General features: G+C 39.8%; 7 protein-coding genes across 7 annotated transcripts; 5 read left to right on the forward strand and 2 right to left on the reverse strand.

Annotated features, from left to right (window-relative positions):
- The first annotated feature begins 4138 nt into the window (after positions 1–4138).
- On the forward strand, positions 4139–5848 carry LOC121795071 (caffeoylshikimate esterase-like). The gene is made up of 2 exons (XM_042193508.1): positions 4139–4703; positions 5313–5848. The coding sequence occupies exons 1-2, from the start codon at positions 4182–4184 to the stop codon at positions 5751–5753; spliced, it is 963 nt and encodes a 320-aa protein (XP_042049442.1). The 5' UTR covers positions 4139–4181; the 3' UTR covers positions 5754–5848.
- Positions 5849–5870: 22 nt separating this feature from the next.
- On the reverse strand, positions 5871–15892 carry LOC121795074 (V-type proton ATPase subunit c''2-like). Its single transcript, XM_042193511.1, has 4 exons — positions 15780–15892; positions 15618–15695; positions 6252–6422; positions 5871–6149 (listed from the first exon to the last, which is right to left on the reverse strand). The coding sequence occupies exons 1-4, from the start codon at positions 15890–15892 to the stop codon at positions 5921–5923; spliced, it is 591 nt and encodes a 196-aa protein (XP_042049445.1). The 3' UTR covers positions 5871–5920.
- On the reverse strand, positions 9875–11192 carry LOC121795072 (B3 domain-containing protein At4g34400-like). Its single transcript, XM_042193509.1, has 3 exons — positions 11066–11192; positions 10727–10991; positions 9875–10333 (listed from the first exon to the last, which is right to left on the reverse strand). The coding sequence occupies exons 1-3, from the start codon at positions 11168–11170 to the stop codon at positions 9900–9902; spliced, it is 804 nt and encodes a 267-aa protein (XP_042049443.1). The 5' UTR covers positions 11171–11192; the 3' UTR covers positions 9875–9899.
- On the forward strand, positions 11916–12893 carry LOC121795073. The gene is made up of 2 exons (XM_042193510.1): positions 11916–12243; positions 12325–12893. The coding sequence occupies exons 1-2, from the start codon at positions 11968–11970 to the stop codon at positions 12742–12744; spliced, it is 696 nt and encodes a 231-aa protein (XP_042049444.1). The 5' UTR covers positions 11916–11967; the 3' UTR covers positions 12745–12893.
- Positions 15893–28066: 12174 nt separating the features above from the next.
- On the forward strand, positions 28067–31060 carry LOC121795077 (plastidic ATP/ADP-transporter-like). Its single transcript, XM_042193513.1, has 5 exons — positions 28067–29011; positions 29312–29566; positions 29800–29943; positions 30037–30384; positions 30469–31060. Exons 1-5 carry the CDS (start codon positions 28238–28240, stop codon positions 30832–30834), a joined length of 1887 nt encoding a protein of 628 aa, XP_042049447.1. The 5' UTR covers positions 28067–28237; the 3' UTR covers positions 30835–31060.
- Positions 31061–47351: 16291 nt separating this feature from the next.
- LOC121796615 (coleoptile phototropism protein 1-like) lies at positions 47352–49678 on the forward strand. Its single transcript, XM_042195429.1, has 2 exons — positions 47352–48017; positions 48910–49678. Exons 1-2 carry the CDS (start codon positions 47352–47354, stop codon positions 49375–49377), a joined length of 1134 nt encoding a protein of 377 aa, XP_042051363.1. The 3' UTR covers positions 49378–49678.
- Positions 49679–52811: 3133 nt separating this feature from the next.
- On the forward strand, positions 52812–61529 carry LOC121795078 (pleiotropic drug resistance protein 1-like). Its single transcript, XM_042193514.1, has 23 exons — positions 52812–53179; positions 53270–53390; positions 54053–54141; positions 54221–54305; positions 54389–54548; positions 54621–54697; positions 54763–54816; positions 54996–55086; positions 55802–56103; positions 56482–56763; positions 56860–57176; positions 57700–57860; positions 57939–58042; positions 58133–58295; positions 58395–58448; positions 58526–58623; positions 58726–59058; positions 59133–59423; positions 59511–59594; positions 59670–60031; positions 60255–60426; positions 60510–60764; positions 61152–61529. The coding sequence occupies exons 1-23, from the start codon at positions 52875–52877 to the stop codon at positions 61410–61412; spliced, it is 4221 nt and encodes a 1406-aa protein (XP_042049448.1). The 5' UTR covers positions 52812–52874; the 3' UTR covers positions 61413–61529.
- Positions 61530–71363: the final 9834 nt, after the last annotated feature.

The raw sequence follows: 71363 nt of genomic DNA on the forward strand, positions 1-71363 counted from the left end.
CTGATCCTAAAATACAGGTATCTTCTCTCTAAAGCACCCACGATGTGCAGAAACAGCGGACGATGCATCCTAAAGCGTCGCCGGAATAAGGCTTCCCCAAAACGTGGTTGCGGAGCGAAGTAGTCCGCATACAACCGAATATGTGCAGCAATGTGGTCACGGGGTACTTGAGTTCGACGATGGATCGGCCGAGGTACCGCCGCCTGCTGCCGCCGCTGCAACCTCTGTTGTAGCAGCCTCTCTATCGCACCTTCAACAGCGACCTCCAACTCATTCTCGCTATCACTTTCACTAGACATTCTAGATATACTTGAAATTAGAGATGTAGAGAGAGAAACTTGTTAACACAAGTGGTGCGAATGAAATAAAATTCAACGAGCCGTATATATAGAGTTTTAAAAAAAAAATTTAAAAAACGGGACGTCCGACCGGACGTCCGACTGGACGCCACAATGGCGGACGTCCGCCCGCCCGTCGCCGGGACGTCCGAGGACACCCGACGTCCTCACGGGACGTCCGTATCCGACCCTAAACGCCACAATGGCGGACGTCCCAATCGCCCGTCGCGACGTCCGACCGGATGTCCGACCGAACGTCCGCCATTGGAGATGCTCTAAAGCAGCAAAGAAGAAGACGAAAGAAAAAACTTTGATTAGCAATTAACATACCAGCATAAGAGCATCCTCATCCGTGCTCTTGCCAATGAGCACGGATGTGGGCCCAGCCTCACTTTTACTCACTGCTCTTAGGCAAGAGCACAACACCCACATCAGTGCTCTTCCGCAAGGATAAGCTCAAGGGTCCCACCATTCTATTATTCAATTTAAATAAAAACATTTCTACGATATTAAAATGCATTAAAAATAAACGGAATAATATTACAAATTACAAAAAAATTAAAAATTACATAATTAAAATCCTAAAAATTAAAATTTTCATAATTAAAGTCTTAAAAATTAAAAATTACATAATTTCAATCCTAAAAATTAAAAATTACATAATTAAATTCATAAAATTTTAAAAACCCACTACTCGTGGCTGAATTTCGCCCAAATGTGTTTGATTAGGTCTTCTTGTAGCTCAACGTGGGTTCGGGTATCGCGCATTGTGTGCCTTGTTTCGATCCTCTCACCCACCGTCGTATGCACACCTCGGCGTGGGGGAGACCTCGCGGTTGAGCTTCCAGCTTCATCCTCGTCGTAAAAGCTAGCCGCCCTCGGCCCTTCGTCGGCTATAATCATGTTGTGCAAGATAATACTCCCTCCGTCCCGGACTACTTGCACTTATTTCCTTTCTGGGCGTCCCAAGTTATTTGCACTCTTTCCATTTTTAGTAAAAATTATCACCTACAGCCGCAATTGTTGACTTTGCTATACACTCATTCCTTAATCTCCGTGCCGAAAAGGAAATGTGCGAGTAGTCCGGGACGGAGGAAGTACACGTGTACATGATGTCGGCGATATTTTTCACGTACCACAGCCGAGACGAGGCCTTCACAATGTTGAATCGGGCTTAAAGGACCCCAAAAAGCTCTTTCGACGTCTTTACTAGCGGACTCTTGACGCTGCGCAAAAAGAACCCGTCTCGGGTCTTGCGGGTTGCAGAGCGTCTTCACGAAAGTCGACCACCTTGGGTAGATACTATCGGTGAGATAGTAACCCATGTGGTATGTATTTCCGTTGACGGTGTAGTCGATCGCCGGTGCTACACCATTCAACACATCATTGAAGAGTGGTGAAGAATAGAGCACGTTTAAGTATTGTTGGATCCGGCAACACCGAAATATGCATGTCAAATCTATAGGCGGTAGTCGGCGACCGCTTCAAGGATAAGTGTTGGGCTGCCGCCTTTGTGGTCGCTTAAGTGTTGCCCCCTCCAAGCAGTCGGGCAATTCTTCAACCTCCAATGCATGCAGTCAATGTTGCCAAGCATACCAGGAAAACCATGGACTGTTTTGTGAAGACGAAGCAACCGTTGGCAATCATCGGTGGTGGGTGCCCGAAGGAATTCATCCCCGAAAGTTGAACGAACACCCTCGCAAAAAATTTTAAGGCAAAGGATTTCAGTTGACTCACCGACATGCAAATACTCGTTGAAGAGGTCAGCCGTTTGCCCAGTAGCAAGTTGTCGGATGGCACACGTACACTTCTGCAACGCCGAGAGACTTTGCCGACCGGCTGCGTCTGTACTTGTTTGAAAGTATTCAACACGTGCGGACAATGTTGACAATACGCATAAACAAGCGTTTTGACATGCGAAAACGGCGCCGAAAGTAATCTTTCGGAAATCGCGACTGGTCGGAAAAATAGTCGGCAACGAGCCTTTCGTTGGCTCCCTCCCGGTCACGATGGATGTATCGGCGAGTTGATCTAGTTGGTTGAGGAGGAGGGGTGAGGGTATTCGCTGCGACATAGGCTTCATAGGCGGCACAATGTTGTTCATAGTATTCTTGTTCTTCGCGCTCCGCTTCCACAATGAGATGGGTGAAATCCATTTGAGGGTTTGAGTGAGAGAGGAAGATGTAGATATAAGTTGTATGAAAAAATATGAATGAGAGATGAATGAGAGATGATTTGATGTGAAAAATGGATGATGAATGTGTGTATTTATAGATGATTTTGGGGATAATAAAAATAAAAATAAATAAAAAATCCAGAAAACGGTAAAAACTGGCTAGATTTTTGGGATTCTGAAAATATATATATTTTTAATTTTTGGTATTATTTTCGATTTAAAAAAAATTAAATTTCCAACGGGAATGCCGTTGGCCAATCAGAACGCGCCACGTTAGCTGCTTGCTGGCACGGGCGTGCTCGATGCATTGAGCAGCGCCGCGCCAGCGGCAAGAGCGCAGCGGTGGACAACGATGTCGTGCAGCTGGCACGGACGGACGGACAACGTCCTGATTACCGCTGCGGATGCTCTAAGGTTACTACCTTTACCTGCCTTACAAATAATTAGTCACGACGTTAATCACGCACTAGATAAAAAAGGTCGACTATGACTAAAGCCGCAAGATGCCGACATCAAACCTAGCTTGAACTAATAAAACCATGTCCTTTATACTATATTCTAGTTTTGAAACACTAGGGATTTTATTTTTCGTAATTTCTAGTATTTAATTAAGTAATTCCCTAATCCTTAACATTTTATTTTGGTTTTTATAAATATCACAAATTACATGAATATACGAAATTAAAAAATAATATGAAAAAATAGATTGTGACTGAAAAATACAGATAGAAGCCTAGAATATATACATTGTGAATGAAAAATGTCGTCTACTACTACTACTACAATTTTTTCCACTTGGAGAAAGATACCAACTTCCATCTTTATATACATGAAAATTATTTAACAATTAATTTAGACAAATAACATACTCCACTACTATGCTATGCGGTCTGAATATATCAGAAGCAACCTTATCGAATATCAATAAATTAATCATTTAGCCCGCATGGGCGTAGCGCAGTTGGCAACGGAGGGGCAGATCTTGCTGCAATGAGCCTGGGTTCGAATCTCACTGTTGTCGTGTAGTTGCTTCCTTCTCTCAGGCACAAGTGTGAGGCCTTGGGAGATCGGCTTCTGACAGCCAGTGGTTAAGGCCTCTCCTTAACGGACTACTGCGTACCCTGATTGAATCCCCTCACATAATGTCGGGCCGGAGTATCCCCTCACATGATGTCGGGCTGGAGTTGGGGGTTGGCCAGGCAACGGAATCGCGGGCTTCTGACAGCCAGTGGGTTAAGGCCTCCCCCTTAACGGGCTACTGCGTACCCTGATTGAATCCCCTCACATGATGTCGGGCCGGAGTATCCCCTCACATGATGTCGGGCCGGGGCTTCTGATAGCCAGTGGGTTATGGCCTCCCCTTTAACAGGCTACTGCGTACCCTGATTGAATCCCCTCACATGATGTCGGGCCGGAGTATCCCCTCACATGATGTCGGACCGGTGTGTGGAGCCGCCAAAGCGACGGAATCGCCTTTTTTGCTGCAATAAATTAATCATTTAATTTGTTTGGTGAAATATTGCAAATGATTAAAAAGAAATAAAATGCGGCGGACCCCACCAAAATTAGTTGTGAGACAGCAACAACTCCCAACCACCCCCAAAAAATTCCCCCCCAATTTAAACAACCCCTCTCTCCCACCAACTCCCACCGCCCAAATCAAAGCAATGTCGCCGGAAAATCCCGCCAATTTCTGGGGCGATACACCCGAGGAGGAGTACTACGCCTCCCAGGGCGTCCGCAATTCCAAATCCTACTTCGATTCCCCACACGGCCGCCTCTTCACCCAATCCTTCCTCCCCCTCGACCCGACCCGCCCCGTCAAGGGCTCCGTCTTCATGACCCACGGCTACGGCTCCGACACCTCCTGGATGTTCCAGAAGTTCTGCATCAGCTACGCCGCCTGGGGCTACGCCGTCTTCGCCGCCGACATGCTCGGCCACGGCCGCTCCGACGGGATCCGATGCTACATGGGGGATCTGCCCAAGGTCGCCGCCGCGTCGCTCGCGTTCTTCAGGAGCGCCAGGGTTAGCGAGGAGTACAAGGATCTGCCGGCGTTCCTGGTCGGGGAGTCGATGGGAGGGCTCGCGACGCTGCTGATGTATTTCCAGTCGGAGAAGGATCTGTGGACTGGAATCATCTTCTCCGCGCCGCTGTTCGTCATTCCCGAGAGCATGATGCCGTCGAAGGTCAGATTTTCGATTCTGCTTGATTTTGTTGCTGTTTAGTGATTGAGTTGATTTTCGATCTGGATTGTTGGATTTGGATCCTTATAACTTTACCATTGGAGATCGGCACGAATTTTAACTGTTTCAAATGAAATCAGCACGGAATTTAAAAACTGAGACCTTAAATATTTCGTGATGAATGATTCTCGTTTTTATATACTCTATTCGATAATGATGAATAGTCTTAGTAGTAGTTAGTAATGAATTACTCATTTTAATGAAAAATTGGCAAAGAATGAGAGATATATGTATTGTAATTAGAAAATATGACTCATCTCATTATTATTAGATATACAAAAATTGCCATTAGATACAAAAATTACCATAAATGAACATGGACTAATTTAAGCTTCAAATTTATGATAAACTTCTTTTTGGATGAATTAGTTTCTTATTTATGATTAACTTCAAATTTCATTTGTGTATAGACTTAGCAAAAGAAAATAATTTTGTTGCATATCAAAATATTATAGCATAGTACTATTTGATTAGGCTCATCCGTAAAACATGTTTCTTGCATCGTAGCTACATTTTTTCGTCATCTCAACTTGATAAAATGTGTTTGTTCAGGTTCACTTGTTCGCGTATGGGATGCTATTCGGGTTAGCTGATACATGGGCTGCAATGCCGGATAACAAGATGGTCGGCAAGGCCATCAAAGACCCGGAGAAGCTGAAGGTGATCGCGAGCAACCCGATGAGGTACACTGGGAAACCTAGGGTGGGGACGATGAGGGAGTTGCTGAGGCAGACTGAGTATGCGCAGAACAACTTCGACAAGGTGACCATTCCCTTCTTCACTGCGCACGGGACATCGGATGGGCTAGCTGAGTGGTCCGGATCGCAGATGTTGTACGACAAGGCGAGCAGTGAGGACAAGACGCTGAAGCTGTACGAAGGGATGTACCACTCTCTGATACAGGGTGAGCCTGACGAGAATGCGAATCTCGTGCTGGCTGACATGAGGGCTTGGATTGATGAGAGAGTTGAGAGATATGGTAAGAAGAATTGATGGAAATGAGTGATGTTTGTATGCCCTAACATTGAAGAATTTGTTCCCGTTGTTTTAAAATTAATAAAGTGTGCTACATTAGATTGATTATAGTACACTGAAGTAACCAGAAAAGAATTTAAGGATCAGATATTTATTATTAATGGGAAATGAATTACATACACAGCCTAAGTGGAATATTTTTGGGATTTTGGTTTCTCTGTTGAAGAACATAAACTACATAGAATGATTGACTTCATAGGCCAAGTTGCTTCAGCAGACATAATGATGCCTTCGATGACACCAAATAGTCCGAGTGCACTCCCGAATATCTCTATAACGAGGATCTTAACGAAAAGAGTCGAGTTTTGTGCATCCGACAGAGCACAACTGCTGCCAGTTATTCCAACGCATAGCCTGTGTGAAACGGAACAGAGGGAGGTGAAAATCAGCCAGTGGAGGGAGAAATGTATCTTTAAAAATCTGACATAAAGGTGGTGAAAGAAAATTTAAACTGACCCACAGACAAGATTTGCAAAACCCACGATGATTCCAGATGCAAATATAGCATAGCCTGCTCTGAGGGACTCTGGGTCATAAATCTTGGATAGAGGCACACTGTCTAGCTTTGTGTGAAGAATGATAGCCACGATGACTCCATATATGGCAACGGCCTCACAGAAAATCACACTGGGAGAAGGGTGGAGTTAGACTGAGCTAGCAGTGACACCGTTAGTCATTACATTACGGATAGCATGAGTTTGCCAATCTCAACTACATTAGCGCTTAGTTCTCTCTCAAACAACTAGATAATCAAAATAAGAATATGCTCATTTATCATCATCTAGGACCACTTGAGCACTTCAATTTTATATAGTTCTTAATTCTCTTTATAGACAGATACAGTACAAGAAAGAAATTCCCATAGATTAAACTTACCTCAAATCTACAGGCAGTAGGCACATAGATTTAGTCATTCAACTCATTTCTTCTCAGTCAATTTGTGAGGAAACACAATATTATGTGCAAGTAAATTATCTGAAACATGAGTTATTTAAATCTATTCCATTTTAAATGACATAAACCAATAGGTAAGGTTGGCTTATAACAATCCAAGTAAACCAATAAGCATTCAGTTTTTACTCTGAGTCTCTTAGATAGTTCTGAACAATTTTTAGCAGCTTTAACTAGTAGTAGAGTACTAGTAGGGCACGTTTGTTTGGTGTGTTTGTGGGTGGATAGAGGCAACTATCAACCCTTATGTATGTGTTTGATTGGCATGTTTGTAATACACTGGACCCGGTTTTGAATCACACGACCCGCTTCGAGTTGTGTTTATTAGGGCCCAATGATGTGTTAACTCTGTCCACATTGATTCGTGAGTTAGAGTTTTGAGAAGGAAAGAGTGATAGGACTCACACTTGCACAAATACGTAATTGCCCCCACAATATTTTAAATCCACCATCCTTCTTCACCGATTCCCACCTAGATTCGATAGTCTGCGGCGACTTTGCTCCAAGCTCGTACCCGGACTTTGGTTGGGGTTAGTTTGTAGGTGACGAATTGGTGGAGTATTCGGGTTTAGTGACGAATTGGTGGAGTATTCGGGTTTAGTGACGAATTGGTGGAGTATTCGGGTTTAGTGACGAATTGGTGGAGTAGTCGGGTTTAGTGATTGATTCACGAATCGAATCGAGTTCGGAGATCAGTGTGGGCATAAAAGCTAGGGCGAATTAATTTGTTAGGGCGAACCAAAAAAACCCATAGGAGCCATGGCCGAGCAAAATCAAATTATGCGGGTAAGGTTTTACAAAATGCTGGATTACTTTCACATCTTCAATTCGATCGTTTGCTCTGTTTTATTTATGCACAAAATACACAATTGTTGGAGGTAATAATTGTTCGTTGCGTGTGTACGTAATATGCAGGCTAAGATGTATGTGGTTTTACAAAATGCTGGATTATAATGCTCATCTTCAATTCTTGTGTTTGCATTGTTTTATTTATGCACAAAATACACAATTGTTGGAGATATTACTTATCTGTTGCGTGTGTATGTAATATGCAGGCTAAGATGTATGTGGTTTGATGTAATTTCTAATTATATTACAGATTTGTAATTGAAAAATGTCTGCTTTGTATATCATCCGTATAGGTTGACCGGGAAGGTGAGGAATCGACCCCCGTTCTGATTTTGCTTGAGCAAGTACTTAAAAACCTAAGGATCAATCTCCTCTTGGTAAGCATGCTACTCACTATAATTAGACCTAACCCGAATAAAAGGAAACGTGGTGGTAGAGATGCACCAGAAAAACTGATTGAGTCCATTCCATACCATGTAAAACAGTTAGACAGGCTTGTCCGTGTAAATGATAAATCATGTATAGACAATCTTCGAATGGATAGAAACACATTTGGTAGATTATGTCGCCTTTTGCGTGACCGAGTTGGGTTAATAGATCAGAAATTTGTTACGGTTGAAGAACAAGTTGCTATGTTTTTATGCATTCTATCCCACCACAAAAAGACACGGATTGTTGGTCACAACTTCATGCGTTCTTCACAAACTGTGTCGAAATATATGCATATTGTGCTCCGTGGAATCCTTACCCTGAACGAGGTGTTTTTAGTGAAACCCGAGCCGGTTGATGATGCTTGCACAGACCCAAGATGGAGCTGGTTTAAGGTCTGTTAACTATGTGAACTGGCATGTGGTTTTAGACTTGTTCTTTAAATGTCCCCAATGTCTGACCCTTAATTTTGACACTAAACACTAGGGATGTCTTGGAGCTTTGGATGGTACGTATATCAACGTAAGGGTTCCTATTGCAGATACCCCAAGGTACCGAAACAGGAAGGGGCAGGTAACAACAAACACACTTGCGGTATGTGATCGACGACTCCGCTTTGTGTACGTACTGCCGGGATGGGAGGGCTCAGCAGGTGATTCCAGAATTTTACGTGATGCTATTAGCCGGCCGCTTGGACTTAAAGTTCCCAAAGGTGTAAATTTTTTATTTTTCATTGATAATGCAAAACATAAATATGATTACATATTGTCCTAATGCGATGATTATGATGCACCTTCGCTCCTTTTTTATAGATTGCTATTACCTATGCGACAATGCATATTGTAACAGTGAAGGATTCATCACTCCATATAAAGGCGTCCGATATCATTTGAAGGAGTGGGGACCTGGAACACAAGCTGCTCAAACTCCTGAAGAACTTTTCAATTTGAAGCACACAAAAGCAAGGAATGTGATTGAGCGTGCCTTTGCGGTTCTTAAGATGCGTTGGGGAATCTTGCGCAGCCCGAGTTTCTACCCTATCGATGTGCAAACCGGTTTGATAATTGCTTGCTTCCTGCTGCACAACTTCATTCGTACAAATGCAGAAGTGGATCCCATCGAGGACTTCTTACCTTCTCAAGCAGATGACGGGGGTACCAGTGACAATGAAGAGCCGGTTGTGCATACCATTAATGTTGTCTCGCCTACAGCTTTGTGGACGAAGAAGAGGGATGATTTGGCGGCTGCAATGTGGGGTCAAAGGATGAACGGGTGAAAGTGGTACCATTCGATTCTGAATTACTGAGGTTTGCATTTATGTAAGTGCGGTTTCCTACTGGACAAAAAAATGGTGGTTATGAACTGATTACATTTTCTAGTGTGATACTTTGATATGTATTGCTTAGTTGCAACATTTATATCTTGTATTACTAATATATTATTGGTTAGCGTATTTTCAATTTTAAGTATGAATCCGTATGATTATATTGTTGTTTCAATGATGGTATGATATTTTTCTTACCTTCATAATTCTAGCATTACCAAATTGGGAGAGTCTTCCCAGAAATGGTCTGAGGGTTTAAATTACCACACTACCTCGATGAGTAATGATACAAATATATTGCGTAACGTATAGTGCGCATTATAATATACTCCACCTTGTGTATCTCATAAGAACTGGAACCATTTAAAAACATAATAGCATTAATACGAACCACAGTACCATACATTACACCCACTGATCTAGCATATTAGCAACACCACCCGAAAATTTGCGAGGATCAATTGAGCGTACACACATCAAGTCTCCAAACGATATTATAAAATCAAGCTAACTAGTACTGCATATACTACCATCCCATCTTCCAACGTGTCCTAAGGATGATCAAACCACACGTAAAATTGGACAAGCAATGCATCAACGAGCTCAAAATGGCAACGCACCCCTTCCACCAGATTGTGCTCGTGTTTGAACCGTGCCCATCCATGCTTCACCCATATCTTCCTCGAGCTGTGTTTCAATGTACATCGCCACATCCCTCCTTCGGTCACCAGACACACTCCCGCTTTAATAGCTCCCATTGGGATATGGCGGTTCCAGAAGCATAACGGGATCTCAATGCTGCGATCGATGTTCGTCTGGGTTAGTTCAATGACGAATGTAGGGTTCCCATCGATGCTTAGTGCCCCGCTATCGTCCGCGTAGTCCTCATCCACGGTTGTGTCAGATTCAATATCCGATGGCACGTAATCGTCGGACGTATCGATGTCCGGGGAGTAACAATCTGCCTCATCGTCGTCTACAACAACTACACAGACAAAGGATCATATATTTCAGTCTCTTATGATCAAATGCGGTCAACGTTGAGTTCATAGGGGTTAAGCAATGACAGCTTATAGCAGAAGTGGAAAAAACAACAAGTATGCTCAGTCGATTGAACTGAGTTGAATCAAATCACACCAAATCAGAGTTTTGACAATGTTGATTTTATTCCCTTAAAGTAAGTGGAAGAACCATGACAGTGTTGATGCAAATTTGATTCATGCTCAAAGGTTTCCTCGAACACACAAATTTAAAAACTGAATTCTAACAAATTTCCATCTGTTCTAATACAATTTGCGTATTCGGTTACATTCACTTCATGAGTTGTGCAGATATGACCCCAAATACCAACAAACTTTAATGTGGCAAGTGAGTTTACCGTCAACGTCTCCCTGTGGTGGACAATGTGTGGCGCTATCAAACCGCTTCACGTTGAAAACCCCAACATCGACCAAAGTGAAGGTCAGATGATCTCCGTGTATGACATTAGTAGCCCGAACAAACTCGCGCCATCCGGAAGAGAAGAAGAACCCATTGGATAGCTTCAGAATTCGCACCGTGTATCGTACTCCATTCGGCCAGACGAGCCTACAGTCGAACGGAAGGTCATACCCGTGAATCGCCACGAACTCCGGAGGAAGTCGCTGCAACATATAAGATTCTATGTAGTGAGCATACCGGCGAGTTTGCCTTTTATGAACGGGTGAAAGCAACATACCATGTCATCTTTGCAACGCTCTTGGTGGAAAACCTTGATGAAGGAGGGTAGTCGTTGGTAGTCCGGATCAACATTCGGGATGGAGTTCGAACCTTCGCCTCCCATTAGAATGTGTATGTGCTGCAACTTTAAGTTAGGCTTTGTTCCTTACGATGAAGTGTGCTATAAGGATTATATACATATTTTCTATAGAGAAATGACAAGCTAATGCATTAAAGAGAAGTGTGGGAGAAAGTGGAGATAATTTATGATATCTGAGACGGTTGGTGAGGAAAATAAATTGAGGAGTTGAACATGCCTATACATTGCTTTCCTGCAAAGCCGATAGTGGGTGGGAGTTGATATAAATGGAGTGCATAACGTTTAAATCACAGACCATATTAATGAGGCTACATATTTTCTTCGTATGTATAGATGAGTGGATGGGGTAAATTGAGTAAAATAGGGCGCAATATGTTACATTTTAAATGAGAAACAATAACTAAGAAACTATACAGATTCCACGTTGCATTTGAATACATGCACATTGAAGTCAAAGTATGTCAACTTTCCATTTAATATGGCTATATCATAAAATATAGCTTTCACAGTCCGATCAAGATTGATGTTAAAGACAATGTAGGCCGGCGAGATATTAAATGTTTTTTGTACCAAAACCCTAATGGATTTGACAAATATCTACCATATGGTAAATGCTATTCCAAAACCTAATGGATTTGACAAATATCTACCATATGGTAAATGCTATTCCAATCCGCCTTCAAATGCATTAGTAGAGCTTCCACGGAAGAATGTCTATATAACAAGCCATAAATTTGCATTTGTGTACAAACAACTGAAAAATGTTCTCCCGTATTCCAGCTCAAGCATCATTTTTCTATAGTGGAAAATGGATCCAAGAGATGGATTATGTCTTGCTCACCACCCTCATCGAGATGAGGAATGGCATTGGAAGGGACGATGCAGCCTTCCCCAATTATATGATTAGATTATGTGTTAAATTGATTAACCGTCGTTTTGGTTGTGAACTTTCATGCAGCGACGTCAATACGCGGCTCATGGTTCTGAAGCAGCGATATGAAACGTTCAAGGTGTTGGTCGCCACTCACGGCGTTCGTTGGGAACAGGCCGACAAAATCGTGGTGGCCAATGAAGAAGTCTGGAGGGGGGTACTCATGGTGCGCATATTCATCTTTAATTCATGTATTGGTGATCGTTTCTTTAAAAGGATTATGAACAGCCGTTTTGTTTTTTTCAAGCTGAATGCGTTCGCCGGTGCGTACTACCATCGCGACGAACCACATTTTAACGAGCTAGCCACTATATTCGGTTACAATGACGTGAAGGTAGATGATGCAACCGAGGTGATAACCATATCCGACAACACTGAGATCGTAGTCATTACTGACACTGTCGAGCCAAACGCCCCCGTTCGTGGGCGTATGCAACAATTGGATGTGGATCTTGATGAGGTCAACTCACCCTCGCCTGGGGCAGCATGTCGTGTTCGCCGTAAGCTATTTCATTTTGATTCGGTGAAACTAGACCTAGACCACCTATCATCCTCAAATTCGCCTAGCCGCGTCATACCTGCGAAGAAGCTAACAGTGTCTTCACCCAAAGGTTCCTCGGGGGCTTCTTGCAGCCCGCTCCCAAGGTCTCGCAAGACGTTACCATAGGTCGTGTCGATGTAGTTTCAACCGTATAGTATGCATTTTGTCGTAAGTTTAGCAAGGTGAGGTACTTATGTCGTAATGTTTTGCTTAAATTCCTCATCCTTAGTAGTCGTATCCTTAAATTAGTAGGAACTTTAGGGTAGCAATGTTATGTTTTTATGGCATCATCTATAGAATTGTACGTCGAACGTACTTGTCGACGGATGGGTCGAATCTGTATACTGATATGTAATTTGGGAATGCAGGTATCGATGGTTTAAGTCTATATAAGAATTTGGGCGTATGCCATATGTTAATTACATTGCTAATCCCAGTATAATAGTCAATCATGCAAGAGCTAATCTCAAAATTTAAGCATCACACTGTAACCAAAAACTGTCCATATTTCATCATTCACACATTACCATGTGCCTGGATGGATAACATGATCTTAAACAGAGTTCATATATTGTTCGGAGTTCTTCATATACTACCGCAAATGCATAAAAGACGTACTACGTATAATGTAGTGGCCCTATACGACAAAATAATAGGATACGTCGACCCCAACATTTAATGTAGCATCCCATCAGTGTCCAGAAGATCTAGCACGAATGCCGGCCGAGCAATCTCATCCAGACCCCGAAAAAGATCCATAAGCTCGGGCTCCTTCACAAGCTTTTTGGCTGCATAAAACTGTTGCTTTATGGTGAGGCCGATCATACCTTTCACTTGATTGTACACCTCCGTTCTCTTCGTGCTAAGGTCGAACTCATAACCAATTCGACTCGAGATTTCCTTCAACCGGTCATTTGTGTCTTCATGGATGCGAGTCATCAAATTAAGGACACTATCAATCTTGTCTACCTTGTCCATAGAATTAACAGCTTTCCTTTTCTTGTTCTTGTTGGGCGGCACCTGCGGAGCAGCTGCAACAGGAACCGACGTACTCTCGTCGACCATCTCAGGTATCATACCCTCGGGGAAGACGTGGTCGGGGTAGAGTTCGTCTAAGGTCAGTGGGGAATACTTTTCTGAATCTTCACTTAAAGGCACCTTGGAGCCATAGATCCTGTGAACCGCATCCCCTGTGTCAACAGCCCGAGTTCCCTCCGCGCGGTCCTTCCCGAATATCTCTTTCCAGTCGTTCAACAAGGGCCAAGACTTGTTCCTCATATATTTCGCATTGCTGTCTTTCTGACATACACATGGAAGAAAACATTAGTTAGGAAGCTAACACAGAAAAATGCACAACTCCCAATTAAGACGCAACCTGCACGACTTGTGCCCATTGTTCATCATCGATGTCTATTTTGTAGTTGCCATCTGCATTGAAACCCACACCACTTCGGTCAAGTATTAAAATTAGCGAGTAGTAGTTCCTCTTCCAAGTAGATATCTTAGACTTGATGTGAGGGTGAACACATAAGTCGGTCGTTGGGAATTCGCGGCGAAGTGCCTCTTTTGCACGGGTTAAATAGCCAGCACGGAAGCCATTATCCGATTTCCATCCAGAAGCAGCCAGCTCCTTCATTGTTGTCATAAGGATCTCCTCCTCGCGTTGTGTCCATACACGTCTTGACTTGTCGACTGCAATTCCTCGGCCGATTAGAGGATCTGGATCAACTAGAAAAAACCATTTCGTCCAGTCAATTGTTATGGAAAACCTGATCATACCGGAATGAAGGAAATCCAAGTAGAGGGATTACCATCTGTCATTGGGCTGTCGTTGGTGTCATTGGCACTCAATTGTTGGGAACCCATGGGAGCTAGCTTCAACTAATTACTAATATTTTACACATTCGCCCAGAAAAAGGCATGGAACCAATAAATCAGTAATCCACCCAACCAAAGAATGACCACAAAACCGACACAAATTATGAATCTCAGAATGCATTATCGTGTAGATGGGGAAATTGGTTCAGGTTATAATAAAACATATAATCGGACTTTTGCAAAAGACGAAGGCAATGAAATGGTAAACACCTAACAGAAATTTAGAACCTTAACCCTATTTCATTTGTGCATATGTTCAATTATACAGTACACAAGATAATTTTCTATTGCTTGAGCAGGTGATAGGCGAACATACCACCGAAACTCGAAATCGATGAAATCGATGACCGGTCGGCTTCGCCACAATCTGGAAGAGCTTTCTCCTGCTGGGAATCGCAGAATAGCTCGAATAAATTGAAGTGGGTGTTGAATTCCCAATTTGAGTGAAAAACGAAAATATGAGGCGCCATTCTTAATTTTGGGTACGCGCCAAATAAATTGTCGGAGGGCTTTTCTGGAATTATTAGAAATTGATGAGGCTATTTTGGGGAATTTAAAAAGGAATCATACATATGGGTGTGCCATACCAAACAGCTAAATTACAAACACAAGTGTACTATATTGACAAACAAACATCACTCGGTGATAACTATACAATTCAGCCAACATCAATATGGTGTTGACTATATGCAAACACATGTTGGTCTATACTGCCAAACAATCGAGCCCGTAATATTTTATTTTCTTTGAAAACTAGAAATCAGGAAACTATGTGTTTTATGACTTTATCCCCTGCCACGCTATCTCTCTAAACTGTTGAAAATCATTTTTGAGGACATCAGCATCTAATAACTAAATTTAAACGACGTTCAACATCAAATCATATTCCTAAACAAAGAATGAACTAGCTTCGGAATAAAGAATACTTCTTCACATTCTAATTCTCACTAAGTTCGAAACGAAGCATTACCTAACTAGTATTAAATCACTACAACAAACTCTAAAACAGTATAATAAGCTACGATTAAGCAATAAACTCGATAAGTGAATGCTGAATATATCAGCATTGACAATAACTAGTAATTGCAAATCTAAAACTGCTCTGATTTGAAAAGTACTACCTGATTAGGTTTTTGGAGGTAATGCGGGGAGTTTTGATGGCAGCACCAATCAAACTACTTCCAGTTATATATATTCCCCTAAATCCGCCAATTAAGCAAAATCAGACAAAAAATTCACAAGCAAGAGACGCAGGGGGGTATATCACAATGTGCGAGAAATACCAGGCGGCTCCGAGAACCGAGACGCCGATGGATATGGCGATTCCGATTGCGGAGAATGTGTACGGAGAGATCTGAAGCAAAGCTCGCGCCCATGAACTCGATGAAGTTACCATCTCTCCCGCCGAGAACGGGAAAAATCAGTTAATCGACTGTGTTTAATAAAAATCAATCATGGGAAGACACATGTGTATGCTGAAAGGCTTACTTTATAAGAGCATCAGCAATGGCGCGGAATTCCCGGCGGAATTCCCAACGGAATTCCCAAAAACACCTCCTGACACGTCATACGGACTTCCCACTGCATTGCCACGTCATAAGGAATTCCCACTGCACAGTGGCGGACATCCCCAAGGACATCCCGAAAGACTTCTCACAATTAAAAAAATTCACAAATTCACAAATTAAACAATTTTCGGAAGTAAGAAATTTGCGGAATTAAATAGTCGACACGAATACGGAGAAAATGCAATCACTTTATTTAAAAAAAACATACTTCATTATAAAAAAATACATAATTACTAAAAAAAATTACATTATTAAAATAAAAACCGGCTTCTCACTCCTCGGATTCCCTGTCGCCACCCCCTCGCCGTTGCTTACTGTTGATGAGGGGTTTAAGCGACCGGTTGTAATGGGGGTCGGTCGATTGGCGCCATTCAACTATTGCACGTAACAAGGTTTCATGTGCCGCGATGTGGGCGAATGAGGGGTTCTCGGGATCGTTTTGGGCGGGTGCTGCCGATTGGGCCTCGGCGGATCCGCTGGTGCTTCCCCTCGCCATCCGCTATGCGGATTTTGCGCGGATTTTGCCCAACTGGGCGACGGCGGCGGGCCGACGATGTGGGTGTCGGGAACTCTGCCTTGGCAGGTAGGAGTTCCGCGGAACCGGCACTGCTACTGTACTCTCCGGAGTCGTTGATATTAGTCGGCTTCGGCCAACCAGATTCAACACCCGCAGTGAACTTGGCCGAAAACTGCACCACAAGAAACACCGCCCAATATTTGAATTTCCCGAATCCCAACTGAGTGTCAGGGAACTGCTCATGAGACAGGATCTTCACATCCTCGGCAGACATGCCGCTGGTTTCCGAGCGGTGGTTATTTGTGTAAATGCCGGCAAATCGGCTGAGCTGCCTCTTCTGCCGATCCCACTGTTTCCGACATTGCTCTCCGTTGTGAGGCTTCCCCCCTGGCGGTTTGAACTGGAGGTAGCTTTGGCTAATGCGCTACCACATCCGGTCGATGTGCTGGTTCGCCCCAACGTAAGGATCCTCCACTACATTGATCCACGCCTTCGCGAGCGCGACGCACTCGTCTATGATCCAGACGGTCCTCCTGTTCCCGCTGGATCCCTCCCCCACCTCAGCGGCCCCCTCCTCACCACCGTACATCGGGACGCCTCGTCCCCTGCCCCTCCTTCGCCCTGTCCTCCCCCTCCTCACTGTCGCCGGTGGTGCGTTGGTGGGAGAATCCCGGATCGGAGAAAGCCCCAACTCCTCGAGCGAGAACGTGTCATTGCCAGTGAACTGAGTCTCGAGAGGAGAACTCGTCGGGTTGTCCGTCGACAGTAAATCCATATAGGGTCGATAGACGTTGTCCACCGGCGATTGGGGGACCCCCTGCCTACTCCCCCCGCAGCGACATGCGATCCCTTCATCATCTCGGGCATCATCATCCCAGACATTTGGGGCATCATTCCCGACATTCTGGGCATCATCCCCGGAATTCCGACACTCGCCCTGGCATTTGAGGCATCATCTCATACCACTGCAGGTACATGTTGTAGTACCCGTGCATCATTCCCGATGGCATTTGAGATTGGGGCATCATCCCCGATATTCCGACACTCCCTGGCATTTCGGCACTCCTGCCGACGGGAAAATAAGGCGCCGGTGGCTCGCTAGTGGCAGGGGAATCGCTATCGTGGTGCTCCATTGTTCTTCGAAAGAAAGGTATTTTTAGAGAGAGATATACTAGTTAATACAAGTGGTGCGAATGAAATGAAGTTCAACGGGACGTATTTATAGAAATTAAAAAAAACATTTAATGCAATAAACAGGAATTCCGCGCGGACGTCCGTGGGAGTCAACGCAATGGTGGACGTCCGCGCGGCATCGCGACGGAATTCCGCGTAAACGCCGCATAACTGCGGTGTCCTCGGCGGAATTCTGTATTCATGCATACCATGCACAACGGCGGACGTCCGCCGCGGAATTTCGGTACACCGGTCGGAATTCCACCGTGACGGGCGCCATTGCTGATGCTCTAATGTGAGCTTATGGGCTCATGGGCTTATACTTCTCTTTTGTATTCTTAAATTGGTAGGTATTAGAGCATTAGCAATGGGGCGCCCTAAGGGACGCCCTAAAGCCCTATGCACCGCCACGTCAGTATTTTATCCTCCTACCCTTCCACCTACAGTGGGGCGCCCTAAAGGCCACCCTAAGCATTTTCTTTATTTGAATATTTAAATAACTACAAAAATTGGAAAAAAACCTTCATTTCATTTAAAATTAATACATTACAATACGAATTAAAAAAATACGCATTATCAACGACGGCGGTTACGGGCCCACTTCTTCAACCATGCCGTTCATGAGCTTAAAATTATTAATGTGTATTTTAAAATTATTAAAATACACATTACAATACAATTAAAAAGTACGCATTATCAACGACGGCGGTTATGGGCCCACTTCTTCAACCATGCCGTTCATGAGCTGAGCATGGTCTTGTTGGTTGCGCATTGAGGCATGTCTAGACAGAACCTCATTGAAACCCGTCGGTAATCATCGAGCGTGGGGCGCGGTCGCCGTGCTTGAGCTAGATCCACCTTCATCATCGGCCCAATCGGTGACGCTTCCACCTTCGTGTTCGACTATCATGTTGTGCAAGATTATGCACGCATACAAGACATCGGCGATGACTTCCTTGAACTAGAGACGCGCCGGCCCTTTCACTATTGCCCACCGTGATTGGAGCACACCAAATGTCCGCTCCACATCCTTCCGCGCCGCCTCCTGCTTTTGCGCAAATAAAACTCTCTTCTCACCCATTGGGCAGCTGATCGTCTTCAGAAAAACAAGACACCTTGGGTATATGTCATCGGCCAAGTAGCACCCCATGTGATATTGGCGCCTGTTGGTTGTGAACTCGATGGACGGACCGTTGCCATTGCATTGCTCGGTGAAGAGGGTGGATGAGTTGAGGACGTTGATGTCGTTGTTCGACCCCGCTACTCCGAAGTAAGCATGCCAGATCCAGAGCCGATAGTCAGCGATGGCTTCGAGGATCATCGTCGGGTGGCTGCCATTGTATCCACTAGTAAATTGGCCTCTCCACGCCCTCGGACAATTCTTCCACTCCCAGTGCATACAGTCGATCGTCCCTAGCATCCCAGGAAAGTCGTGTTCCGTCTCGTGCATTTTCTTCAAGCCCTGGCAATCCACAGCAGTCGGCTTTCGTAAATATGTGTCGCTGTAAGCCTCCACAACTCCCCTACAAAATCTCTTCAGGCACTCGCGGCCAGTTGTCTCCCCAATGTGAAGGTACTCGTCGAACATGTCCGTCGTGGTGCCATATGCCAACTGCCGGAGTGCAACCGTGCACTTCTGCAATGGCGTAAGTCTGGGTCTACCGAGACCATCTTCCCGATACTGGAAGTATTCATCACGTGACTCCAATGTCTGGACAATGCTGAGAAAAAGATAATGATGCATTCTAAACCGGCGGTGAAAAACAGTCGGGCCCTACCGTGGTTGCTCGGCAAAATAGTCTGCAAGTAGACGTTAGTGAGGTACGACGTGTTCGCGGCAGACAAATGTCCGACGTCGAATAGGCCTGTTGATCTGCTCCGCCGCCGCTGCCTCCTCCTCGCGCTGCATTTCGGCTAAGCAATCCGCCATTGCGTCATTGACAACATCGAATAAGGCTCGCGTCATGGTTCGACTAACACCCTCCAAGGTACTCCAGTCGTAGTCGTGGTTCATTTTTATTTGTGAGAGATTATCGAAATATTCGTATGGAATGTGAGAGATGAGAGAAATGTTCGTATGAAAAATAGAATGACAAATGAGGTTTAAATAGACAAAAATTCGAAAAAACGAAAACGCGTTGCATCGTCCGCGCCATCGTCCGCGTCGCCCACAATGGGCGGACGATGCCCTATCGTCCGCGGACGATCTATAGGACGCGGACGATGGCGCGCCCGAGGCATCGGGCGACCTATCGTCCGCCCATTGTGCATGCTCTTACGCTAAGATTAATTATCCAAAAGGTAAGCGGAATTTATAAAAATATGTTTTGAGCTTTTCATTTTTTTATACAAATGAAAAACTTAAGAGTTAAAATTAGTAAGCAGCACAATAATAATATTGAATCAATTTAAAATAATTACACTAACAAAAAATAATATACATACAAAACAAACCCTCTATCCAAAATCATTATAAAAGAAAAGTAGCAAACAGACAAGTAGTGGCCTCGCAGCCTCATGGCATTATCTGTCAACCTCATTTACCACCGAGGAGTAGCCTCCCAGCAGCTCCATGCCGAGCTCTTCATAGTCGCAAGTTGTTTACTAGTTCATTGAATTTTATCTAAAATAAATAAATCTAAGTTTGTTACTCAGTACTCCTTCCATTTTTTAAAAATAGCAACTATTTTCATTTTGGGCCGTTCCTTAAAAATAGAAACTTTAGAATCTTTCTATTTTAGGACATGGACCCCGTAATCACTAACTCTACTTTCACTACATTTTCTCTTAATCTCTTTTACTTTACTCATTTTTTCTTTTCCTCTCTTACTTTATCAATTCTTCTGACTTACTTTACCAATTATGCATTAAAACCCTCGTCGTTTCAAATGTTTCTATTTTTTGAATACGGTGGGAGTATTTTTTATTAGCGTTGGTCTCACTATTTGTGCCAACTTTGTTACTTAGAGCATCCACAACCGTGCTCTTGCCAACGGCACGGTTGTGGGCCCGGCCCCACTTTTTCCGCCTGCTCTCTGGCAAGAGCACAACACCCACAGCTGTGCTCTTCCGCAAGGACGATCACAATTAATTTAAAATTCAATTAAATAAAAACATTTCATAATACTAAAATTCATTAAAAAACCTAATAATATTACAAATGACAAATAAAATAAAAACGACATAATTAAAATACTAAAAATTAAAAATTACATAATTAAAATACTAAAAATTTAAAAAAACCACTACTCGTTGCCGAATTTCGCCCACATGTGTTTGATTAGGTCTTCTTGTAGCTGAATGTGGGTTCGGGTATCGCGCATTGTGTGCCTTGTCTCGATCCTCTGGCCAACCGTCGTATGCTCACCTCGGCGTGGGGGAGACCTCGCTGTTGAGCTTCCGGCTTCATCCTCGTCGTAGAAGCTAGCCGCCCTCGGCCCTTCGTCGGCTATAATCATGTTGTGTAAGATAATACACGTGAACATGATGTCGGCGATATTATTCACGTACCACAGCCGAGCCGGGGCCTTCACAATGTTGAATCGGGCTTGAAGGACCCCGAAGGCTCTTTCGACGTCTTTCCGCGCGGACTCTTGACGCTGCGCAAAAAGAACCCGTCTCGGGTCGTGATACTTTGCCGGCCGGCTGCATTTGGACCTGTTTGGAAGAATTCAACACGTGCGGACAATGTGTTGACAATTCGCATAAACAAGTGCTTTGACATGCGAAAACGGCGCCTGAAGTAATCTGCCGGAAACCGCGGCTGGTCGGCAAAGTAGTCGGCAACGAGTCTTTCGTGGGCTCCCTCCCGGTCCCGATGGATATAGCGGCGAGTTGATCTAGTTCGTTGAGGAGGAGGAGCGGGGGTATTCACCGCGACATATGCTTCGTAAGCGGCACGATGTTGTTCGTAGTATTCTTGTTCTTCGCGCTCCGCTTCCGCCATGGGATGGGTGAAATCCATTTGAGGTTTTGAGTGAGGGATGAATGTGTTGATAGTTTGTATGAGAATTATGAATGAGAGATTAATGAGAGATGATTTGATGTGATAAATTGATGATGAATGTGTGTATTTATAGATGATTTTGGGGGAAAAAAATAAAAAAAAATTCCAAAAAATTCAGAAAACGGGCAAAAAAACGGCAATATTTTTGGGATTTGGAAAATAAATTTTTTATTTTTTATCATTATTTATAATTAAATAACGAATTTTAAATAAAAAAATATTCAAAGGGAACCACTATGCCGTTGCCCAATCGCGTGCCGCCACGTCACCTGCTCGCTGGCGCGCCGTGCCAGCGGCGGCGAGACACGTCCGTGCCAGCGACGCGGACGGACGCGGGTTACGGCGCCACCGTTGCGGATGCTCTTTAAGTCTCATGAATACCGAACATTAACGGCTTGCAATTTTTGTTGCTTAAAGTCTTAAAAAATGTTATAAAATAAAATATGAAGAGCCAGCTGAATTGACTTGGAACATTAAGATATCTTGGACACTTTTTTTGTTGGTGTTGCAAGTAGGTGAGTTGGTGCATGCAACTCTGACTGGTCAACTCAACAAAATTAAGAACATTCATCACTTGTTAAATATTTGTGGTAAACTATTCTAAAGTGTATGAATTAGAAATTAGGAATGGACCATTCTTATTTCATGCTTGTCAAATATTAATGCATTCTGGTCTAAAGCTTTGACAGTGCAATTGTTCGTTGCTTTTCTCGTCTCGTTATTGTCCGTCTTAGTTTATCTTGTATTGATCTTGGATTTATTGTTTTTATTGATGTTGTTTGTCTTCTGAAACACTATTATGCTATTCTATTTCTCACCAGTTTTCTAACACATACAAAACTTTAATATTAGACTAAATTCAGCTTTACCCTGCAGCTATATATATATATAGGGAGATGATCAAATAAGTATGTGTTTAAATCTAGAAATGCAGCCCAAATCTTAGCCCTAGGATTAGATGATCTAATGGTCAATAATTGATGATGAATGTGTGTATATATATATATATATATAGGGTTGTGATCAATTGAGATTTTTTAGCCTAATTGATAATTGAGATGCATTATTAGCCACTCATTTTTATTAAATGAGTGGTCCAGAATTTACCACATGGAAAATATTTTTACATTAATTAATTGTGAAAGGGCAGAATGGTAATTTCATCATACATTTTATTTAATAAATATTTTTTTATTTTTTTAAAAAAAATTAAATTTTTTTTTGATTTTTTATTTTTTTATTATTTTTATTTTTTTTGTCAACTACATATACAATTCATGTCAACTACATACACAATTCATGTCAACTGCACATATATAATGTCAACTACATATATGATTCATATCACCTATACACATATAATGTCAACCATAAGCTGTTGACATTTGATGTGCAGGCTATTGACATTTGATGTGCAGGGCTATTGACATTTGATGTGCAGGCTACACATCGTAGTTGACATCGGGTGAAAATTAAAAAAATTTAAAAAAAATTTTAAAAAATTTTTAAAAAAATAAAAAATAAATTTTTTTTAGTTGTTGACATTTTAATACGAGTTGTTGACATTTGATATTCTGGCTATTGAAATGAAATGACGATAATACCCTTAGTTGATATAATCTACTTGTAGTTGACATTTCAAAATGAGTGGCTGAAAATGCATCTCAATTCTCAATTAAGCTAAAAAATCTCAACCTAACAAGACCCTATATATATATATATATATATATATATATATATATATAGGGGAGCGTTATTCTCCTTTTCACATCTTAGATCCTTTTTCCTTTTTAATATTACGCGTTAGGTCTAAGGCATCAACGGATCAGATTGATTCTATAAAACTGGTTCCGTGTTGCATTATAGAAGGTGGTTGTATGCATTACAGGGTTATTATTGACATTTGACGGAAAAGTAACTGCCACATTTTGGTATCTGCGAATAATGCACCACATGGTCACGAGTAATGCATATAATTGACTATATAATGCACAATATGTGAACTGCAATGCATACGAATAAGATGTACCATGTTATGATGTTTGGACACACGTTTCTTGTTTCCCCTAAGGGTTTAATAAGCTTAGGGGCTAGGGTATAGTACGTAGACACGTATGTAATCTTCACATGGTAACGAGTAATGGATATAATTGACTATATAATGCACAATTTGTGAACTGCAATGTATACGAACAAGACGTGCTGCGTTATGATGTTTGACACACGTTTCTTGTTTCCCCTAAGGGTTTAATAAGCTTAGGGGCTAGGGTATAGTACGTACGCATTAATAACAAATTATAAAACGATACGAATAATTCACCAAATTGTCACGAGTAATGGATGTTATTCACTATATAATGCACAATATGTGAACTGCAATGCATACGAATAAGATGTACCATGTTATGATGTTTGACACACGTTTCTTGTTTCCCCTAAGGGTTTAATAAGCTTAGGGGCTAGGGTATAGTACGTAGACATTACTAACAAATTGTTGTTATTGGAATATACGTATGTGCATTATTTGGTTTAGGTAGTGCATTATGTAGCTGTTAATTATCATTATCTCAGTATATTATGCATTATTAGAGGTATTGTGTATATGGGTTAATCAACTGATTGAAGATTACATACGTGCATTTAGTAATGTCTACGTACTATACCCTAGCCCCTAAGCTTATTAAACCCTTAGGTCATGTTTGGTTGGCGGGAAAGTAAAGTTGGCAAGGAAAATGATTCCTGGGAAAATGAATCCCGGGAATATGATTTCTAATAACTTTACTTTCCAGTGTTTGGAAAATATCAAGATTTGAAAGTATATATTTGATTTAAACACTAAACTAAAAATATACTTATCATTTTTTATTTATAAAAAATAATAATACATATTATTTAATAAATTATTAATTACAAATGATAATAATTATATTATTTTATTTATTATTACGATGGATAGTTTAAATATGGATTATACATCATAATATATAATAATATAATAATAAATAAGATTATTATTATTATTATTATTATTATTTACTTAATTTTTAATTGAATAAATTTTATAATTTGAAATTTCACTACAATTTTATTGTTAATTACTAATTTATAAATTAATAATTATTATATTATTATATTATTATAATTATATTTAATTATTTAATAAATTATTATTATTATTATGATAATAAAAATAAAAATAAATATTAATAATATAGTTATAATTATGATAATTTGAATTATAGTTATTTATTATCCTGAAATTAAGTATGGTTTATACTTTTAAATTATTTTTAAAACATTGTAATAAATAATAATAAAGATGATGATAATAATAATAATAATAATAATAATAATAATAATAATAATAATAATAATAATAATAATAATAATAATAATAATAATAATAATAATAATAATAATAATAATAAATTGTACTATATTGCATTAAATATGTAAGAATCCTAAAACTGAGAAAAAGAATACCTAAGAAAAGTTAGGATTCAGAATCCTAGAAAGTTGTACTAACTTTCCTTGTTTCAGGATTTTGATTACTTTCCCAGTTTGATTAAAAACGGAAACAAACACAGGAATTTAAAATTTAAGGAATCAGATTACTTTCCCAGACAGAATACTGGCAACCAAACATGGCCTTAGGGGAAACAAGAAACGTGTGTCAAACATCATAACATGGTACATCTTATTCGTATGCATTGCAGTTCACATATTGTGCATTATATAGTTAATAACATCCATTACTCGTGACAATTTGGTGAATTATTCGTATCGTTTTATAATTTGTTATTAATGCGTACGTACTATACCCTAGCCCCTAAGCTTATTAAACCCTTAGGGGAAACAAGAAACGTGTGTCAAACATCATAACACAGCACATCTTGTTCGTATGCATTGCAGTTCACAAATTGTGCATTATATAGTCAAATATATCCATTACTCGTTACCATGTGAAGATTACATACATGTCTACGTACTATACCCTAGCCCCTAAGCTTATTAAACCCTTAGGGGAAACAAGAAACGTGTGTCAAACATCATAACACAACACATCTTGTTCGTATGCATTGCAGTTCACATATTGTGCATTATATAGGCAATTATATGCATTACTCGTGACCATGTGGTGCATTATTCGTAGCGGTTTCCAGCCATTATTAGATTACTATTGTACCCTCATAATGCACAAAATAGGACAAATAATGCAACACAGGATTAATTACCCAATGTTGATCTTGACCGTCCATTTCTCTAATCTAATGGCTGATATTAAGAAGGAAAAAGGAGGAAATATAGGAAAAGGAAATGAATACATCCCTATATATATATATATATATATATATATATATATATATATATATATATATATATATATATTTTCTAAAGAGAGACTACCGATAACGTATCAAACCTAAGATAAATTTAGGGTAGAAAAGCTTCGGTTTTTAACTTAAATCAGCTTTAAATGATGAACTGACTGAAACTAAATGAGTAGATACTGTTAGTCTTAGAGTATATATATTCATTGTATTATAAAGGGAGAAAAGTTGAAACGACAGCACTATAAATTAAATTAAATTAAATCAAGATGCCTATGTGACAAAGCTAGTTCACGTGAGATCAATTTTCCATGCATTTTTTCATGTATAACTTTCACTTTCATTTTTATATCATGCTATGCAAATGAAGGAAGATATAATATCCAGAAATAAAATTATTCCTACTTTGTTTAAGCATAGTTATATTAACCAATCTCTATACTATACTATTTATTTATTTATAGGTGACAACTTTGAATGACATAGTAGTAATGATATTATTAAAAAATAAAAACTCTATAGTCGTCGTACTCCAACAAAAGATTCTTGGACCCATTTAATTAAAATGTCCACATCATTCCAACTAAGACCAGAATGTTACAAACTTTGTGAATCATAAAATGATGCAATTAGTTTAAACAATCAATTATACCCACCAAAGAAGAATTAGAGACATATATAGTTTACTCTATCATAACAGTGAACTCAAATAAAATACTTAGTGGAGTAACAATGAAGGGTTTGGTTGGCCAATTGAAAAGTTTGATTACAATTTCCTTCTTGAAAATAATATTCTAATTGTATATAATGATGCATGGCTAATGCCTGGTTAAATATATTAATGACTTTAATATAAAAGAACTTCATGAAAAATGAGAAAACAAGGTGTAATTTTTGTATTAATCTCACATTTTAAAAACTGAAAAAAAAACAAAATATTGATTTTCAAACATCAGAGAAACTTTCCCCAAAAATTGAAGTTTGAGAAATTCTTGAGCTTTCATTGATTTACTTCCAGAGCCTTCCAAATTCAATTATGGGAATCCAAAGAATCTTGATATCTGAAATAAAAAAGTATTTTCCACCTCATCATCTTAAATGAAATTTTCTTTTTTGAGGCAGACTAGTTTTGTTGAAATTTGTATAAAAGTGAGCAAGTATCAATGTATCATAGTAGTGGAGTATATTCTGTTGCAAAGGGTTTAATATTTTAGAAAATCTACTTATGTAAATTTTTATAAAAGTGTGCAAGTATCATAGTAGTATATTCTTTCTCAATGAGTGAAGATATTATGAAAATATCTACTTATGGAAAGTTGCAAGTATGCAACTCCAAAATATCCTAGGCTTCAACACACTTCCTATTCACGTGATCTCATTTGCACTCTTGGTTTGTGGCTCTAAAAATCTAAAATTTGAAATATGAAAGTAACATGGAATTTTTTGGTAAAAATGACTACAACTATAAAAATACAAAAAATTGTTTGAACTTTAATGAAATTTAGAAAAAAAAAGCTCATGCTTTAAAAATACTAGTACAAAAGAATATTCTGAACATGTTTGAAAATTGTGAACTATTCCAAAGTCCAAACATATTATTACTACTATCTTCGGCACACTCCTTCGATTCCACACTGCTCTAAATTATATTCGTTCTTCGTTGCTTACGTACGAGATTTTTCATGTAATTTTAAAATGTTCTTTAAAGTTCATACCATTTCGTGCCACTACATGTTTTGAAAATTCACATCATTTTTATAAATAACCCCAAAATCCAGATGATAAATTACAATTATCCCTTTTAAAACCTTTTTTATGTCATTAGTACATAAATAAGTCTGTAATCACATTTTATTATATTTATAAAAGTCCTATAGTAGTAGTAGTAGTAGTATATTTTTTGTCCTCTTGTACAACCTAGAATTTCAAGGGTTTCAATTCTATGAGATATAAAATGAAATTTGTACACCTTCTTCAAAAACCCCTTCCTCGAACAAGAGAAAGACTATCTTCTACTCCATCCCCCAACCTTATCTCCCTCCGTCTCTCCTTTCTCTCTCATAAAAATCAAATCTTGCTAGGTTTCTCGAGGAAACCCGTCTGAAACCAGAGCAGCGAGGGAGAGAGAGGGGTCGGTGGAGAAAAGATGCAAGGCTTTCTTCAGTCAAAAGGGATTCTTTCCCTGCCTTCAAACCCAAAAATCAGAGCTTTCATTCCCCAGCCATCGCAAGGTTTGAGGTACAGATTCAGCCCATTAAACCCCTCTTTAAAACCTAATGTACCCTCGTTATCCGTCAATGGATTCTCGAGGTTTCAAGGATTTGTGGCAAAGCCTCAATTTTTCGGTCAAAAGAGTAGAAATTATCCCATCTGTAAAGCTGAGGCCGCCGCAGCTTCTGCTGATGGGCAGCCTGTTTTTGGGGAGAAAGATGCATCACCTAAGTTTATGGGAATTGAGGTTGAGACACTCAAGAAAATTGTCCCACTTGGGTTGATGTTTTTCTGTATTCTGTTTAATTACACAATTCTTAGGGATACAAAGGATGTTTTGGTGGTGACAGCACCAGGGTCTAGTGCTGAGATTATACCTTTCTTGAAAACATGGGTGAATTTGCCTATGGCTATTGGGTTCATGCTCTTGTACACAAAGATGTCTAATGTGTTGTCCAAGCAGGCCCTCTTTTATACCACTATCCTCCCCTTTATCGGCTTTTTTGGGGCTTTTGGGTTTGTTCTGTATCCTCTCAGCAAGTATTTCCACCCCACAGCTCTTGCGGATAACCTTCTTAATGTTCTTGGTCCGAGGTTTCTTGGCCCTCTTGCTATTTTGAGGATTTGGAGTTTCTGTCTTTTCTATGTCATGGCTGAGCTCTGGGGGAGTGTGGTTGTCTCAGTTCTGTTTTGGGGATTTGCTAATCAGGTATTTGTTTTTCATCATCTCGATGCTCTGTTTTTGATGACTTTGTGGTTTCATTTCATCATGCTTGCTTCTGAGGGATTGATTTGATTTGTCTCTTTTCATAGTCCTGTGTTTATGAATCCGAGTTCATGTCTCTTTACTGGTTGTTAGCAAATATGTGTTGATGAAGCTGTTTTCCGTATTGATTTGGGGATGGTGTGATGTTCTCATTGATATAGGATCAGAACTGATAGTTTTGTATGTTTTTCCACCTATGTTCGATATATTTGTAACACGCTGTTCAATGCACTTTCTTGGCAGATTACTACAGTGGACGAAGCAAAGAAATTCTATCCACTTTTTGGACTTGGTGCGAACATTGCCCTTGTCTTCTCTGGCCGGACAGTGAAGTACTTCTCCCAAATGAGGCAGACCCTGGCTCCCGGTGTCGATGGATGGGCCATCTCCTTGAAGGGAATGATGAGTATCGTGGTGGCGATGGGATTTGCAATTTGTTTCCTTTACTGGTGGGTGAATAACAATGTTCAGCTTCCCGCCCGTAGTCTGAAGAAGAAGGTATTAGAAGTTGCTTTTTTTCCTTTTCATTTCTTTTTGTAGTTCCTAATGGTGGCTTTGAAAGCTAAGTAGCTAACATATATTTCTACATGTTTTTGAGAATTCCCTAATTGTCACACTACTGACAGTTTACGTCCTACTATTAACTGTGTCTTTTCCCTACGTTTGTCTACTTTTAGAGGTCTATTTTCCTGCTTCCAGTTGCTTATTAGCCGTTTCTTTGTCCATATCAGGAGAAGCCGAAAATGGGAACAATGGAGAGCTTGAAGTTTTTGGTATCTTCGAAATATATTAGAGATCTCGCCACTTTGGTGGTAGCATATGGTATAAGCATCAACCTTGTCGAGGTTACATGGAAATCAAAGCTTAAAGCCCAGGTAAACCAGGACTTCTCTCCGAACGCACCATTTCTTAGCATTTAAACTAACTTTACGATATATTCATACTTTTGTTCTCTATAAATTGTACAGTTCCCAACACCAAATGAATACTCGTCATTTATGGGTGACTTCTCAACTGCTACTGGAATAGCCACCTTCTCTATGATGCTTTTGAGTCAATGGATCTTTGGCAAATACGGTTGGGGAGTGGCAGCAACTGTTACGCCTACCGTCTTGCTTCTAACTGGAGTTGGATTCTTTTCGTTGATTCTATTTGGTGCCCCTCTCGCTCCGACCCTTGCTCAATTCGGGTTGACTCCACTTTTAGCAGCTGTGTATGTTGGGGCGTTGCAGAACATTTTCAGTAAGAGTGCCAAGTACAGCTTGTTCGATCCGTGCAAGGAAATGGCTTACATTCCTTTGGATGAGGACACTAAGGTATGGTTTCACAAATTTCACTGTACGTGTTGTGATCGTGATTCGTGAAAATGTTATTACTCACTAAAAAAACTTGGGTTTCAGGTTAAAGGGAAGGCAGCTATCGACGTTGTATGCAATCCGTTGGGAAAATCCGGAGGTGCTCTGATCCAGCAGTTCATGATCTTGAGCTTCGGATCACTAGCAAATTCGACTCCCTATCTCGGTGGGATACTTCTTGTAATTGTTCTCGCGTGGTTAGGGGCTGCCAGGTCATTAGACGGCCAATTCACCGCATTGAGGAAAGAGGAGGATCTCGAGAAGGAGATGGAAAGAGCTGCAGTGAAGATCCCGGTCATGTCTTCGACTGATAGTGGTAACGGCTCGCTTAATGGTGAGTCGACCTTGAATGCAGCAGGAGGCAACCCGTCAGGTGCTTCTTCCGAATCCTCGTCTCCTCGAAGCGCGTGAGTGTAGCGTACGTTTAGTTCGATAACGGGGGGAATAAGCAACGATGTTTTCGTAAGATTGGCCAGGTTTGAGTCACCATCGACTTGTGGCTGATTTTCCATTCAGTAATTCTTATATTTATTTCATTTGTAAGATTTTGTTTTCCTGCTCATAAAATAATTAGAGAGCTACTTAGTCATGCTACTTAATTAAGCCCAATGGTTTAATATATAGAATGTTCACTAAATCTAGTTTTCTTGTTTTCTTTTGCTTTGTTAGTTAAGTTGAGAGAGTCTATGATTTATACATTTCATCTTAGTCTAAACTTGTAGAGTTGGGTTCTGCCGGAAGTGAGAACTGAGAAGGTAGCAAACCTCGTTGACGGAGACGCCTTCATCTGAGGGTGATCGTTGCTATGTTCGTTTCTTTCCTTGCCCGTTTCTTTACTTCTCTTGTAATTAGGGCTGGCAAATCGTGCGGATTGGGTTGCTATCGAGTTGGGTTGCTATCGAGTCAACTCAATATAGACCCAACCCAATATGGTCAAACCCAACCCAACCTGAAATCATCGTGTTCTTATCGGGTTCCAACCCAATAGATTTGTGTCGGATTCGTGCGAATTTCGTGTCATTCAAAAAAATATCGGTCCCCTTCTAATAATAGTAAATTACTATACATTATGCAATATAGCTGAACGTTATACGATAACGACCGACATATGATATTATATAATTAAAATTTGATATTGCACGATAAAATAAGATATTACAAAATTAAAATAATTAATTTAAATAATTTTAAAATCCAAATAATAAAATTAAAGTATAAATTAAAGTATATTAAAATTAAATCTAAATAATAAAGTTAAAATAATTAAATAATTATTTTTTAATAAATTTTAAGTATGCAGTAATATTTTTTTTATCATGACAAATAATTAATAATAGTATTAGTCATATTTTTATTAATAAAATTAAAGTATAATATTTTTTTAATTAATAAAAATAATTAAAATTAAAGTTTAATATATTATTTTAATTAATGAAAATAATCAAAATAATTTTCTTTTCTTAACGGATAACCCAACCCGACCCAAATCCGACCCAACCCAACCCAACTCAAAATTTTCGGGTTCTTATTGGGTCGACCCTGTAAGTAGGCATGCACAACGGTTCGGAACCGCCGGTTCCGATTCATGAACCGGCGGTTCACGGTTCAAGATATGCATGAACCGGAATCGGCCCGCCAAGGGTCCCGGCGGCTCTGGTTCCGGTTCAAAAAATCGGCGGTTTATGCGGCGGTTCAAAACCGCCGGTTTTCGGCCTGAACCACCGATTCCGGGCCGGTTCGGCGGTTCATCCAATTTTTATTATTGTTTTTTTTGCATTTTTTTTATTTGTTTATGTATGAAATGTGCGTAACTAAAATTCAAAAAAATACGATGAAAGTTGCAATTTTATTGATATTGCACGTTACAACAATTACAAATCGAAAAACCTTGTGGCCTTGAAGTCTTAAACAAAAATTTAAATACAAACGAGACTATTAGTCAACAACGAAGCTAATTACAAATGACAAAAACGACGCAGAAGTTCTTATAAAATAACTTATAAGTATATATACTTTTAATCGGCGAATGAGATCTTTCTACATAACTAAATTAAGGACACCTTTAGCAATTCAACTTTAAATGTTGAGTTTAGTCTAACAATCAACAATTATAGTAGAATTGTCAAAAGTTTCTCGGATTTAGCCGTATAGAGAAATCTACTTCACCGACTAGAGTATATACAAATACAATTATGTAATTGTATTTGCATATTTTTAAAGTAGGAACAAATGGAAAAAAAACAAATAAAGGAAAAAGGACCTGAGCTCAACTTAAATTTAAAATTTAAGTTGATGTGCCTACGTATCCCCAATGCTCATTTGCAAAAGGGAATCAAAGCCCACGTAGTTCTCTTACCTTAATTACCTATTTGGCTTGGCCGGCGGCGATTGATGGTTGGCCTACGATTCATCCCCGGTGAATTCATCTTGTGACCCCCCTGACGATCATCCCAATCATTTTCTTATTCTCTGACGTCGGCTTTGGCCCAATCATCAAGTAACATCACGGCTTCCATATTTTTTGCCGAGAGCTTACTTCTTGATTCATCCAACACACGCGAGCCAACACTAAAAGCGGACTCGACGGCGACAGTGGAAGCCGAAACAGAAAAAATCTCATTGGCCATTGACGCAAGGATGGGAAAATTTTTCTCGTGGGTTCCCCACCAATCGAGGACTTCGATTTGGGCGGGAGGAGTAGGACCTCCATCACCAAAGGAAAAGAGTGATTCGAAATATAAATCTAATTCACTTACCATACCTGAGGACCTTCCGCTGGTGCTGTAGCTGTATAGGTCGGCTAGTTGGGATTGCGCGTCGGGGTCATCATAATCAGCTTGAAATGCAAAGCCATAGTTATGTTGTTGAGGAGGGGGGGTCTTCTGACTTGGTGGGTATTGTTTACTTGGTTTCATATTCGGTGTAGAGAGCGCGCATGTTAAACTCGAAGGTATGTTGGATAGTGGACTGGTCCGGGAGGGTTATTTGAAAGGTTTCTGAGAGGTCTACTCCAAATTCGTCACTGGTATCGGATTGGATTGCTTGAAGGGGGCCAAGATCAATTGAACTCAAATTGTTATAATAAAAATCTAAAATCTTAGAGGTACCGGCTAATTTCCATTTTGGATCTAATACCTTTGCAATAAAAAACACAGTTGGAATCTCACTGAAATACTTAAGCCATTTTTCAATCATATAATATAAAATACACACTAATTCAGGTGAAGAGGAAACATTTTTCATTGCAGTTTTAAAACTAAGTGATATATACATGCAATGCTCTAAAACAAATACAACGGTGCAATAATAAACACCTGATAATTCAACAGTAGCATTTTTGAAATATTTGAACAATTTAAATAAAGCGACGCTATGTTCCCAACAACTATGTGAAAGATATAAATCATGTACGAGATATGTTCTAAAAAAATCACATAAAGAATCTTTATGCGTCAAAGTGGAATTCAAACAATCATATGTTGAATTCCATCTATGAGACACATCCATAGTAAAATTCGTATATCTAACATTCTTTTGATGACAATATTTCTTTCATGCTTTGCCAATAGCTGACTTTTGATGGATTAATCTAACTGCAGTTCTAATATGACCAACATACTTTTGCCATAATTCAAGCGCATCTTGTACACATAAATTTAAAATATGACATATGTATCTTTGATGAAAATACTTACCTCCAATTACCGGAGAACAAGCCGCAATCAACTCGCTAATACTTGCGGTGTTAACAGTTGCATTATCAAAACCAATAGAAAATATCTTATTGCATAATTGAAACTCATTCAAAACTTGTATAATCAAAGAAGCAATTTTGGGTGAAGTGTGTGGAGTTTCAAATTCTCTAAAACCTATTAAACGCTTGTTTAAAGTCCAACTATTGTCCACAAAGTGAACCGTAATGCCCATGTATGAATGACGGTTAAAACAATCAGTCCACACATCTGAGTAAATGTTCGCTTTGTGGCCCAAGTTAACTAAATAACGTGCTAATTCAACTTTTTTCTCTATTCTACAAATTCTTTTGATAGCTATGTTTAAACCACTTTGCATAGTAACTGGTGCGAATTAAATTGTACATTTTTATTCCCCTAACTTTACATGATTTATATAGTTTGATGCTTGCAAAAGTATGTTTTATGGTGTAGGAAGAGGAATAAATGGTGAAACGAAACAAGGAATGAAGCTCGGATGGTGAAAAAGTTTGACAGACTGCCCAGAAGGCTCTCAAAATGAGGCACCCGGCCGGGTGTATTTTATGCCTAATAATTCCACCCGGCCGGGTGATATATATAATGCATGCGGAGTCCAGAACGTATCACCCGACCGGGTGATTTTTCTGTCTAAAAAATTCACCCGGCCGGGTAGTTTATTTGAACTGCAAAATAGGCAGTTTCTTGGGCAGTTTCCTTTCCGACAGTTGGAGGCGGTTTTGCTTTGGGGGGACGGATCTGGAGAGGAATTGGATTCATCAAAATTGGGGGACGTTTTGGGATGAAAATTGGAGAAAGAAGCAAGAGGAGAGAAGAGGAAGGAACGATCCAAACTCCATCTCGGGGGAGATCATCCATCATCTAGAGTTGGAGAACACCATGGAGTTCACGGTTCACGGTTCACGGTTCTTTTGGTGTAATTCTTTTTAGTATGTTTGGCTAGATTTCTTCCGTTGCTCCGAATATGTTGTAGGGTGAATTGTGGATACTTTGATGATTTTTACGGTTTAATTTATGTGTGATTCTTGTTTATGAATTGTTTAATTATTCTACTAATCTTGAGACGTCTAGATAGGTATAATTTTATAGCCATTATTCTATTGCCTCTTTAGCATAGATTTTGGCCGTTACTCATATGCAAGGAACTCGAGATTTGATACTTGTTCAGAGAGATAGTCTCGAGTGGATCGATAGTTTTTATCTGTAAATTTGGTTTGGTGTCTGCTGCGCTTCCGTGTGGGCATTAAGTTAATTAATGATTTAATTATCGTGTTTGACGATTGTAGAAACTAATCTAAAGCTTGCTACACGACCTAGTAGTGGTGATAGGTTAGTGAGTAGAACTTTGGAGACGTGTTCTGCTTATCCTAGGTATACAATTCCCTTGAAGTGTTCAACGGATAGGGAGCGTAAAATAAACTTAATCCTCTTAAGCATAGTCTTGATCGTAGTAATCCATCGAAGTATCCCAATTCATATGCCCGAGACATATAGTAGCAATGCTTTCTTCTTATCCTATTTTCTAAATTTTGTATTTTTTTTATCTTTGTTTGTTTTATCATATCTTTATCATATTTTATTTTATCAATCTCAAATTAAATAACCTACGCCTCCCTGTGGTTCGACACTCGAAGTACTACATTCGACGATGTATTCTTGCAGTATCGTTGTAATATTAGAGTTATTTTTATTAAACTTGTGTGATCTTGCACTTGATATTTGAACTCGAAAATTACACATCAAGTTTTTGCACCGTTGCCGGAGAGGCAACTGGTTATTTAATTTAGGAGTCTTTTTGTTTTTATTTTTGTATAGTTTTCTTACATTTTTTTGTTTCAGAGTTGTTGCTAGAAGACTAAGTCGAGCCAACGACTTTAAACAAAGGCGCTAGTTGGGAGCCAACCCAATGAGTTTTTAGTTTATTATTTTCTCTTAATAAATCGAGGGTTTTGTTTACTCAATTCTTTCCTTCGATGTATTTTATTGAATTGAGTATTTTTTTATGTTGTTTTAATTTTTTTTCCGTGTAGGAGCAACATATAGATAGGACTTACATTGGAGCTTATGAGAGAGTACACCTACAATTGAAGATACACTCGCCCTCCCACCCATATGCTACAGATTTCAGGCCAAGTTTGGGGGAGTATTCTACCCCTTTACTTTTTATGTTCTTCTTTGCGTGCATTGAGGACAATGAAACATTCAAGTTTGGGGGGGGGGTTGTTTGAGTTTGAATGATTTTTATGCATGATGCATGTTTCTTGGGTGTATTGTATGCTAAAGGTGTTTTGAATCAATGTAATTGATGGGTGCATGCTAGATCTTCGGCTTTCTGGTTGGGAAATCTTGCTTGATTTTACTTGATCTTTGAAGCTTAGGATGGATGAAATTTGTGCATGGATTTATTTGAAAGAGTATTTTGTGATTACAATCGATTTCTTGAGTTGAGGAGAGTATGAAAATCACATGTCTTGTGGAAATTATCTTGGATTGATTTGCTTTATCGAGTTGTGTGCTTGCATTTATTTGTGTCAATGATATGGGAGGATAAGGCACTAGGATGAACTCCATGGCCAAATGATCACATGCCTAGTCCAACAAATGATCCCCTAGAAGCCACTTTGAGCTTAATTCCCTATTGTTTGTGTAAACACTTAGCCAATCACCCAGCTACTTAAATAAGCCTCATTTTAGCCTCATCAATAAACCTTGCTACTATTTGGGTGCTAAATACAAGTTTGAGCTTTGTGGTTTGAGTTTTGAGTGTTGGGTGGTGTCTTGCAAAAGTGTATACATTTTGAGACTTGATTTGATGTATAGGTGTTGAGAATGAAGTTCTTAGGGAAAAAAAGACGACCTCCAAATTTGCAAAAGTCGAGGTCCTTTCGAAAAAAAAATAGAAAAACAGAAAAAGAAAATGAAAAAAAAAAGTTTGATGAAATAAAGATAGAGCTTCTATTTTTAAGATGTAATCATGTCTAGAATGATCTCAAGTTGGGGGAATGAAAGTTTGGTTGTAATTTGAAGGTCTTATTGTTTGATTCTTTGGAAGGAAGTTGTAGGAGGAAAGAATTTGGCATTCAAATGTGTAGCCTTTGAGCTCACTATCCATATTTATCCTACCTCATCCCTAGCCTCATTACAACCTTGAATTAAGACCTTGGACCTTATTGTTGATACATTGTTGATGTTTTGTAAATAGCTTGGTAGAGTTAAAGAAGTTTGATTTGAAATCCGCGAGTCTATGTGATTAGTAATGCTTGACGAGTCAATGACGACAGTTTGAGTTGTATGATCTTATGCTTGGACTTACTTTGACATGCACCTTGACTTTAAGTTCTAGGTTGATGAGTGATTGTTCTTGAGAGTGGGAAATCTTGATTGGAAATGTTGGGGGTTTAGATTTTGTCATTCACGTCCCTACGTGATTCGCTCTTATGAAAACTTTTGAAAAACTTTTGTGAGTTGAGCTTTAAAGTTTTGTGTTTTATGTGATCTTGCTCGAGGACGAGCAAGCAAATAAGTTTGGGGGTATTTGATGCGAATCAAATTATACATTTTTATTCCCCTAACTTTACATGATTTATATAGTTTGATGCTTGCAAAAGTATGTTTTATGGTGTAGGAAGAGGAATGAATGGTGAAACGAAACAAGGAATGAAGCTCGGATGGTGAAAAAGTTTGACAGACTGCCCAGAAGGCTCTCAAAATGAGGCACCCGGCCGGGTGTATTTTATGCCTAATAATTCCACCCGGCCGGGTGATATATATAATGCATGCGGAGTCCAGAACGTATCACCCGACCGGGTGATTTTTCTGTCTCAAAAATTCACCCGGCCGGGTAGTTCATTTGAACTGCAAAATAGGCAGTTTCTTGGGCAGTTTCCTTTCCGACAGTTGGAGGCGGTTTTGCTTTGGGGGGACGGATCTGGAGAGGAATTGGATTCATTAAAATTGGGGGACGTTTTGGGACGAAAATTGGAGAAAGAAGCAAGAGGAGAGAAGAGGAAGGAACGATCCAAACTCCATCTCGGGGGAGATCATCCATCATCTAGAGTTGGAGAACACCATGGTGTTCACGGTTCACGGTTCTTTTGGTGTAATTCTTTTTAGTATGTTTGGCTAGATTTCCTCCGTTGCTCCGAATATGTTGTAAGGTGAATTGTGGATACTTTGATGATTTTTACGGTTTAATTTATGTGTGATTCTGTTAATGAATTGTTTAATTATTCTACTAATCTTGAGACGTCTAGATAGGTATAATTTTATAGCCATTATTCTATTGCCTCTTTAGCATAGATTTTGGCCGTTACTCATATGCAAGGAACTCGAGATTTGATACTTGTTCAGAGAGATAGTCTCGAGTGGATCGATATATTTTATCTGTAAATTTGGTTTGGTGTCTTCTGCGCTTCCGTGTGGGCATTAAGTTAATTTATGATTTAATTATCGTGTTTGACAATTGTAGAAACTAATCTAAAGCTTGCTACGCGACCTAGTAGTGGTGATAGGTTAGTGAGTAGATCTTTGGAAACGTGTTCAGCTTATCCTAGGTATACAATTCCCTTGAAGTGTTCAACGGATAGGGAGCGTAAAACAAACTTAATACTCTTAAACATAGTCTTGATCGTAGTAATCCATCGAAGTATCCCAATTCATATGCCCGAGACATATAGGAGCAATGCTTTCTTCTTATCCTATTTTCTAAATTTTGTATTTTTTTTTTATCTTTGTTTGTTTTATCATATCATTATCATATTTTATTTTATCAATCTCAAATTAAATAACCTACGACTCCCTGTGGTTCGACACTCGAAGTACTACATTCCACGCTGTATTCTTGCAGTATCGTTGTAATATTAGAGTTATTTTTATTAAACTTGTGTGATCTTGCACTTGATATTTGAACTCGAAAATTACACATCAGTAACCTCAAATTTTTTGTCATCATAAACGTTAAATGAAAAATGCTTCATTGTCGCCCATCTAGTCATAACATCAGAAATTTTTTTTGATCATAGTTAAAAGAGGCGTACCTGACGAACCCAAGCCACCGGGTTGGAAGTTTAGTTGGGTTTGGGTAGAGGTAGTGACGCATTCTACCGGATGCCTTGTCACCAAATGGCGACGAAGGGTGCCATATCCCCCACCACTCGAGAATTTGTAGACTTTATCACAATAGTTGCAACACGCATGAAACGTCGATGTCTCTTCTTGAGAGTGAAGGGGTTGGTAGCGGAAGCGTGCGTTTCTAACGGATCACATAAAACTAATCTATTTAGCAGATTACTTAGATAAACTTTATTCGCGTAATTATCACATGTATCATGCTCATAACTTGAATCTTAAACATGCTTTAGCACAAATAATCCCTAAAACATGCTTGCTACGGAGTTAGCCAATTTACCTCGTTGATTCAGTTAAGAATCGAAGATGGCTTCCGTCTTCTCCACGTGAAGATCTTGAGAACTCGACCTCGGATCTTCTGACTAGTTTCCCGGACTGTAAAATGATATTTGTGTGGGCAAATCTCACCAGAATACTAGTACTTGAATAAAGAAGACAGAATCATGTTCACGGAAGGAGAGCAAATTTCGTTTCTCTCTCTAGGATGAGGGGGATGAAAATTGTGTATGTGCACAAGTCTATTTTCTGTCTCCTTTATTCTCCTATTTATATTAAGTCGCATATTGGGTCCAGTCAGGGATCTAAGGAAGAATTTGGAGATGACCTCACCCAATTAGCTTTTTACTAATTAAATTGAACCCACAATTTAATACAAGCTTATATTGGAATATTACAAGCAGCCACTACAGAAGTAATATTGCACTGCCTTTCCAAATCCGAAATTACAAGTATTCCGAGTTTTCTTTTTATGTGTGTAATTTATTTCTCGTGCTTAAGATAGAAACATCCATTAATTAATTAATGTCCGCAATGGACTTAATTAATTAACATATTTTAATCTCCAAGAGTGGACTTAGCAAGAAACTCTTATTTATTATTTATTGAGTAATCAAACTCCAACTAGCTAGGTTCCGAATAATAAAACCTTGTTTCGAGTTCCTCTTGTGGATGTTATCAAACGGGACTCACCTCGCGCATGATTCAACATAATAGCAATCCTAGAATCGCTAGATATTGATCGCCACTACCCAATATACCAGGATCGTTGGGTGACGAAAAACCCGCACCTATTGGTAAGTCAAAGTAGTAGATACTCAATATCATATACTCAATGCTAACGTACATTGATTAAGAAATTAATTGTCAAGACCTCGTCTTTCAGTAGATAGCATAAAGACTCGTCTTGCTGTTTAGATCCAATTCAGTGATATACCACACCAACGTCATCTTATTTCAATAAGGCTTAGAAATAATCAGACTGACATTGCAACCTTTCACGATAGGTAGTCTAGGCCTATCTAGGTTGTGAAATTCTTATTTTTCTTTGTTCAGAACTGACCGTGTTACCTTAAATTGGACGACGCCCACAACTGGTCTACTAAAACAAAGACTTAGACTTTGTTACGTTTGCTTATACATTTAAATATGCAATAAACATCCATTAAATGTAAAACATAACAATATTATGACAAAAATAATCTGTTGCATTCATTGGAAAATAATAATTAGAGTTTTACAGTATTCAATCACTCGAAATGTGATTTCTAGTATACAAACCCTAACAGAGAGTGCGGATCATGAGGACTTGGAATCACCACCGGGACCTTCTTGTAGTGTTTGACAAAAATATCAGATTTCAAAGCTTTTACCGTGTTAGTGGGTGGAGGGGGGGATGCATCTCCTCATTTCCGCCGGTGCTAGACGGAATACGAGAATGAGATCTATCATCGTTGTTGTCCGAGTCCGACGATATAGACACATCATACTCGTCATTTTGTTGGGAACCACCGCCCCCGCCCCCGCCCCCACCTTGATGCATTTCACCGAGTAGCATGACCATTCTATGATCTTCTTCTATCTGTAAATATAATATAAGTTGAAGTTTAATTAGGAACACAAAAAAAATTAAAAAAATTCAATCTTATGAAATTATGAAATATGAATTGTAAAAATAATTTTTCATTACTTACTTGCATGCGTTCTGCTGCACTCGGGAAACCTCTTCCATAATTTCTCGACGACTAGGTCTCCTTGATTTTGAGGGACGACTAGTACTTTGATCTTGGGCAATTCCCTTGCCCCAATCACCACGTCCCGGTCCACCACGAGAAGAAGACATAGTGATAAATGAAAGTAGTATGAACGTAATATGTATGGAGTATGAAAAGAGTGGTAAATTACGAGTACAACAACAAATATAGTAGTAAGTAGAAACTAGAAAACAACTTGAGCAATTAGAGAGAATGAGGAGAGAATAGAGAAATGGAGATTGAGAGAAGCAAAATCATTGTTAACACAAAAATGGGGTGAGTAGAAATGAGGGGGGAAGTGGGGTATTTATAGGAGTAAAATTGGAAGAAATAATTTTTTTTTTGAAATTTCAAATTCGGCAGAAACCGGCGGTTTACCGCCTGAACCGACGGTTCAGTCCACAGTTTTCTGACCGAAAACCGGCGGTTTCTGACCGGTTTTCAGGCCTACACATTGCACCCTACGACCTGCCACCTGAAAAGTCACCGGAATCGGCGGTTTCCGTCAGAAACTGCCGATTTTCTGCAACCATAGCCTGCACCCCTACGGACCCTAGCCGGAATACCGCCGTTGGAACCGTTGGACCGTCGGTTCAAACCGGCGAACCTCCGGTTCACGGTTCAACAATACCTCGACCCTTAACCGGCCCGTCTGAACCGACAACCCGCTGGACGGTTCAAACCGCCGGTTTCGGTTCCGGTTCATGAACCGGCGTGCCTGAACCAGCGGTTAACCGCAGGGCCGGTTCGGTTTGTGCACACCTACCTGTAAGGACCAAAATCCTAAACCTGCGTGTTCGTGTCGGGTTAACTTCGTGCGGATTCGTGTCGGATTATCATGTCGGATAAAAAATTGCCAGCCCTACTTGTAATGGCATAGTTGTGTGTTCTAGGTTTCGTATTGGTGCCAAGTATATTGCTATGGTCCCCATTCTCCGACGAGAAATGTAGCCCATGAACCTATGCACAACACGAACGAATGGAACCGGAGCCCAAACATCAGTCGAAAAATTGACGTTGTAGACAAAGCCTTTAGCTCGAACACTCTACGAACAACGAACCTCACACTCTTGAATATTTAGTTGGATGGGTTGATTGACGCAACAAACACTGGACAACAAACGTTTGATAAATTGCGGGGATAAACTTTACCAAAAAAAAAATTGCGGTGATAAACTCTTGGAGGTATTATGCTTTGAGGACAACTAGTAAAGAAATATTTAGGTTAGTCCGCTAGTAGAAGTCTTAGGGGGTGTTCGGTTGCCAAGATTAAATCTCATGATTAAATATGTATCATGTTTGGTTCATAAGATTGAACCCTACAACTAAATCTTAGATGGATAGTCTCATGATAATTAGTCATAGCCTCCCCCCTCCAACTAAAATAATCCCACAACTTAATCCTAGATGGATAGTCTCATGATATTAGTCATGGCAACCGAACGCCACCTTATTTGACTATTTTTATATTAGGTAATGATAAAATGCAAACTCATATATTGTACAAACTCCAAACTTTTCAATATAGTATCAACACAACGTCAACACAATGTTAACATAGTGTAAAATTTTAAGATTTTGATGTTAACACAATTCCAACACATCATCAATCGTTGACATTGTGTTGACATTTTTTGTTGCTATTATTTTATCATCTGTTGATATGTTCTAACGGTCCAGATCATACTTTGGAGTTTGTACAATATTTAAAGTTTGCATTTTGATCACATTCATGTTTTATTTACCCTTTTTATTTATATTTCATTTTAAAAATAAGTCTTAGTATATAAATGTGAGATTTGCATTTGAATAATTTTTTCGAACTCATGATTATTCACATTTCTTAAAAGGCGTCGAGAAAAAATAAGTCTTTCATTTGAAAACAAAGGATATAATTAAAATGAACACAAAACTTGATAGATAAACTCCTAACTTCAACTACTTCCTCAATCGCAAAACTTGATACAAAGTAGTACTCCCTATAATTGTAGTATTTTGTAATAGTACAAATTTTTTATAATGATAATAATACATGTATGTATTATTCAAATCATAATTATCACGTCGGTAAAATGACTACATTATCAAATTATTACTCCCTCAATCCTGCTTAAGATTATGCGTTTTCCTTTTTAGTTTGTCCCAACTAAGATGACACATTTTCTTTTTTGGAACCATTTCTCTCTCTAATTAATACACTCAACCATTTTTTTTCACTCTTATTAAAATATCCATATTTCTTTCTCTCTAAATTTTAATAATTACACCCACCATTTCTCTCTCTAATTAACACTTTAACCAATAACTCTTAAAATCCCGTGCTGACCAAGAAATGTGTCATCTTAGCTGGGACGAAGGGAGTATAAAAAAATAGAAAAATTGTGTTAGATTCGAATTAATCGTGTTATAATTTGTATCATGAATTCCATATCTACTTGTATATTTGATATTTGAAATATGAATATTGTAAATCCGTTAAGAAAATACAAAGGCAATAAAAACTAACGACATTTTTATTAAATGCCACTTCTAATTGGGACAACACTTTGGTCCCCGAGATGACATCGCCAGTTCCACACCACATGCTTTTCTTATGCAATACAATCTACTAGTGTAATAAATGCTGAAGTAATTATAAAATAAATAATCATTTTCCTATAGCTTTCGTCAAATTATGATTTTGTATACTAGCTTTAAACTCTGTAAATTATAGAACTTCTTGTTTTGTTTTGATGAATTCATGTTTTTGTTCTGATTAATCTAGGCACTCTAGATTACACTTATTTTAAATCATCTTTGTGAAATGTACAGGTTGAGGGTCCGCCTAACCCTCTGTCAGGAAGGCGTTTCCCAAAAAAAAAAAGTGTAAAAGCACTTTGCAGAGTGTTTAAGAGCATCCACTACGCGTTCTGCATTCCAAAAAAAGTGTAAAAGTGGCTCGCGTTCCGTCCCGGAGGGACGGTTCTGCCGCGGGACGCGTTGCAACCCTCGTCCCGTCCCGTAGCCCGTCCTGTAGCCTGCATCCGTGAGACAAGGGACGCGCCGGCCCGTCACACGCCCGGGCGACGTGGCGCGCCCCCGATGCATGCGTGACGCCCACTCGCTGGCCCGCGAGTGGGCGTCGTCACGGATGACGCAATAATTCATTTTTTTAAAAAAAAATCGATTTTTTTAAAAAAAATCGAATTTTAATAAAAAAAATTTTTCAAACGGTAATGTTACCGTTAATTTTTTATTTTCTTTTTTATTTATTTTATTTATTTATTTACTCTATAAATAATCCTATTTCATACTCATTTCACACACAAATACACATCTATTCCTCTCAAATCCTCTCTATCACTCCAATTTTCATCTTAAATCAACTCAAACAAATGGATCCTTTTGAGCAAATGCGTCAATTAATGGAACAATCACTAGAAGAAGATCGACGACGAGAGGAGGAGGAAGCCGCGCCACCCCCACGACGCTCCCGGAAGTACATCAATCGGAACCGGGAGGAAGCCGCCGCACGGTTAGTACGCGACTACTTCTGCGATAACCTGATTTGGGGAGATACCTACTTCCGTCGCCGTTTCCGCATGAGTAAACCGCTATTTCTCCACATAGCGAATACTTTGGCGGCCCGGGAAGAGTTCTTCCGAGAAGGGTTCGACGCGGTCGGCCGTCCCAGCCACACGACACTGCAGAAATGTACTGCAGCCATCCGTCAGCTTGCGACTGGACAAACGGCCGACATATTCGACGAATACCTCCACATCGGAGACACCACTGGGCGCATGTGCTTGCTCAACTTCTGCAGAGGCGTTCGAGCAGCCTTCAGTGACGAATTTCTCCGGAGGCAAAGCACGGACGATTGTCAGTTCCTCCTCAACCTGCACGAACAAGTGCACGGATTCCCCGGGATGCTTGGCAGTGTCGATTGCATGCACTGGCAATGGAAGAATTGCCTGGTGGCTTGGAGGGGGTCCTACACGAGCGGCCACAAAGGCACCCACCCAACCGTTGTACTCGAGGCCGTTGCCGACTACCGGCTTTGGATCTGGCACGCGTACTTCGGGGTTCCTGGCTCGAACAACGACGTAAACGTGCTCCACCAGTCCGATCTCTTTACCAAAGTTTTGGATGGTAAAGCGCCGGCCATCAACTTCGTCGCCAACAACCGGCTGTATAAAATGGGGTACTATCTCGCCGACGGCATCTACCCGAAGTGGCCGACCTTCGTGAAGACGTGCGACAGGCCTGCGAACCCAAAGCAGACTCTTTTTGCGTAGAAGCAGGAGGCTGCGCGCAAGAATGTGGAGAGGGCGTTAGGGGTTCTCCAAGCGCGATTCAACATCATCAAAGCCCTGGCTCGTTCCTGGTTCATGGAGAGCATGGTCGGCATCATGTATACGTGCATAATCTTGCACAATATGATTGTCCGAGACGAAGGACCCGATGCGGGAAATTGGTTCGACCCCGAATCTCCCGGAAGCTCAACCGCGAGTAGTCCGCCGCGAAGTGGAGCGCATCCGTCTATACAAGAACGGTTGGCTATTCGGGTAAGGACACGCGACTCTAGCGCCCACACCCAACTCCAAGAAGATCTAATTGAGCACACTTGGGAAAACTTTGGCGGAGAAGATTAAATTATGTCATTTTTTATTTTTTTAGAATTTTAATTATGTCTTTTTTTCTTTTCTTTTTTAAGTTTAAGTTGTAATGTTGTTTTAATTTTAATGAATTGTGTTTGTTTAAATTTAATTGGGTTGTAAAAAAAATAAAAAATGAAATTGAATGAATAGTAATTAAGGGACGGAATAAGGGACGGTTAAGGAACGGAGCGTTGCAGGTTTCGTCCCTTAGTTAAGGGATGGAGGAAAAAAGGACAGTGGGGCCCTCAAATAGTAGTTAAGGGACGGTTTAAGGGACGGTATAGAGACAACGTAGTGAATGGTCTAAGCGATACCTGACCAAATCTCGTCATTGACTATACAGTTTATGTAGTGTTTTACACTTTACGAAGCGTAAAAGAACTTTACATAATGATTAAGTGTCGCTGTGCCATGTGGTCTAATTTTTTTTTATCAATATTCGAATCAGATTATTATTAAATTAATAAGAGTAAAAACGACTTTGGTTATTGAGTGTAAGAATATCATATGCTGTAGTTAATCGTACATGTATGTGTTTTTTCTCAATTATGTAGTAATCTTTTTTTAATTTACTACTATGTAATTTTCATTTTTAATGAAATTTTAGTATTTTTCATTATTTAAAAAGTACCCAAATAAAAATAAGAAATAATCAAATAATAATAAAAATAAATGAGAATAGTATTAGTAAATTGTTATTTCTTAATGCTCGAAGCTTGTGAGTGAAAAATTCTAGTAATGCTTAAAAATTGTTATGAGACCCAATAACAGTGTAAGTGAAGTACTATTTCTTAGTCCTGAATGTTGCGAATGACCTTAAATTAGGAAATTATCAAAATTGCAAAATGTATAGTATATTTAAAATTTACCATTTGCAATTGTTTACATGTCGTGAAAAAAATAGAGAGGACAATGGATTTTAATGCAAACTATCCATGAAAAGACATATACCATGGCTTATTCTATTTTGCCTTAGATGGAAAGAGAAAAGACAATGCAAACACCTCATATCATATTACCACCCCTCCTTACAATCTTATCCTTCTCACTCTTACCACCAACGCAAAAAAACAATGATAACTCTCTTCACAATTAAACATCTATTGTAACAATTCACATGTCTTCATAATTGGAATTCATTTATTCATAAATATTCGGTTATTTAAGATTAACTTTGCTGCGAAATTCCTAAGCTTAAATTGATAATTATCCTAAATTAATTTTGTCACATGAGAAAGTCATAACCCAACCCAAGAATAATCTTACATGTCAAATATCAATATCTATAAACTAATAGAAAAATATCCATAAATCTCAGTATTATCTAATCCATCAAACCGAATAATTACTTGGTAACATAGCTATATAAAGCATTTCCATAACACATGTTATCCCCCAACAAAATGCAGTCGAGCCCGAGCCCATCTTCCGGCAAGCAAGCGGCGTTCTCGGACGAATGCTGGTCCGAGGACGCCTCCGACACCGAAAACTTCGTCAAAACCCTCTACCGAATCCGAGGGAAGGGCGTCCGGCCCGACCACATCGCCTCAATCATCACACACTACGCCTCCAAATGCCTCCCCGCCCTAGCCGGCGACGACGACACTCAACCCGCCGCCGGCAGCGGCGCGGCGGCGTCGCGGCGGAAGAAGAGGCGCTTCATCGAGACTCTGGTCGGAATCCTGCCTCAGGAGAAGGACTCCGTCCCCTGCGGCTTCCTGCTGAGGGCAATGCGCGTCGCGGGCGAGGCCGGGACCGAGGCCGGCTGCCGCGAGGAGATCGAGAGGCGCGCCGCGCGGCAGCTCGACCAGGCTCCACTCAAGGAGCTGGCGGCGCTGGACTTCGAGGCGGTGGTGCGGCTGGTGAGGAGGTTCTTGAGCGAGGAGGAAGTTTCTAGAAGCGGGGCGGCGCTTAGCAAAGTGGCTAGGCTCGTCCATAGCTACCTTGCCGAGGCGGCGGTTGATCGGAATCTGACGCTGCCGCAGTTTGTTGCTCTAGCTAGCGCCGTCCCGTGCCATGCACGCGCCACCGATGATGGGATTTATCGCGCCATCGATATATACATCAAAGTAAGCTACCTAATTATGTGGAATATTTGGCCAAATTTGCCGGAACTTTGGTTGAATTCGGGTCTGTCCCTCAATTTTAAAAATTAGCCGGAAAAACAAGAAATTGTATCTAACGTGACTACATATATTTGAGTTTATATCTCACTCTAAATCTTCATGTGTTTGGCAACACACTAAACACACATTTAACCAAGTCGTCAATTTGAGATATCACACACCACATCAACAATATATTACATGCAGACCACCTGGAAATTTCGTTATGGGACAATTCAAAACAATGTGAAATTTAATGATTTTTCCGTTCAATTTTAAAGTTATGGGCCGAATTAGAATTTAACCAAGTTTTATGATTTGTTCTTACATTTACCCTTTATATTTTGTGATTATGTCACAAAATCTTGATTGTACTACATTTTTTTTCTTTTTTTTAGAAACTTCACTTTCTTTTATTGACTTTTTTTAGTGTCATGGCACAAGATTCTCGTATAAAGATTTAACTAGAAAATGAAATACAGTGGTACTACTTATATGTTACATACCTTTCAAGGATAGATAGGAAGTGTGTACTATATTTAGGAATAAACCTTTAAACTAGATAGACAAAATGGTACTATATAAAGTATTTATGCACTAATTAAGATGGATTGAAAACTTAAGATATCCTAAAACCTTGACTATTTACATAATGTATGATTGATAATATATCCAATTGATAATGCTAGAATTACAGAATTGCAATGAAGATAAAAATTATGGTGCAGTAAATCAAAGAGACGTCTATTCGGATTTGGGACTGATATTATACATGCATAATTAAGTATTTATACATATTTTTTTCAGTACTAAAATTTGTTCAATTGCAAGGATCATAAAAATGAAATTTGTGCAGGCACACCCAGGATTGTCAAAGCAAGAGAGAAAGAATCTATGCATGTTAATGGAGAGCAGAAAGCTATCGACAGAGGCATGCCTCCACGCGGCTCAAAACGAGAGGCTCCCGGTCCGGGCGGTCATCCGGGTGCTCCTGTCCGAGCAGGACAAGCTGAGCAGACACATCGACTGGAGCGGGTCCCTGGCCGGGCCTCGCATCCCGGGAGTGGGGTTAGCCGCTCCAGTCCGGTGCCTCTCGAAGCGCGAGGTGAGGCAGCAGATAGAGATGAGGAGGCTCAAGGAGGATGTGGCCATTCTACAGAGGCAGTGCCTGATCATGGAGAGGCAGATTGAGAAGTTGTTGGAGAAAAAGAAGGGATATTTCAGCTGGAAGAGGCTCGGTGGCGCCGTGTTCAAGGCGAGTAAGATCGGCGAAACTGTTGTCGGAGCGAGTTCGCCCTTTCACAGTGGCGGATCCAGAACATAACCTTTTCTTGGGGGACAGATCAAGAGAGGAGAGAAGGAAAATGATTTTTTTTTATTTACTCTAACTAGGGGTAAAATTGTTATTTTTCTATGCAGGTTAAGAAACATAAAACAATCTCGTTTGACAGTTTACTCTTCGTTTTTCCTTTGGGGGTTATGCCGTTTCCAGCTGACCCAATATGGAAAAACTAGGCCGTCTTAATGGGCCGGGAAGCGAATGATCTAAAGTTGTCGAGGCCCTTGTTAGTAAAGTTGCATACTTTGTTCAATTGTTCAATCGCATACTCATAAGTTCATAACAATCTCATACTTTGCACTCTTTCGTAGACTAATTAATTACGATTATTAACATAAAAACAAACTACGATTATTAACAACGTACGTATATTACTTAGAAATAGAATGGGGATGTGTTAGTCAATTTTTAGGATATTTCTTGTTAAGTCTTGCATAAGAATCTATATTAGCACTTTTCACTATATTTGTTTTTTCGTTTCTTTTTTGAAAGCACCAACTTGAGTGTAAAAAAAAGCATATGCATGACAATATACAATAAGATAATATTGTGATAATATTCAATTGTCAATAAAAGTGGAGTAAAAAATGGTAAAAAAGTAGTATATATCAAAAACAGAATATATTGAGTCTAGGTTTTTGTTTCGGTTTTATTTAAAAAGAATGTATTGAGAGTTTTAAAATTATAACTATAGTCTATAGTTATTACTTTTGTTAAAAAAATTTCATATTTTATATATATATATATATATATATAATATATATATATATATATATATATATATTAAGTTATCATCATTATCTATTTATCATATTAATTTTTCAATCCATAACGAATCATTTTCTTGATCTAACTAGAACTATGCATTTGTAGGTAAACTACAGTATTTCCTATCTAGCTATATACATATATTAAGTTCAATAAAGCTATATACATATATTAAATATATCAATCCACTCTAGATTACCCAAAATATGATTCTCTAAAAATTTTAGGGACTGCGTGGAACAACCTACGAGCACAAATATTAATCCAAATTAAATATTAGTAGTAGTCCATTACCAATCCTATATATACAGATACTAATCCAAATTAAGTATTCATAGTTGTCCATTATCACTCCTACATATAGTTACAGATTACTATTTACTACTATCTACTTTGTTGTCCATTATTAAATCATGTGGTTGTGATAAACATTACAGACATATATAGGGATAATTAATAGCAATTCTTGATAAAAACACATATATATAATTGTAATTTATCTGTAGAAATTTATGTATATTTATAATTATTATAGACATTTATAATTAATTACAATTACACAAATTTATAATGAATTACTACAATTATAATATTAACCCTATGTGTATCATGTATGTAATGTATATCACACTCTTTTACAATTATAACTTGTATAGTAACAATTAGGCACTTAGATTTTATTTTGTTAGGTTCTTGCTTTCCTTTTGTGCGATCAAAGAGATAACTAGACCGCCGGTTTCTACTAACAAGAATAGAAAATTTATCATAATGGCTTCCACTAAATAGTCTCATCCTTGTCTTAAATGTTGAGTGCTTATTCAGAAAAACAAAAAAAGGATAGTGAAATCAAACAACAATAACTAACCATAATGAAGTTGCTTCATTGTATTAGCCCCTAACTAATATAGACTCAAAAATTTCCCAGTTCTAGGACAGGGACAGACGCAGGACTTTCTATCTACAAATAAATACTACTACTAACTAATTACAAAGCTGTTTAAGGCTATACCTATGGAAAAATGTGAATATCAAATTTGATTTAATTTATAGTCATTAAAAGAAAATTGGATGTTTTTTTTAAGTCAGTTATGTAAATTATTAGTATCAAACTATTGATTTTTATTCTGATTTCGCAACTAGTGAAGATTATAGTGCTCGTATGTCTTAATATAAATGATACGAACGGGAGGTCCAAGGCCAAAGCGGACGCGACCACGACTCCCCTTAGGCTGCCCGGAAGGCCCGTCACGAGATCCATGAGACAAAAGCTTTGGGAGGACGTTTCAAAGTTCATCCGGAGGGCAATGGAGGAGGGAGACGGAACACCCGATCGGGCGAATCCACCCCTCCAAAATGCCAGATCGAGCGTTTGTGCGTTGAGTGTCGTCCACGTTCCAGAGAGTTCGCCCGGTCGGGCGAACTCACCATCCCAAAACGCCCGACCGGGCGTTTGACAAAGCAACGGCAGAGTCTAGAGAGTTCGCCCGGCCAGACGATTTCACATGTCCAAAACGGGCGTTTTAACTATTTTAGCCGAATTTCTTGTTTTTTCAACCCTTTTCTTGGGATTCCAACCCTAGCTATAAATACTATTTTGTAAGACTTTTTGTTGGCAGACTTTGATGAATGATATTTTAAAGACTCATTTGAGAGCATCTCCCTTTTGAGATTTTTATCCAAATTCCCACATGTAGTTTGCTTGGTTTATGTTCATTAGACTAGATCAAGTATAAGTATGCATTTATGGTAGTTTAGTCATGAATGTGGAGCCAATGAAGTGTTTGCTTTGAGTGAAAGTAGCCTAGGGTTGCCCACATCTTCTTGTGGGAGGTCATAGGTCCCCAAAGAGGATTCCTCCCTCTTTACACCCTTCTTCCTTTTCTAACCTCTCCACCAAACTCCTTTTTGAGCCTAGTTTTTGTGGTTAGCTCAACCTATCATTTTTATCTTAACTAAAAAAATTGGAGTCAAACACTATTTTGGGTATTTCTTGGGCACATGGAAGGATTCTCTCACAAGAACCCTTATCATTAAACCTAATTAACCAATGAAATTATTTAATGCAGTACTCTCTTAGTCCAATTGAAGATGACTCACTTTCATTTTTGGTTTGTCCCAACCAAGATGACTCATTACTAAAAATAGAAACATTTTTATCTCTTCTTTATTCCATTTCTCTTACTTTATTCTAAGCTAGTTTCAGTTTTCTTTTAACACCGATGTGGGGCAGTTATATGTTATTTTTCTAGTTTCAATTGCCAACACCCTCCCTCAAACCCCAACTTGAAGGGGTTGGACTTTTTTTCTGATCGATTGGACAACTGGCCCAATTTTCAGCCCAGATATACTGCTGGGTCAGTTAAATATGACCCACAGTCGGTGACCCGCTCTGATACCATGATAGAAATCCATGGGTTCCATCCTAAAACCAATTGATGATAGGAGGAGTGGCCCATGTGATTTATATACTAGTTTCAGTTTTCTTTTAACACCGATGTGAGATAGTTATATGTTATTTTTCTAGTTTCAATTGCCAACATGCAAACCAGAATTTGACGAAAATTTAGGAGTTTAGAGGCATATTACCCAAAGAGAATATATAAATATATATCCTTCCCTAATTAAGATTAGACGTTTACAACAGAGCCACGTCTTTTCCTTCTATATTTGCATGACAATCTTGTTTGTATCTTGAAAAAGGTTGAGAGAGAGAAATGGAGATCAGCAACAGCTTGAGAAGAACTTCATCGGCATGGAGGAGCAGCCGGCTGGAGATGTTCTCTCAGTCGTCGCGAGACGAAGACGACGAAGAAGCTCTGAAGTGGGCTGCCCTTGAGAAGCTCCCCACGTTCGATCGTTTAAGGAGAGGCATCTTGCTCGGGTCACGGGGCGGGGCCAACGAGGTTGAAGTGGCTGATATCGGGTACCAAGAGAGGGCGAAGCTGGTCGACCGGCTTGTTAAGGTAGCGGAGGAAGACAACGAGAAGTTCTTGATGAAGTTCAAGAACAGAATAGACAGGTAGATGATGGCTTAGTTGAGGCTTCATTTGTTTTCATTTTGTGTTTTTGTTTGGTGTTTTGTTGATATGTTATTATCTGTTTGTTGCAGAGTGGGGATTGATTTGCCGACAGTTGAGGTTAGGTTCGAGAATGTTAAGATTGAAGCAGAAGCTTATGTTGGAAGTAGGGCTCTGCCTACTTTCCTCAACTTCTTCATCAATATTGCTGAGGTATGTGTATGATTTTCTAAGTATGTTACAAATCCAGTGCAAATAGATTGTGTTTAATTGTATCTCTTGATAGGATGAGTTGTCTTGTTTGGTCTGAAAAGCAATTTAGTTAAGAGGTTCGACAACTTGGAGTTGTGGCCCACAAGAATGGTGATCTAGGGAAAAAACCAGCCGTGACCAACGATGACGTTAAGTTTTGTTGGTTTTTGTTTTCGAGGGTGCTCGACAATGGGCCCGCCTCGTGCTCGCTTCGTCTTTCTTTCCTAGTTGTATAGATAGTACCATTTGCGGGTCTGTCTGTTTGATTTCTTTTTTTTTTAATGTTGAGTAGTGAGTTTATGATTGGACTTGTTATGAAACAAGTGATGTTCTATCATTGATATGCATAGGTTGGGGTCGCCTAACCCCCACCTTTGGTGTTTCCAAAAAAAAGACCAACGAGGGTGATAATAGGGAGCCAACTCGGAGTGGGGAAGAAGCCATCCATGACCAATGATATTGCCTCATGTTACATAGACCAAACAGGGGAATACATTCCAAAAGATTAGCCTATTAGGAGAGAGAACCTTACACAATTGATGATCTATAAACCCCATATAATATATGTTGCACAAATTGAACATCTTGGGGAAACTTTGTAACGGATTTTTTGTGTGTTGAAGGACTTCTTGAACTCTCTTCATATCCTCCCCAGCGAAAAGAGGCCCTTGACAATCCTAGACAACATCAGTGGAGTCTTGAAGCCTAGCCGGTAATAACTACTAGTTCATTTATTTGTGAAAATTTTGTTCATATTTCGTGCTTTATTCATTTATTGGTCGTGGGCGCAGTATGACGCTTCTTTTAGGACCTCCGAGTTCCGGAAAAACAACATTATTGTTGGCTTTGGCTGGAATGCTTGATCCTTCTTTAAAGGTAATACAAACATAACCTATGTAACTTTTTTTAATGTTTTTATGCCAAGAAATTAGAATTTAATTGCAATTCATGATGATCAGTTTTCAGGAAGTGTGACATATAATGGACATGGGATGAATGAATTTGTACCTCAAAGAACTGCAGCATACATAAGTCAGTATGATGTACACATGGGAGAATTGACAGTGAGAGAGACATTAGCTTTCTCTGCCAGATGTCAAGGAGTCGGAAGCAATCATGGTTCGTACCGTGTTTTTTTTACACGTTACTATACTGATGATGTCATATTATACACGCGATTTCTATGTGCAGATATGCTGGCGGAATTGTCAAGAAGGGAAAAAGAGGCGAATATTAAGCCTGATCCTGATTTAGATTTTTACATGAAAGTAGGATTTTTATAATTCAAAGTAAATGGATTTTCCTTCATAACTGAATTGTACTAATGTTGTAGGCAGCAGCTACCGAGGGCCAAGAAGCAAATATTGTTACAGATTATATTATTAAGGTAATGACACATGAAAATAGTTTTAAGGGTTTATTTCATGTATGTTCTATAAGAATTGATATATCTAGCTACAGAAACTAGAAATAGTGTTTACTTTTGGTAATATAATGTATAGATTTATAAATTAATATATAAGTTCATTTATTTTATTATGTTAGATGAGATGATTTGTTTTGTAGATATTGGGATTGGATGTTTGTGCTGATACTCTTGTAGGAGATAGCATGATCAGGGGAATTTCTGGTGGGCAGAAAAAACGAGTTACGACAGGTTCGTTTTTATTATTGGTGCGACCCGTTGTGACGAACAAGGTTAAACCTCATGCTGATTTTCAAAGAGCAGGGCAAGACAAAATTTAATCTAACTTAGTGATTATTGCTCCAATTTTTTATACAAATATATTAATTTATAAACATAAGACAGCAAGATTAATTAATACTAATTAATTAGTTATTAATTGAGGTCAAATAAAGTCTAGTAAAATTAATACTACTACTAGTACGTATTTATTGAACCAACTACTAGACTATATAGAAATCAATTTCGACGATTGCATGCCGCCGTTTTCATTACATGCAATTTAAAATGAGTGATCATAATTATGTTAGAAATAAATACTCCATCAGTTAATTTACTACATAATAATTTAGTAAAATATTTAATTCAATTGGAAAAATATAATATTTCTCATGAATTTTACCACACCGAATAAATTTTCATCAATTATGTAACTATTCCAGAACCAGAACATATAATTAATTAATTCCGTTTCGAAATAGGTAAATATGTTGTGTTTTTAGGTATGAAGTTGTTTATACTTTATACAAGTAATAATCGAATAAAATATAAATAAAAAACTGCGTGCTTTGTGTGAAAGCACGCCAAGAAAGGCCGGGTACCCTCACGTGATATTTGCGTTAATGAGAAGTGAAATACATGCGACGTTGCTAATACTCTTGTACAATTTTATCTCGAAATAATGCAGGGGAGATGCTGGTGGGACCGGCTAAAGCGCTATTCATGGACGAGATATCGACCGGGTTGGACAGTTCGACTACTTACCAAGTGGTGAACTCGATCAGACAATCCGTCCACATTCTCAAAGGCACAATCCTCATGTCACTCCTGCAGCCCGAACCCGAAACCTACAACCTCTTTGACGACATCATTCTCATCTCCGAAGGCCATCTTGTCTACCAAGGCCCCCGCCACCACGTCCTCGAGTTCTTCGAATCCATGGGCTTCAAATGCCCCGAACGAAAAGGGGCCGCAGATTTCTTGCAAGAAGTATGCCCATTTCTCCATCTTTACGTTCACACTACTTTAAGTACCGCTCTCAAATTTTGGGTAATTTGTTTTAATCGTTGTGCAATTCCCTATCATCAAGTCGAAATTTTAAAAAATTACTGTTTTTGATTTCCAAACTAAAAAAAATAAGAATATATAGTCCCTATCAAATTAAAACAATTTTTTTGCAGTCATAACTGTAGAAAGGGTAAGAGGCTTAAGCCCCTAGAGTCTAATTTTTTTCAAATTTTCTCTTTCATAGACTTTTCAAAATTATGTAAATTGTTAGGTAAAAGCCTCTAAAAAATTATTATTGAATAAATTTTAGAAAACATACACCTACCAATATTTTTTTCTACGTCCGCTCCATAACTGCAGGTGACATCAAAGAAGGATCAACAACAGTACTGGGCAGAGGCCGAGAAGCCATATCGATACATCACGGTGAGAGAGTTTGCGGAAGCGTTCAAATCGTTCCACGTGGGCCTTCAGCTGGCGTCGGATCTCGCCACTCCTTACGACAAGAGCAAGAGCCACCCGGCCGCCCTCACCACCAAGAACTACGGCGTCAGCAAGATGGAGCTGCTCAAAGCCTGCGCCGCCAGAGAGATCCTCTTGATGAAGAGGAACTCCTTCCTTTACACATTCAAGCTCACCCAAGTCAGTTTTTTTTAAAAATGTTTTTATGATTGGGGGTGCTGCAGCCCACCCAAGCACCCGTTGGAGATATTGATGGTGCTTTTGCTCCTTTGTCAGCTTAGCGTGATGGCTCTGATCGCGATGACGCTCTACATTCGACCGAAGATGGACAAGGATAACTTGACGGATGGGAGGATATTCGCGGGATCGTTGTTCTACTCCATCACCACCGTCACGTTTAATGGAATGGCTGAGATCGCCATGACCATCCAGAAGCTTCCGGTCTTTTACAAGCAGAGGAACTTCTACTTTTTTCCGGCGTGGACGTATTCGCTTCCCTTGTGGCTCGTTAGCATTCCTGTCAGCGTCGTCGAAGTCTTCTCATTCACTGTCTTGACTTATTATGAAATCGGATACGATCCCAATGTTGGAAGGTAACAATACCCATAAACCGAATATTCGATCCGAACCAAACTAAAATTTAAACTTCGGTTTGTTTTTTATGGATCTCGGTACGATTTGGTTTTATTTTTGGCCAATTTTGATTTTTTGGTTCGGTTCGATTCGGATATATAAAACAAAAATATTGAAAAATTAAATTAAATTTTAATATTATATATAATCTGTTATACCTAAAATAAACTCTACTATTGTTTGTTTATATTAACAGATGTTATGATATTTATATTCTATGGAAATTTTAAATTGTTTGGATTAATGGATATGTTAATTATCGAATTTTTATTATATTTATTTTAGAAATATTTTTGCAAGTTGGATTTTTCATCAGTTTTTGGAGTTTAGATTTTGGTTTCAGTTTTTCGGATAATTCGGTTCGATTCAACTTTAATATTTTAAAAATTAGTTTTTCGATTCATTTTAGGCCAAAAACCAGACTGAAAATTGAATGCACACCCGTATTATTGAAACGCTGAATCAATGTTGGATGTATGGCAGATTTGTCAAGTATTATCTGGTGCTGTTATTCCAGATGCAAGCAGCTTCGTCCATGTTCAAAGTGATCGGGGCGGTGGGGAGGAACATGATCATAGCGAACACGTACGGGTTCTTCGTGCTGCTCATGATGTTCGCCATGAGCGGCTTTGTCCTTGCCCGGAGTATGTAAATTACCTCATTCTCGTATTTGATCAAATAGGAATAAAAATATGAAATTTTATCAATCCTTTCTTATGCAGAGAGTGTGAAGAAGTGGTGGTTGTGGGGATATTATGCTTCCCCTATGATGTATGGAGACAATGCCATCATTGTGAATGAGTTTAGAGGCCACAGCTGGAAACATGTGTGTTTTTTTCTTGATCATGAGTGTGTGTGTTTGTTTGTTTGTTGAACTGTGGATGTGATGGTTGATCTGTTTTTTTTGTATTGACAGGCTTCTCCCGAGGCGAATGTGACGCGTTCTTTGGGTGTCGCGGTTATAGAGTCGATTGGCTACTTCCCGGGCTCGTACTGGTACTGGATCGGAATAGGTGCATTGATTGGCATGATTCTGTTGTTCAATGTCCTGTCCACTCTTGCTCTTACCTATCTCAACCGTGAGTAAATCTTTTGGTTTTTTGTTGATACTATGATTTGGTGTGTTTGGAAAAATTGGAAGGATTTTGGGTGACATATTGTTGATGATGTGGTGACAGCTTTGAGAAAAACAGTTGCTATGATAAGTGAAGATGATAATGAGATATCAATTGGTAAGTTTTAGCATTATAGAATGATTTAGTAACTCAATTTGTTTGTAAATATGTTCACTTGAGTTAAAATGATGCAGAGAGGGAAGATGAGAGAAGACATGGAAATGTGGTTCTTCCCTTTGAACCACACTCCATAGCATTTGACAATGTCAAGTACTCTGTAGACATGCCACAGGTACTCGATAAGTCAGATTCGAGATTCAAGTACTCTGAAGACATGCCACATGGCCAAAAAAATCGATTATTTATATAGTTCACTCTTTGAAATAAAATGTAGGAAATGAAGAATCAAGGGGTGAGTGAGGATAGACTAGTCCTCCTCAAGGAGGTAAGTGGCGCTTTCCGGCCAGGCGTCCTGACCGCTCTAATGGGCGTCAGTGGTGCCGGGAAAACTACGCTCATGGACGTGTTGGCCGGCCGGAAAACAAGTGGCTATATCGAGGGAAGTATCACCGTGTCCGGATATCCCAAACGACAGGAGACATTCGCTCGGATATCAGGATACTGCGAGCAGACCGACATCCATTCGCCCTGTGTCACGGTTTACGAGTCCTTACTTTTTTCGGCTTGGTTGCGCCTGCACCAAGACGTGGATGATGAAACCAGAAAGGTTCGGACACGTATTGAACTTATCTGATCATGTAACCTTTTGATATTCAATCGTTTGCCATATTGTGGTGTCAGGCGTTTGTGGAGAATGTGATGGAGCTCGTGGAGCTGACTACATTGAGAGACGGGCTGGTCGGGCTACCTGGTGTGAGCGGTCTTTCGACAGAGCAGCGGAAGAGGCTGACCATAGCCGTGGAGCTGGTGGCGAACCCTTCTATAATATTCATGGATGAGCCGACTTCTGGACTGGACGCTAGAGCTGCGCAGATTGTGATGAGAACGGTCAGGAACACGGTCGACACGGGTAGGACCGTGGTCTGCACCATTCATCAGCCCAGCATTGATATATTTGAAGCTTTTGATGAGGTGAGACTTTGTTTTTTACACTAGTAATACTTGAATCCTTTTCCATTTTATTGATTGTTACATAGTTTTGATGGGAAAGTTTTGCAGTTGTTCTTGATGAAGCGAGGGGGACAAGAGATCTATGTAGGACCAGTCGGGCGGCAATCCTCCCAATTGATCCACTACTTTGAGGTGGAACTAAATTTCGTAATTTAAATGACTATTATCTTTAGTTTAAAAAAAATGTTTTGAGCTATTAAAATCCAGGCAATTGCGGGAGTTGCGAAAATTAGGGCCGACTATAATCCAGCTGCCTGGATGCTTGAAGTGTCATCTTCGGCCCAAGAAAGTGCGTTGGGCGTAGATTTTGCGGAGCTTTATAGAAACTCTGAACTTTATAGGAGAAACAAAGGTCTGATTAGCGAGCTGAGCACCCCGCGTCCGGGCACAAACGACCTACACTTCGCAACGCAGTTTGCTCAGCCTTTCTGGACTCAGTGTGTGGCCTGCCTGTGGAAGCAACACTGGTCCTATTGGCGTAACCCTCTCTACTCCGCCGTACGGATCATGTACACTGCCTTCCTTGCCATCATGTTCGGATCCATGTTTTGGAATCTCGGTGACAAAAAGTAAGAAAACATAACAAACACATTTTGCGGCCCCGCAATATTTGTTTTCTTCTTATACAAGTAAAATTGCCAAAATTTTGGTATTTGTGCCAAATATATCTAAATTATAGAAAAATTAACTTATTAAAATTAATAAAATACATCCCCTGTTGGAATTAATTTTTTTCACCCTGCTCGTTACATTGCAACACTAATCAAATGTTGACCATGTATGGGCGTGTAGGGATTCTCAGCAGCACATATTCAACGCCATGGGGTCGATGTATGCCGCGGTCTTTTTCCTCGGAGCCCAGCTAGCGTCGTCCGTGCAGCCGGTGGTGGCAGTGGAACGGACCGTCTTTTACCGCGAGAGGGCTGCAGGGCTGTACTCCGCCCTCCCCTACGCCTTCGGACAGGTGCCACATCGTTTAATCATAGTTAGATTCTGATTAATCAATGATGTTGTTGTTGTTGTTGTTTAATCTCAATTTTTTTGCAGGCTGTGATAGAGATACCTTATTGTTTCATCCAAGCGATTGTGTACGGAACCATAGTTTATGCAATGATCGGATTTGATTGGACGGCAAAGAAGTACTTTTGGTATATATACTTCATGTTCTTCACACTCGTCTACTTCACCTACTATGGCATGATGGCGGTGGCGCTCACGCCCGACGAGAACATTGCCAACATCGTCTCCTACTCATTCTACGCGCTCTGGAACCTCTTCTCCGGATTCATCATCCCTCGACCCGTGAGTTCGAATTTCACTAATACTTATTATGATGATTTAGTACTTAAACAAACAAATTTTTGTCGACTTGCTCTGATATTATGTTAGAAAGTAAACTCATTTAACTTTTAATGCTATTCAAATATGGAAAGATGTTATTACAAATTTATAATACCTCTGTTAAAAAAAATCTTTCTTTTTACCATTTTAGTCTTTTCATGAATAATAGGCCCTTATGTTTTTATAATTACTACTTCATAATATATCAATTTATTTATCACTTATATCATATAAGCATATATTTTTATTAATAATATTTTAAAGGGAAAACTTGTTTTCTACTCACAATACTTTAGTAAATTTTTTACTAATATTCTGTGGGATAACATTTTATGTACTTTTTAATAGAGAACACCGGGGTGGTGGAGATGGTACCATTGGGCGAATCCCGTGGCGTGGACATTGTACGGTTTGATTGTGTCGCAGTATGGTGAAGAGATGGACGTGTTGGAAGACACGCATGTGACTGTCCGACGTTTTCTGAGAAGTTATTTTGGATTCCGACACGAGTTTATCGGAGCCGTGGCTGCCATGGTTGCCGGATTTGGAATTGTTTTTGGTGTGATATTTGCTTTTGCTATAAAGGTGTTCAATTTCCAGAAAAGGTAGGGTATATGTTGGAATATACTCCATGGGATGTATTCATATCATTACACTAAATATTGTTTAAACAGAAAACAAATCTCAACCTTTCATTTTGTCAATCTAAGGGCCGATATTATAGCAGATCTTATTTAATTTAATTCATTAAAAATAAGTGAAAGGTTAAATTTGGAACATCATAAACCTATGGTTATTTTTTCCCCATGATTCTCTCCCACCTGGACGTGTATTTCTGGATATTATTTTCTGAATTCATTGCCGCTAATAATCGCAATCCTTGATAAAAAAAAATATACACGCAATTGGACGACCTTCACGCTAGTTTTCGACTTGTCTGACAATTCAACGGCGGCGAATGAGTTATTTGCAGGGTTTTGTTTGAATCGTCTTCTAGTATCGACAATGGAAGAAGGTAATATCGTTGTAGTATAATCAGTTTGCAATCGTGATAAACTCTCCACTGTTGTCATCGTTTTTTTGTTGTTATTCAGCAAATTTTTATTTATATCGCATTTGGTATTTGTGTTCTTTTGTGAAAACTCGATTTCAATATTGGTTGTTGTTTTTAATTATTTTTCATGATTTCATGTACTGAATGATTGGAATGTAAAAATCACGGATTAAATATGTCCGGTCAATGGATTTTGACCAAATAATAAATGTGACGAAACATTTAATTTTGTGAAATTAAATGACATAGCGTCGATCTACATTTTACGTAGATAAATGTAGTATATTCACTTTCTCAAATCCGATTTCCGGTGAGTGAGAAATAGTGGATTAAAGTTGGGCATAATTAGCTTTTAATTAAAGCTTGGAGTTGGAGCTTAGGGAATAATTAACTAGTATTAATTATCCCACATTGGAGGATTAACACATCTTTTAATGTGCTTAAATTAAGTGCCTTTATGTTACTTAATAATTATAGTGGACCAAGATGGATGAAAGAGCCCACACGCGCGCCGCCGCCCGCCCGCCCGAGCCCGAGCCCGTGCTCGCGCTCGCGGTCGCGGGCCTCGGGCCCAGGCCCGATCCCGATCCCGATCTCGATCTTGATCTTGATCTTGGACTTGGACTTGGACTTGGACTTGGACTTGGATCTTGGCAATTGGTCTTTGGGCTTGGTGCTTGGCCGAGAGCACTACCGGGGCGTCTCTCGTCTTGCGGGAAGAGGCCTCCTCGACTCGGCTATCATACCATACTGGTTTAGTTGCTTCATTTTTTAAGTTGTAATTTCAGTTCAGTTCTTTCTTCTGTATTCCTTCTTTTGGGTTGTATTACGCCCAGTTTTGCTATCTTGTAATCCAGAAGCCAACAATCGCAAGACGAGATAACTTTCCTTTGAAGGAATTTGGACCACTAAACTGAACTAAAACTTTCGAAACTTTAAATACCTTTGCTGGAGATGACGACTGAATCCAACACCGCTGCTGCCACCACCACCATCGCCATTTCCTCCTCCATGGCGACCACTGGACCTGTCGACACTTCATCGATTCCGTCGATGATGCCAACCCCTGGGTTCTATCCATCTTCATCAACAACCCCTTGGGTGTATGTTAACACCCATGGGCTCACTGGTGGATCCACCTCGAGTGGATTGGTTGGTTCCACTTTTAGTGGTTCATTCGGATCCTTTAATGGATTGAGTGCTGGGGCCTTCGGGTCTCACACGAATGCTGGGGCCTTCGGGTCTCATGCGGGTGCTAACCCCTTCGGGGATAATGCGACCATGGGGGGCTCTATGCCCAACATGAATGGTGGGGGCTCTATGCCCAACCACGTTGTTGGCTCCTTCGGGGGCAACGGAATTGGTTCCTTCCATGGACCAAGTTCGGCACCTTTGGCACCAAGAATGATGCCACCTGCCGAGAAACCACCCAAGTTTGGAGGATCTGACTTCAAGAGGTGGTACCAAAAGATGTTGTTCTACTTGACAACATTGGGCGTCGCCAACTTTCTCACTGAAAACGAGCCGCCCGCGCCAAGCGACCAAGAGACTAGGCTCGAAGTCATGGCGGACTATGAAGCTTGGAGAAAAGGGGATTATCTATGTAAAAATTTTATTTTAAGTGCATTAGATGATAGCCTCTACAATGTATACTCCAATATAACCACATCTAAACAAATGTGGGAAAACCTAGAAAAGAAGTATAGCATAGATAATGCTGCAGGGACGGAACAAGTTGTAGCTTCCAAATTTATGGACTACAAGATGGTCGATTCTCGACCCGTCATGGAGCAAGTCCAAGAGCTCCAAATGATCATCCACTCATTAGTGGCTGAAGGGATGACCTTGCCCGACAAATTCCTAAGGTGCACGATCATTGACAAGCTCCCTCCCAGTTGGAAGACTTCAAGAGTTATCTCAAGCACAAGCGAAAGCAGATGACCCTTGAAGATTTGATCGTGAAATTGCGCATTGAGGCTGATGTGCGCAAAAGCGACCAAAAGGCTAAGGGCTTCACCCCACTTGAAGCCAAAGCCAATCTGTTGGAGCGGGGCGGTCCCTCCAACAAACGCCCTCGCCCCAACCGTCCAAGCGACAAAGGGAAGGGAAAGCAGTCTTCAAAGAAGTTTGAAGGCGACTGCTACAAATGTGGCAAACAAGGCCACTTTGCTATAGACTGCCGCAGCAAGAAGAAGAAGCCGGCTGCCCACGTCGTTGAGAAGGAGTTCAAGGAATGGGATGAAAACGACCTCATTGCTGTGGTCATCGAAGAGGTTAACCTTGTGGATAACAAGGGTGGCTGGTACATCGACACCGGCGCTACTGCTCATGTCTGCTCAGATAGGAGCAAGTTTGCCTCCTACACTGCTGCTGAAGGGAGGAAGATCAACATGGGGAATCAAGCATCGTCCGAAGTCCTCGGCGTTGGTAACGTGATTCTCATGATGACGTCTGGCGTCACGATCACTTTGAAGGATGTGCTGCATGTCCCGGACATCCGCAAGAACCTAGTGTCAGGATCAATACTAGTTAATAAGAGGTTTAAACTTGTATTTGAGTCTGATAGGTTTACTTTGTATAAGTTTGGAAAATCCCTCGGAAAAGGTTATGTAACCAATGGGCTTTTCAAGCTTAGTGTGGCAACTCGCAGTGTTGCAAAGCCTTTGACTAATAAAAATAAAGCATCTACTTCCTCTTACTTGACTGAGTGTTCAAATTTGTGGCATTGTAGATTGGGACATGTAAATTCAAAAGTCATTAAAAGATTAATAAATTTAGATTTACTAAAGGCTAATGGATTGGATATCCAAGATAAATGTGAAATTTGTCTTGAAGCAAAAATGACTAAGTTGCCGTTTCACTCGGTTGAACGAAGCACAAAACCCCTTTAATTAATTCACACGGACGTATGTGATTTAAAGATGGTGAAAACTAGAGGTGGTAAAAAGTACTTTATCACTTTCATAGATGATTGCACAAGGTATTGCTACATTTATCTTTTAAGAAGTAAAGATGAAGCAATAGAAGCGTTCAAAAGTTATAAGAACGAAGTTGAGAATCAACTTGGTTGTAAAATCAAAACGATTCGAAGCGATAGAGGAGGCGAATATGTAACCCCGTTTGAGGAATTATGCAACGAAAGTGGTATAATCCATCAAACGACTGCACCATATTCACCACAATCTAATGGTGTTGCAGAACGCAAAAATCGAACTCTAAAAGAGATGATGAATGCACTGCTTCTAACTTCAGGATTACCACATAACATGTGGGGGGAAGCTGTTTTGACAGCCAACTACATCTTGAATAAGATCCCTCTCAAAGGAAAAGATGTCACTCCTTATGAGTTGTGGAAGGGAAGGAAGCCATCCTACAAATACCTCAAAGTGTGGGGGTGTTTGGCAAAGGTGATGGTTCCTCCGCCCAAAGAAGTTACAATCGGACCTAAGACGGTTGATTGCATCTTCATTGGATATGCACTTAACAGTAGTGCATATCAATTTGTTGTTCACAAGTCTGAAATATCGACTATCACAGTAGGAACAACAATTGAGTCGAGGAATGCTGTATTTCTCGAAAATACATTTCCTTGCAAAGACAAGGAAAAAGTCTCAACCAATTCTGAGACAAGAATTGAAGAAGCCACTAGTTCTAAACCAGTGGAAGAAGAAGCCACTAGTTCTAAATCAGCGGATGCGGAACCTGAATCGCGCAAGCGTGCAAGGCCCGATCCAAAAGATACAGTACTAAGACGTGGTAATAGAGTCAGAACACCAAAAACTTTTGGTCCTGACTTCATTGCTTTCATGTTGGATGAAGAACCAACATCGATAAAAGTAGCCTTTGCTGGCCCAGACGGGCTGCATTGGAGAGAAGCTGTTCAAAGTGAAATTGATTCAATTTTGCTAAACCACACTTGGGTGTTGGTAGATCTACCTGAAGGTGCGAAACCTCTAGGTTGCAAATGGGTACTTAAAAGGAAATTTAAGGCCGATGGAACAGTAGATAAGTATAAAGCCCGATTAGTAGTAAAGAGTTTTAAACAAAAGGAAGGACATGACTTCTTCGATACATATTCACCTGTAACAAGGATTACATCTATCCGAGTGCTTCTCGCTATTGCTGCATTGCACAATCTTGAGATTCATCAAATGAATGTAAAGACCGCGTTTCTAAATGGTGAATTAGAAGATGAAATATATATGGAGCAACCCGAAGGGTTTGTAGTACCTGGACAAGAGAAAAAGGTATGCAAGCTCGTAAAGTCTCTATATGGATTGAAACAAGCGCCATTGCAGTGGCACTTGAAGTTTGATAATGTGATGTTATCAAATGGGTTTAAAATCAACGAGTGTGACAAATGTGTCTACATCAAGAGCACTAATAACGGCCATGTTATAGTATGTCTATACGTTGATGATATGTTAATCTTGGGTAGTAACACTCAAGTAATTAACGATACAAAGGCCATGTTAAAGAGAAACTTTGACATGAAAGACATGGGTCTAGCCGATGTAATTCTTGGAATGAAGATTCTGAGAACGTCTGATGGAATCATCTTAACACAATCTCATTATGTTGAGAAGATATTGAATAAATTCAAGGCCTATGATGGCCCGCCAGTTAAGACTCCAATTGAACTCGACGTTCACTTGAGCAAAAACAAAGGCGAGCCTGTTGCACAAGAAGAGTATGCACGGGTCATCGGGTGCATTATGTACTTGACTAATTGCACTCGACCTGACATTGCTTGTGCCGTGAACAAGTTGAGTCGTTACACGAGCAATCCAAGCAAAGAGCATTGGAGAGTTCTTGTGAGGGTTTTGAGATATTTAAAACATACTCAAAATCTTGGGCTACACTTCTCGAGATACCCCCCGGTACTTGAAGGGTACTGTGATGCCAATTGGATATCAGATAATAGAGACTCACTTTCAACAAGTGGATACGTCTTTACTATTGGGGGTGGTGCTGTATCGTGGAAATCCACAAAACAGACATGTATAGCCCGATCAACAATGGAATCGGAGGTCATTGCCTTAGATAAGGCGGGTGAGGAAGCCGAGTGGCTTAAGAACTTCCTTGAAGATATTCCATGTTAGTCTAAGCCAGTGCCACCAGTGCTGATCCACTGCGATAGCCAAGCAGCTATTGGAAGGGCAAACAATGGCTTCTATAATGGTAAGTCTCGACATATACGTCGACAACATAACACCGTGAGATATTTGATCACAACAGGGGTGATTACAATTGACTATGTGAAGTCAATAGATAATCTAGCGGATCCGCTAACCAAAGGGTTAAACCGTGATCAAATGAACAAGTTGCTAGAAGGAATGAGTTTGAAATCCACAAACTAAAGAACTATTATAGTGGTAACCCAACCATGATGACTGGATATCCCAAGAACTTGGTTCAAAGGGACAACTAAGCTATGAGAGTTCATGAGAAACACTCAACTATATCTATTCCCTAGAGAGCAATAGAGTGTTAGAGAACTTGCATAGTGGTAAAGGCTAAGTCTATGACTTTTAATGGTTCTTAAGGATCTCAAAGAGATGGAGTTCTCAAAGAGACCAAGTATGGCAAGGTACTTGACTAAGAATCACCTATGTAAGTGTGAAGTGTGGTCGCTTCATAAAACACACTTATGAATCCAAAGTGGTGTCCAAGACCGCAATGGACACAAAACGTGAGAACGGATGAGGTTGAGGTGTTTAAGCGTTAACACCATTGTCTCGGTGCACGCCGTGGGGGATTAGTTCAAAGCATCGCGCTACTAAACCGCCTGTGTATCCGATGGTGTCGACTATGGAAGGTTCAAGGCCAACAACTACCTATCCTTATGCTTATATATCTCTCGAGGGTTGAGCTTGTGTCTGCATGCATATGCATTTGGCTATTTCCACTCATGTGGGGGATTGTAAAAATCATGGATTAAATATGCCCGGTCAATGGATTTTGACCAAATAATAAATGTGACGAAACATTTAATTTTGTGAAATTAAATGACATAGCGTCGATCTACATTTTACGTAGATAAATGTAGTATATTCACTTTCTCAAATCCGATTTCCGGTGAGTGAGAAATAGTGGATTAAAGTTGGGCATAATTAGCTTTTAATTAAAGCTTGGAGTTGGAGCTTAGGGAATAATTAACTAGTGGTAATTATCCCACATTGGAGGATTAACACATCTTTTAATGTGCTTAAATTAAGTACCTTTATGTTACTTAATAATTATAGTGGACCAAGATGGGTGAAAAAGCCCACACGCGCGCACACGTGCGCGCCGCTGCCGCCGCCCGCCCACCCGTGCCCGTTCCCGTGCACGTGCTCGTGCTCGTGCTCGTGCTCGTGCTCGCGCTCGCGGGCCGCGGGCTTTGGGCCCGGGCCCGGGCCCGATCTCGATCTCGATCTTGATCTTGATCTTGATCTTGATCTTGGACTTGGACTTGGACTTGGACTTGGACTTGGATCTTGGCAATTGGTCTTTGGGTGGTCTTTGGGCTTGGTGCTTGGCCCAAACTATTCTTTTTAGACCACCGCCGAGTCAGCAATCCAAGTGGCTTGACACGTCGTCAAGCGAGGCACAGTCACGGCTGCCACGTGAGAAATCCACACGCTCCACACGCGAATGGCACACTCCTGCCACACGCTTGTAACCGCCGTCGGTTACGAATCTGCCATGATGAGCCTTCATGGCTTGGTTGACCCTGCATGGTGGCTTGGCCTATAAATAGGCTAGCCATACCAATGCATTAGGACACACATACAAGCATTCTCTGCATAAGCTCTCTACCTCTCTCTACATTGTCCTTCTGTCGAAGCTCTGCCCTCTCCTCTATCCAGTTCGCTGGAGCTCTGCTGATTGCGGTGCTGCATCAAAAGAGACGTAGCCGTTTTACCTTTGGGGACGACACGCCAAACCGAGAGCACTACCGGGGCGTATCTCGTCTTGCGGGAAGAGGCCTCCTTGACTCGGCTATCATACCATACTGGTTTAGTTGCTTCATTTTTTAAGTTGTAATTTCAGTTCAGTTCTTTCTTCTGTATTCCTTCTTTTGGGTTGTATTACGCCCGGTTTTGCTATCTTGTAATCCAGAAGCCAACATGGAATAAGGTATAATTGTATTGGCCGGGATTAAATCTGTTGTTTTCTATATTCCCGTTAGTGTAGTTTTGTTTTATATGTAAAATCTCGAAATTCCAGGCAGTGATGTACGATATGTCCACGTTAATGTGTATGTCAGTTATCCATTAATACTGCGGCATTTTAGTTCGGCAAAGGCCGGAAGTTAACACCTTTTCTCTAGGATTTAGTAGTCCATGGGGCTAGGGTGTAACATCCACACATTCACATACTATAAGTACTGTACGATACATGTGTTATAATGTATATGACACCATAATGTATAATTTTTTAGGCAAAATGTAGCAACAAAAAATGTAGTATTTTGTAGGCATAATGTAGCATCGTTTTTTATCCCTTTAGCCCGGAAGTTAACACCATTTCCCTAGGGTTTAGTATTCCATGGGTCTAGGGTGTAGTTTCAACTTAATGACATAGTATTAGTAATGTACGATATACCAATAGTAATTTATATTACTCTCTAATGTAGCATTTCATAGACTTAATGTAGCATTTATTAGCCGTAATGTAGCATTGTTTGAGTTTCATCAAGGCCTGAACGTAACACCATTTCCCTAGGGTTTAGCAGTCCATGTGGGCTAGGGTGTAGTATCCACACATTCACATGCTGTAAGTAATGTACGATATTCGACTGATAATGTATATTACTATTTTAGTATAATATATTGTGTTTGTTTTCTTGTTTGATGTGTTTTTGATATGGGTTTCTGTGAAGGCCAACTGATCTCTCATTTATTGAAACAGTTTCTGTTGTACCTTATTGTTCTGAAGAACTGAAGCCCGTCATTGATTAGTGTTTCAAATCAGTAGACTTTAAATCTACATTGCTAATATGAAGGAGTAATTTTGCAGAAGTTATTCATTGTGTAATTCAAGTACATTAGTTAGTTTGCAGACGTACATTATCGATTATGTTTGGCTTTCACATCCAATTTTAAAATTATTGTACATAATCATTTTAATGACATACATTACTTAAAACGTATGGATGCTACACCCTAGCCCCATGCACTACTGAACCATTTGGAAATGGTGTTACCTTCAGGCTTTGACAGAATTAAAACAATGCTACATTTTGCCTATGAAATGCTACATTATGTTGTCATATACATTGTTTTTGTTATCGCGTACATTATGATGCTACTTCAACTCTAGGTTACTATACATAAGCAATGCTTATGCAGAAGATATTTAGTGTATAATTCAAGTACATTACAAATTCGATTATGCTTGGCTTTAATAACTATAGTGACGTACATACTATTTTCATAGTTGTTTTTTGAGTTTAATACTCCCTCCGTCCCATTAAATATGCAACATTTGCTTTTCGGCACGAGATTTTATGTAGTGTTGTTTTGTGAGTGAATGAAGAGAGAGTAAAGTAAAAGAGAAGAAAAAGTAGAGAGATTGTTGTTTCCATTTTTAGAAACGTTTCATTTCTAATGGGACAAACCAAAAAGGAAAACGTTTCATTTCTAATGGGACAGAGGGAGTATTACATTATTTTATGATAACTGTACATTACTAAGTACATTACAATACATTAGTGACGACTTGACGTGCATCAAGAACATGTTACTAAACAACAACAACATATGACCAAAGCATCATACTTTCAATTAAAGGAACATGAAAACCAACGTACTAACAACCACATTGTGTCGCAAAACATTATCCAGGTCCTTCCCACAAACAAATAAGATATCCACATAGACTAATGTAATCCATGCCAAAACAAAATATTCATAATTGTTTCATAAAGATTCCCTACTCATAAACCATGCGCTTCAAACCACTTTACGAAGATGAATTTAGTCGGTTGTTATTTCCAATGCCTTGTTGCATGAGTCTTGTTAACTGCAACCCACGTGTTGTGAGTACAAGTCAGCAATGTACGTAATTACTTAATTCTCAACATCGTCAAGCTCTTCGACCCCTTACTCATGAGATCGCAATTCCATTCCTCCTCTGATGCTCCAAAATATGTCTCCATATGCCGCATCAAATACACACCACCGTCGGTGTGGTTGAGTTTGTTTCTCCACGGCAATGCTATGAGGAAAACTGAATCCTGCATCGGCTTTGGTTGAACACCGACACTATCCAGTTGGCCAACATACCGCGAAGGTAGGGTATGTTGTAGTGGAGGATTGTTCCAAAGCCTAATTCGTTGACTGTCTCTCTTTGCCGTGGATTGAGTCTCTTTATATACTTAACAAACTCATTCGGAGATCTCCTGAAATACAAATTAATATCCTTCTTGTTTCTAGTTTTAGGAGCCATAACCTCAGCCTCAACCTCAAGCTCATCCTCATCCGCAAGATTTCTTTGGCGCTTCGACCCCATTCAAAAAC

The sequence above is a fragment of the Salvia splendens genome, chromosome 3 (genome assembly GCF_004379255.2).
Source record: "Salvia splendens isolate huo1 chromosome 3, SspV2, whole genome shotgun sequence".
Lineage (NCBI taxonomy): Eukaryota > Viridiplantae > Streptophyta > Magnoliopsida > Lamiales > Lamiaceae > Salvia > Salvia splendens.

Bases quoted from the DNA above. Each gene is read 5' to 3' on its own strand.
- LOC121796615 (XM_042195429.1), top strand. From the start codon at position 47,352: ATGCAGTCGAGCCCGAGCCCATCTTCCGGCAAGCAAGCGGCGTTCTCG. The intron at 48,018-48,909 runs GTAAGCTACCTA...AAATTTGTGCAG, and splicing joins CCATCGATATATACATCAAA to GCACACCCAGGATTGTCAAA.
- LOC121795077 (XM_042193513.1), top strand. From the start codon at position 28,238: ATGCAAGGCTTTCTTCAGTCAAAAGGGATTCTTTCCCTGCCTTCAAAC. The intron at 29,567-29,799 runs GTATTAGAAGTT...TGTCCATATCAG, and splicing joins CCCGTAGTCTGAAGAAGAAG to GAGAAGCCGAAAATGGGAAC. The intron at 29,944-30,036 runs GTAAACCAGGAC...TAAATTGTACAG, and splicing joins AATCAAAGCTTAAAGCCCAG to TTCCCAACACCAAATGAATA.
- LOC121795074 (XM_042193511.1), bottom strand. From the start codon at position 15,892: ATGGTAACTTCATCGAGTTCATGGGCGCGAGCTTTGCTTCAGATCTCT. The intron at 15,696-15,779 runs GTATTTCTCGCA...TGGCGGATTTAG, and splicing joins TCGGTTCTCGGAGCCGCCTG to GGGAATATATATAACTGGAA. The intron at 6,150-6,251 runs GTCAGTTTAAAT...CGTTTCACACAG, and splicing joins TTTGCAAATCTTGTCTGTGG to GCTATGCGTTGGAATAACTG.
- LOC121795072 (XM_042193509.1), bottom strand. From the start codon at position 11,170: ATGGGAGGCGAAGGTTCGAACTCCATCCCGAATGTTGATCCGGACTAC. The intron at 10,992-11,065 runs GTATGTTGCTTT...TATATGTTGCAG, and splicing joins AGCGTTGCAAAGATGACATG to CGACTTCCTCCGGAGTTCGT. The intron at 10,334-10,726 runs GTAAACTCACTT...TTGTCTGTGTAG, and splicing joins ACCACAGGGAGACGTTGACG to TTGTTGTAGACGACGATGAG.
- LOC121795073 (XM_042193510.1), top strand. From the start codon at position 11,968: ATGGATTATGTCTTGCTCACCACCCTCATCGAGATGAGGAATGGCATT. The intron at 12,244-12,324 runs GTGCGCATATTC...GTTTTTTTCAAG, and splicing joins TCTGGAGGGGGGTACTCATG to CTGAATGCGTTCGCCGGTGC.
- LOC121795078 (XM_042193514.1), top strand. From the start codon at position 52,875: ATGGAGATCAGCAACAGCTTGAGAAGAACTTCATCGGCATGGAGGAGC. The intron at 54,698-54,762 runs GTAGGATTTTTA...CTAATGTTGTAG, and splicing joins ATTTAGATTTTTACATGAAA to GCAGCAGCTACCGAGGGCCA. The intron at 58,449-58,525 runs GTAAGTTTTAGC...AAAATGATGCAG, and splicing joins TGATAATGAGATATCAATTG to AGAGGGAAGATGAGAGAAGA.
- LOC121795071 (XM_042193508.1), top strand. From the start codon at position 4,182: ATGTCGCCGGAAAATCCCGCCAATTTCTGGGGCGATACACCCGAGGAG. The intron at 4,704-5,312 runs GTCAGATTTTCG...GTGTTTGTTCAG, and splicing joins AGAGCATGATGCCGTCGAAG to GTTCACTTGTTCGCGTATGG.